Below are 72,089 nucleotides of genomic sequence, written 5' to 3' on the forward strand. Positions count from 1 at the left end.
GCTGGAATCAAGATTGCCAGGAGAAATATCAATAATCTCATATATGCAGATGACACCACCCTTATGGCAGAAAGTGAACAACTAAAGAGCCTCTTGATGAAAGTAAAGAAGCAGAGTGAAAAAGTTGGCTTAAAACTCAACATTCAAAAAACTAAGATCATGGCATCTAGTCCCATCACTTCATGGCAAATAGATGGGGAAACAATGGAAACAGTGACAGACTTTATTTTCTTGGGCTCCAGAATCACTGCAGATGATGACTGCAACCATGAAATTAAAAGACGCTTGCTTCTTAGAAGAAAAGTTATGACCAACCTAGACAGCATATTAAAAATGAAGAGACATTACTTTGCCAACAAAGGTCTGTCTGGTCAAAGCTTTGGTTTTTCCAGTAGTCATGTATGGATGTGAGAGTTGAACTATAAAGAAAGCTGAGCACCGAAGAATTGACACTTTTGAACTGTGGTGTTGGAGAAGACTCTTGAGAGTCCCCTGGACTGCAAGGAGATCCAACCAGTCCATTCTCAAGGAAATCAGCCCTGAATATTCATTGGAAGGACTGATGCTGAAGCTGAAACTCCAATACTTTGATCACCTGATGTGAAGAACTGACTCATTTGAAAAGACCCTGATGCTGGGAAAGTTTGAAGGCAGGAGGAGAAGAAGAAATCATGGATGAGATCATTTGATGGCATCACCGACTCAAAGGACATGAGTTTGAGTAGACTCTGGGAATTGGTGATTGGACACAACTCTATCAAAACTAATATAAGCAACTGAACTGAATCTAAAATATTTCTGTTGTTCAATCACTAAATTGTGTCCAACTCTTTGTGCCCCCATGGACTGCAGCATGCCAGGCTTCTCTGTCTTTCACTATCCTTCAAATTTTGCTCAAACTCATATCCATGGAGCCGATAATGCCACCCAACCATCTCATCCTCTGTCACCCCTTTCTCCTACTGCCCTCAATCTTTCCCAGTATCAGCATTTTAGGTGGCCAAAGTATTGGAGCGTCAGCTTCAGCATCAGTCCTTCCAGTGACTATTCAGGATTGATTTCCTTTAGAATTGACTGGTTTGATCTCCTTGCAGTCCAAGAAACTCTCAAGAGTCTTCTCCATTACCACAGTTTGACAGCATCACTTCTTTGGTGCTCAGCCTTCTTTATGGTCCAACTCTCACATCTGTACATGACTACAGGAAAAACCAAAGCTTTGAGTATATGGACCTTTGTCAGCAAGGTGATATATGTTTATTATGTAAGTTGTATCGCATTTTCTACTCTGACTCATTATATATATATATATATATATCTGATATCTATAATATACATATCAGATATATATTATATGTTATGTCTTATTTACTACTCTGACTCATTATATATATATATTATATAACTGTCTTATTTATTCATCTGATTTGTTTTATACATTTATATTATATAGCTCACTTCTTATTTAGTAGTCTGACTAGTCATATATATATAGTCTCTCTTATCAAGTCAGTGTAGTAAATAAGAAATGATTTGGAGAAATATACCATGTTCATGGATTGGAAGAACCAATATAGTGAAAATGAGTATACTACCCAAAGAAATCTATAGATTCAATGCAATCCCTATCAAGCTACCAACAGTATTTTTCACAGAGCTAGAACAAATAACTTCACAATTTGTATGAAAATACAAAAAACCTCGAATAGCCAAAGCAATCTTGAGAAAGAAGAATGGAACTGGAGGAATCAACCTGCCTGATTTCAGGCTCTACTACAAAGCCATAGTCATCAAGACAGCATGGTACTGGCACAAAGACAGAAGTATAGATCAATGGAACAAAATAGAAAACCCAGAGATAAATCCACACACCTATGGATCCCTTATCTTTGACAAAGGAGGCAAGAATATACAATGGAGAAAAGACAATTTCTTTAACAAGTGGTGCTGGGAATACTGGTCAACCACTTGTAAAAGAATGAAACTAGAACACTTTCTAACACCATACACAAAAATAAACTCAAAATGGATTAAAGATCTAATGTAAGACCAGAAACTATAAAACTCCTAGAGGAGAACATAGGCAAAACACTATCTGACATAAATCACAGCAGGATCCTCTGTGACCCACCTCCCAAAATATTGGAAATAAAAGCAAAAATAAACAAACAGGACCTAATTAAACTTAAAATCTTCTGCACAAAAAAGGAAACTATTAGCAAGGTGAAAGACAACCTTCAGAATGGGAGAAAATAATAGCAAATGAAGCAACTGACAAATAACTAATCTCAAAAATATACAAGCAACTCCTGCAGCTCAATTCCAGAAAAATAAATGACCCAATCAAAAAATGGGCCAAAGAAATAAATAGACATTTCTCCAAAGAAGACATACAGATGGCTAACAAACACATGAAAAGATGCTCAACATCACTCATTATCAGAGAAATGCAAATCAAAACCACTATGAGGTACCATTTCACACCAGTCAGAATGGCTGCAATCCAAAAGTCTACAAGCAATAAATTCTGGAGAGGGTGTGGAGAAAAGGGAACCCTCTTACACTGTTGGTGGGAATGCAAACTAATTCAGCCCCTATGGAGAACAGTGTGGAGATTCTTTAAAAATCTGGAAATAGAACTGCCTTATGACCCAGCAATTCCACTACTGGGCATACACACTGAGGAAACCAGAATTGAAAGAGACACATGTAACCCAATGTTCATCGCAGCACTGTTTATCATAGCCAGGACATGGAAGCAACCTAGATGTTCAACAGCAGATGAATGGATAAGAAAGCTGTGGTACATCTACACAATGGAGTATTACTCAGCCATTAAAAAGAATACATTTGAATCAGTTCTAATGAGGTGGATAAAACTGGAGCCTATTACACAGAGTGAAGTAAGCTAGAAAGAAAAACACCAATACAGTATGCTGCTGCTGCTGTTAAGTCACTTCAGTCGTGTCTGACTCTGTGTGACCCCGTAGATGGCAGCCCATCAGGCTCCCCCATCCCCTGGATTCTCCAGGCAGGAGTACTGGAGTGGGGTGCCATTTCCTTCTCCAATGCATGAAAGTGAAAAGTGAAAGTGAAGTTGCTCAGTTGTGTCCGACCCTCAGCGACCCCATGGACTGCAGCCTACCAGGCTCCTCCGTCCATGGGATTTTCCAGGCAGGAGTACTGGAGTGGGGTGCCATTGCCTTCTCTGCAGTACAGAATACTAACTCATATATATGGAATTTAGAAAGATGGTAATGGTAACCCTGTATGCGAGACAGCAGAAGAGACACAGATGTATAGAACAGTCTGTTGAACTCTGTGGGAGAGGGAGAGGGTGGGATGATTTGGGAAAATGGCATTGAAACATGTATAATATCATATATGAAATGAATTGCCAGTCCAGGTTCGATGCAGGATACAGGATGCTTGGGGCTGGTGCACTGGGATGATCCAGAGGGGTGATTCGGGGAGGGAGGTGGGAGGGGGGTTCAGGGTGGGGAACATGTGTACACCTGTGGTGGATTCATGTTGATGTATGGCAAAACCAATACAATATCGTAAAGTAGTTAGCCTCCAATTAAAACAAATGAATTTATATAAAAATAAAAGCAATAAAAAATGATTTAGAGACTGAACAACAACAAGGAAATAAGAAGATGGATCATTTTTACTTGTGTGGTAATTAATAAAGCAATTGGGGTTCTAAATCTACAGATTGAGAGAAGCAAAACACTGAAGTAAGCTGCCTAGAATATCTGCATAGTTGGGTCTTCAGAACTAATATCAAATCTTTATTGTGCAAAGTATATCAAACTTGTTATTAATAATCCCTGCTGTATTCTTACATATACCCTAAACAAAATTACTGTAGGTCTTTAAATTTTTTTTTCTACCACAGAAGATATCTCTCATTGAAAGTTGGGCAACATGTCTATCTATGGCTATGAGGAAAATGCTGACCATTTCCATTGCCCTTAACAGGTCAGTTTATACAAAGGCATTGATGTGCTATCAGAGATGATAGAGCTCTTCTTAACGATTTTACAGAGAGAATAAGGTAATGCTATTGGGACACCAACATCTTTTTACCATTTCAGAAACTTAGCATTAGAAGAACATCAATTACATGCCTGAACAAAAATGTATTCAAACCTTCTAGGCAGCCCTCTTTGCATTTAACTTAACTCATGTCCTTTCCTCATTACAGATGGCATGTGTATGTTGATAGGAATACTGTCTGTACCAAAGATGGCTAAATTAGTTTGCTGCTTTTGCCTCTGCTAATATTGATGATTCTCATCTGAATCCCTAGATATAATCATAAGGGAAACATTAACTTTAGTGGCTTATAAAATTCCAAGCCAGAAAATTGTGATCTAATTACTGCCTATCAAATAAGTTTTAGCAATTTAAATTATTATATGTAAATGTATCACTTCATTTCTTTCAAAACTATTGAATATGACTATAAAAGTTTAGTAAAAGAGATGCCACATCTAATTCTGATACATGTATGTATGTGCTCAGTCACATCCAACTCTTTGCAATCCCATGGACTGTAGCCCACCAGGCTCTTCTGTCCATAGGATTTCCCAGGTAAGAATACTGGAGCACGTTGCCATTTCCTACTCCAGGGGACCTTTCTGACCTAGGGATCAAATCTGCATGTTTTGTGTCTTCTGCACTGCAGGTGGATTCTTTACCACTGCACCACCTGGGAAGCCCCTGATATTTGTATATTATATATTTATATAATATACATAATTTTATTATCTATTATAAAATTATAATACATGAAAAGGCCAAATTATTTTACCCAATGAAAAATTTTCTTACTCATGTTTATAACATGATATTTTGAAAAATATAGAAAATTGCAACATATTAAAATAAATTAGATAATTACTATGAAGGTGTAGTAAGACAAGAACTTCTGGGTTGGCTTTTCTGTTCATCATCTTTTCTTTTCTTTCTACATGTTCTTTAGGATATTATATTCCATGACCATGATTTCAACTCAAACCCAGAATTTTCTCCTAGATTTCAGGCCCCTATATTCTATTTATTAACAGATATCTACACCTGTACATTCTGAAGATATCTCAGACCTCAGTTTCAGAAATGATATTATTATCTGTTCTGTCCTCTTGTATCTTCTTTCTCCCTATATCCCCTGCACCCATTCAGGCTGCCAATTCAGAAATTTGTAAGTCATCTCAGGCCCATTCCTCTTCCTCTCCATTTCCTTTACACCTAGGAGTTATCAAAGTCATATGATTTCAATCTTACGAATCTCTCATCCATATAATCTTTTCCATTCTTACTTCTATTACCCTGGTTCTGGTGCTGATCACCTCTCTGTACACCATCAGAACGATTCTTAATTGAAGTTTTCCACTCTAAAGTTTTAGATTGCTTTATTCTCATGGTTGCACTGGCTGCTGCTGCTGTTGCTGCTAAGTCACTTCAGTCGTGTCCGACTCTGTGTGACTCCATAGACGGCAGCCCACCAGGCTCCCCCGTCCCTGAGATTCTCCATGCAAGAACACTGGAGTGGGTTGCCATTTCCTTCTCCAATGCATGAAAGTGAAAAGTGAAAGTGAAGTCGCTCAGTCGTGTCTGACCCTCAGCGACCCCATGGACTGCAGCCTACCAGGCTCCTCCATCCATGGGATTTTCCAGGCAGGAGTACTGGAGTGGGGTGCCAATGCCTTCTCCATTGCACTGGCTAGAGAATACCTATGTGTATAGCAGATGGTCTGAAATTAAGGGTGTAAGTTGAATTTGAGGTAAAAGATTTTAGAGGTTCAATAAAAGGTTCAATATCTAATTAGCATAAATTAGATCAACTAACCAATGTTTCATAAGAGATGATGGTCTAGTAAGCATTAACATTTAAGAGACTGTCCAAACAAGAGAAGAAAATAAATACAGTGGAATATTAGAAAAGCAAACTTTTAATCTCATTAAAGCCAAAGATGGAGAAGCTCTATACAGTCAGCAAAAACAAGACCGGGAGCTGACTCTGGCTCAGATCATGAACTCCTTATTGATAAATTCAGACTGAAATTGAAGAAAATGGAGAAAACAACTAGACCATTCAGATATGGCCTAAATCAAATCCCCTATGATTATACAGTGGAAGTGAGAACAGATTTAAGGGACTAGATCTGATAGACAGAGTGCCTGATGAACTATGGATGGAGGTTCGTGACATTGTACAGGATACAGGGATCAAGACCATCCCCAAGAAAAAGAAATGCAAAAAAGCAAAATGGCTGTCTGAGGAGGCATTACAAATAGCTGTGAAAAGAAGGGAAGTGAAAAGCAAAGGAGAAAAGGAAAAATATACCCATTTGAATGCAGAGTTCCAAAGAATAGCAAGGAGAGATAAGAAAGCCTTCCTCAGTAATCAGTGCAAAGATATAGAGGAAAACAATAGAATAGGAAAGATTAGAGATCGCTTCAAGAAAATTAGAGATACAAGGGAACATTTCATGCAAAGATGGGCTCGATAAAGGACAGAAATGGTATGGACCTAACAGAAACAGAAGATATTAAGAAGAGGTGGCAAGAATACACAGAAAAACTGTACAAAAAGAGCTTCACAACCCAGATAATCACGATGGTGTGAATACTCACCTAGAGCCAGACATCCTGGAATGTGAAGTCAAGTGGGCCTTAGAAAGCATCACTACTAACAAAACTAGTGGAGGTGATGGAATTCCAAGTGAGCTATTTCAAATCCTGAAAGATGATGCTGTTAAAGTGCTGCACTCAATATGCCAGCAAATTTGGAAAACTCAGCAGTAACAACAGGACTGGAAAAGGTCAGTTTTCATTCCAATCCTAAAGAAAGGCAATGCCAAATCATGATCAAACTACCGCACAATTGCACTCATCTCACACGCTAGTAAAGTAATGCTCAAAATTCTCCAAGCCAGGCTTCAGCAATACATGAACCGTGAACTTCCTGATGTTCAAGCTGGTTTTAGAAAAGGCAGAGGAACCAGAGATCAAATTGCCAACATCCGCTGGATCATCAAAGAAGCAAGAGAGTTCCAGAAAAACATCTATTTCTGTTTTATTGACTATGCCAAAGCCTTTGACTGTGTGGATCACAATAAACTGTGGAAAATTCTGAAAGAGATGGGAATACCAGACACCTGACCTACTTCTTGAGAAACCTGTATGCAGGTTAGGAAGCAACAGTTAGACCTGGACATGGAACAACAGACTGGTTCCAAATAGGAAAAGGAGTACGTCAAGGCTGTATATTGTCACCCTGTTTATTAAACTTCTATGCAGAGCACATCATGAGAAATGCTGCACTGGAGGAAGCACAAGCTGGAATCAAGATTGCTGGGAGAAATATCAATAACGTCAGATATGCAGATGACACCACCCTTATGGCAGAAAATGAAGAACTAAAGAGCCTCTTGATAAAAGTGAAAAAGTAGAGTGAAAAAGTTGGCTTAAAGCTCAACATTCAGAAAACGAAGATCATGGCATCTGGTCCCATCACTTCATGGGAAATAGATGCGGAAACAGTGCAAACAGTGGCTGACTTATTTTTCTGGGCTCCAAAATCTCTGCAGTTGGTGAGTGTAGCAATGAAATAAAAGACTCCTTGGAATGAAAGTTATGACCAACCTAGACAGCATATTAAAAAGCAGAGACATTACTTTGTCAATAAAGGTCCATCTAGTCAAAGCTATGGTTTTTCCAGTGGTCATGTATGGGTGTGAGAGTTGGACTATAAAGAAAGCTGAGTGCTGAACAATTGATGCTTTTGAACTGTGGTGTTGGAGAAGACTCTTGAGAGTCCCTTGGACTGCAAGGAGATCCAACCAGTCCATCCTAAAGGAGATCAGTCCTGGGTGTTCATTGGAAGGACTGATGTTGAAGCTGAAACTCCAATACTTTGGCCACTTCATGTGAAGAGCTGACTCATTGGAAAAGACCCTGATGCTGGGAAAGATTGCGGGCAGGAGGAGAAGGGGACAACAGAGGATGAGATGGTTGGATGGCATCGCCAACTGGATGGACTTGGGTTTGGGTAGACTCTGGGAGTTGGTGATGGACAGAGAGGCCTGGCGTGCTGCGGTCATGGGGTCGCATACAGTCAGACATGACTGAGTAACTGAACTGAACTGAACTGAACTGAAAGTGTATGATTATAGCTTCTCCTGTTCTGGAGAATACAAAGACCGTTTTTTCAGTGAGTATGTGTTTATTAATCCAAGAGAGATCATCTCTCCTTCAGGTTAGCCACTTGTTGCAAAGCACAACAAAAATTTTTGGGATGAAATGAAGCATTTGCCTACTCCTTCCTAGAAGTCTCTTGTAATTGCCTGCTGTCTTGAGTAATATGTCCATCCTGATGATTCATTTTCACAATTCATATGAAATGGACCTTCAACTGGTAAAATGGAACGGGAAGAAAAACAATATGGTGCCAGGTAACATTGTTTACTTGACGAGCATTTGAAAAAGAAAACATCTGCACAGTGTAGTTTCTATCTCATGAGAAAACTGTGAAAATGGTACTCTAAAGCTATTATAGAACAAAACAGAAACATAAATCATTTGAAGTACTTAAGGTAGACATTTTTCTCTTTAAGATCATAAAGAGGGTTGTTTAATGTAACACCCTCCACATTACAGTCTGCAACAGATTAGAAAAGTGAATATTGTTATAATTAATCAATTGAAACAAACTTCTGAGTTCCCTTAGTATTTAAGAGCTGCATATGATACTGCCCTGTATCTGTCATCATCGCACTTAATCACACTTAATTTGGAAAGGTAAAGTGACCAGCAGCTCTTAATCAGCACTATTTCTGTCAGAGTGGCACCCTGTCCCCTCCCTTAGGCAATAATACATAGTCTAATAACAGAAACCAATACTGTATGGAACACATTGTTTTACAAGGAACTTGATATTCCAGAAAGCAATAAGCAATGTGCTGCTTGACTCTAATGTCTGTTCCACAGTAAGGTATCCAGCTAAAATGGAAAGCTTATACAAAACAATCACTTGTGATATTGCCAAGCCTTTATCCCTAGATAGGTAAAAGAAGAAACTCTTAATGAGGTTGAAATGACATAGGGATGTGGAAAAAGGTGTTTTTCATCAATTTTTTAAGTCAGTACCAATTGAATGTAAGATCTTTGCACTCTACATGGACCTAAACGCTTAGGGAAGTCAATTAAATTTTCACCTTAATATACATATGGAGTTATAAGTTAACAGGCTTCTTATTTCACCTGACTGACTTATTCAAGTTTAAACATTTCTATATCTATGTTGATTGTGTTGCGTGACTTAGGGGAACAAACAATTTTCAAAACAGGTCAACCAACTGCATCTTACAAAGCACTCAATTTTCAAATTATTTTAATGACAGTAACACTAATACTATTAATAGCTTTCATACTATTTTCAGCCACAATGGTTTCACAGCACTGCTAAGTTTTGTCAGTGCCTATCTACTTTATTCCTGCTTCAACTCTACGAATATGATTTAAATTATTTAAACTCCAAAGACATTCCTTTCAGTATTGAAAATTACCCTGAAAAGGTACATATAAGTACAGAGACAATTCTTCAAAATAAGTTTGAAAAGAGTTGAATGCTGACCCAATGTCAAATACCAAATTTTCATACCCAAACTGGTACTGAGTTGATGATCTCAGCTTCAGGTATGCATTGATATTTGCTCACATAGATACTGAGATTACTGTCAAGTTCTCCCTTCTTTGCTTGTGAAAGCTTGTCCTGGCTGATCTCTGTATTCCATTAGATGCCTGGACCTTTGCCTTTTGGCTAAAGCTGGAGGATTATCTTCTTGCTTCTAGGTCTCCATTGGTGGCTCCATGTTTCTCTAATTCAAGAAAGCTCCACACAGTAAGACATCCTCATAGCCATAATATTATTATTGACACCTCTTTATTCAAGTGAAAACGTGCAAGATTCTTATTGTGAATTTTGAACTTTTAATCCTAACTGTATTTAGGAGTACTTTTGTAAACAGACAAACTCACTCTAAAGTCTAAGTAAATCCTGGGTCCAATTAATTTTTTAGTCAAACTGACTGAGGATTTACTTCTTGAAGTAGAGAACTGGAAATCCTATTGGGTAGTTCACGTAGCTTATTTTCCTTGGATAGTTGAAGGATATACTGCTGTCAATGAATGAACCATGTGCCTATGTCTTAAGTATTCAGATTCCTTTTTTAAAATTTATTGTTAATTGAAGAATAACTGCTTTATAGAATTTTGTTGTTTTCTGTCAAACATCAACATGAATCAGCCATAGGTGTACATATGTCCCCTCCCTCTTGAACCTAATCCCCTTTAGCCTCTAGGAGAGTCAGAGACACTGCTTAAAATAGTGCTCTTGGAGCATACTGTTGATTAAGGGAGATAAAAGAGATGGTATTCTCAGTTAATATACCTCTTAGTGCCTGCTGGTAAGGATAAGTAAGCAGATTGATGGCTAGACATTAAGGCAGAGGGAACATTTACAAGCTATCTGAAGTATCCAAAATATGAAAGGATGAGGTCTATTTTTTGATGGGTTCAGCCTTTAGCCTATTGGTAAACAATGCTGTGGCTAGACTGGCCCTCATGGTTCTTATTCTGACTGTAAGATACCCTCTGATATAACCATTAGGAAACTTCAAGAAAAGAAAAAAAGGCTTATCACTTAGAAGTCCTGGAAACTGCACAGTTTTCCTGGGGCCAAACAGCAAGACTGAAGCAGAGACTGACAGAGGGTTTGGGCCTGGGGATCCATGTTTATTGGTTTTATTGGGGTCAAGTGTTGATGCCTAGAGTTTCATACACTCACCATTTATTGGTAAATTTATAACATATGAGTAGGAATTTAAAGCACAGGAAGAGAAAAACAAGTGGTCTAAATGATCATTATTGAACTCAGCCAAGATACTTAAAGAGGCCTTGGGATTCAGGGAGGGGTGGACTGGCTCTTTATCTAGACCCAAAGTTGGCAACATATTTATTCAACATGGCCATCTTTGAACTACATGCCTGGGTAATCAAAGCTTAAATCAGGAAATTTCATTAAAAAAAAAAAAAATTGAAAGAAAACCTAACCATCAGGGCTTACACTACAAGGTCAAAGAAAAAGTGAAAAAGAAGAGTTGAAAATTACAGGGTAAGGCTGAAAAAGCAGTAAATCAGATTTAGACACAGATGTTCCAGGGCACCAATTCAGAACCCCAGAAAGAGAGGGATGTGTACCTTGGATAACTTTTAGAGGTGAACCCCTCAGAATATATTCTGAATCTGACAGAAGTTTTAACTTAGTTAAAAAAAATAAATCAGGTTTATTAAATGTCTCCACCCTCTTTTTTTTTAAACTTCATATTCTATATTGGAGTAATAGAAGGTCTCCACTTTCTTTATGAAACTGTTAAAGGAGGCTGGCCTTGTTTTGATGGCATTCATTTTCATGGAGGTGGGATATGGGTTCTATTTCAACAGAAATTTTTGGTCACTGGCACCCTCCATGTCTAATGAAATCAAGAAAGTAAATCAAGGCAGCTGTGTTATAGGGAGATAGTCTATCCTACTCACTAGCACTTCCTGTTGTGGGACATCTCCTTGTCCAGAACTATGCAGGCAGCTAAGTCCGGAACTCTGACAGTCACTCTGTTAAATATCTATTAAGTGGCCACATGATTGACATTTATTACTCAGAACTTTTCTGTCACTGCTTAGCATATCTTGCACTTTGAGGAAGTAAATTTTGTCTCAATACTTGAACTATTTCCAACACAGAAACTTCAAAGGACAGCCATGGTGAATGCTCCAAGAAGATGCCTATAGAATAGAAAGCAGGTGACTCATTGCAAGAATGTAAATTATAGATGTGAATGGAGCATTGTGTGCTTAAATCTTCTCAGTGGCAAGTAATTGAGATGTGGAGGAGAGATGCACAGTGAGTGTCATTATGGGTTTGTCTGACATGTTTAAGTTTGGGAAAATAATTGAAACAGATACCAAAGCACTAGTATGGCCTTAGTCTTGGAGTACAGATGGATCATGTCAATTCTTTTTACTTCAGAGTAGAAAGTTTTTAAAAGACTAGATTGCAAGGTAAGCAGATTTTGCTTTCAGACAAACACTTACAGGTTCTTACAACTCTGCCCCACTTGACATAGTCCATCTAGAAAGGATTGTTCCTTTTGAGTAAGGTTTCTTGTGGACCATATTTGAGAAGTATGAGAGTCATAAAGTGCAATGAGTACTGCAAATAAAGAAAACCATATTCTAATCATATGGGAAGATGAATAGTAAAATGGAATGAGAGGTATACGAAAAGGAAATATTTGAATCATCTCTGTTGGGCTCACCCAAGCTGGCCTGCAAGCTCTGTACTTGCCCAGCCTCAGACTGAAGAAAGAGCCCAGAATCAATGACAGAGACATCAATGGTTTAACAGATAGGGGATCTTACACATCTGAAGTGAGATACTGGAGGGGCATCCCACCACATGCAGCAGATTGCAGGCAGGACACAGCAGCAATCTTCACTGTAGATGGTGGGGTTGGGGGTGGGAGGGTTATAGAGGGAATCGACATCAGGTTGGCTGGACTCATCAGTTACCAGGGAAACCAGTAAAAGTCATGTCAATGACCCTCACTGCTCCTTTGATAAACTATTACTGTAGAATTAGTTTTGGTCTAACGATTAGAATAATCACTAGCTGGGGGCAGAGGCAAATACATAGCATTTACATTAGGCCCTATGTTTAAGTATTCCTGGTGGCTCAGTGGTAAAGAACCTGCCTACCAATGCAGGAGATGCAAGTTTGACCCCTGGATGGGGAAGATCCCCTGGAGAAAGAAAGGTTAACCTACTCCAGTATTCTTGCTTGGAAAATCCCATCAACAGAGGAGTATGGTGGGCTACCTTTGGGTCACAAAAAAGTCGGGCACAACTTAGACACTAAAACAACAGCAACAACCTATGATAAAGAGGGAAGATGAGCATGGTGTAGGGGAAGCAGGGACTGGTTAAACAGGGACAGACAGAGAGCAAGAGAACCTCTGCCTTGGGTGGCCTTGTAACAGAGAGACATACTGTTCCTTTTGTTTCCAGCTAATCTCTTTATTTTTTTTTTTATTTTTATTTATTTATTTTTTTTAGGTGGTAAAATTCTGTTTTTTTTTTTAGGTGGTGAAATTCTTTTATTTTATTTTATTTTATTTTTAAACTTTACATAACTGTATTAGATTTGCTAATCTCTTTAGAATGAATGCTTCTCTGTGGGTCTGAAGTTACTGCTCTTGGAGTCAGTTACAGGCATGCAAATGTATAGATGAAAGTGAATAATGCAGGCTTCTTCTCTCTAATATACAAAATATGGGTGAGTTGGGATTTTAAATCCATGGCCTGGGAGATTCAGTAATGTAGCCCTAGTTTATTTGGCAAAATTATAGTTATTAAGGGATGTAAAATCTCCTAGTAGTTAGAGAAGCACCAGAAACTGATCTTGTCTCCTGTTATCTGGGTTTCCAAGGTAATGGAAGTAGAGGAAGAATCAGGAAGAGACAGAAAGAAAAAAACATTTACATTGTGCCTAATCATCTCCATTGGAGTTGGTGATAGACAGGGAAGCCTGGCATGCTGCGTCCATGATGTTGCAAAGAGTCGGACACGACTGAGTAACTGAACTGAACTGCTGAACTGAACTGAATCATCTTTGTAAGTGCTTTTTTTTTTTTTTTTAGGTTCATTACCCTACTCTGCCAGTGTCAGGAATTTCGTAGACAAGACTGGTATCTCTCGTAAATTATGCTCTTGCCTTAAAAAACTTAAGTAGCTAAAACTTTTTGGAAGATAAATTCTGATACCTATAACAAAATTGTTAAATAGTAAAACAGTGTAGAAGTACAAATTTGAGAGTTTGGTATCTCAGCTGCTACTGTGTTGGGTTAGAGAGAAGTGATATAAGAAATATTTAAAAAATAGTTGGGAATGATTATAAAGCAAATAACTTTTTAAAATACTTATAAATGGGAAACTCTCCTCTTGAGAATTCTGAAACCAGTATTTTTTCCTGTTTCTGTGGAGAACCAGAGAGGAGTATGAGTCCTTTCCATTTTGCAGCAAGTAAAAGAGAGTCTTATAATCTGAAGTTGCTGTTCTTATTCAAATCTTCATATTCTTACACAGAAACAAAAATAGTTAGACTTTTGAAAATATTTTGTCCTTAGAAAGTCAAACCTATAAGCCTTTGTAATAGAAACTAACCAATCTTAGAATATATCTTGGTATATATTTTCTAATGCAAGGAAGTTATGAATCTTATTTGAACTTCTGAGGATACAGTTGAAGATAAATGGGTACCACATCAAGGATAATGAGGGAAAAAGTAATATCCCATATGCAGCCAATGCAGGGAGCCTCATCGATGCAGTAGTGAAGAGAGATTTGTGGTTATCTCTGAATTCCCCACTGCATGTTTATTGTAACTTATTAGGGTTAGGGTGTGAGCATACATGCATTTGTATATCCAGATATTTGCTGGCATTTTCTATTTCTGTGTTCATGGTTGATTCTTTCATGAATTTAGTTTTTCTTAATTAACAAGTTCTGTTTATAAAGACCTAACTTAAAGTCCTTTAAGTAGATATAGACCTAAATAAAATTATTATTGAAAATCTCACTGTTCAGAATGGACAGACAAAATAAGCATGTTCACTTATAAAATGATAAAACTCATGCACATTCACATGTATGGTGTAATGATTAGTGAACTATTAATAATGAAGCCCAGGTGACTCAGACAATAAAGAATCTGCCTCTAAAGTGGGAGACCCAAGGTCAACCCTTGGGTCAGGAACATCCCCTAGAGAAGGGAATGGCTATCCACTCCAGTATTCTTGCCTGGAGAATCCCACGGACAGAGGAGCTATTAATAATACTCAGGCCAAAGAATTATCAAGTGCAAACTCATCATCCTACAGGGACCTTGAAGTATAATAAAAGCATGAATGCCAAAGAATTGATGATTTTGAATTGTGGTGCTGGAGAAGACTCTTGAGAGGCCCTTGGACTACAAGGAGATCAAGCCAGTCAATCCTAAAGGAAATCAACCCTGAATATTCATTGGAAGGGCTGATGCTAAAGCTGAAGCTCCAATACTTTGACCACCTGATGTGACAAGCTGATTCATTGGAAAAGATGCTGATGCTGGGAAAGATTGAGGGCAGGAGGAGAAGGGGGCGACAGAGGTTGAGATGGCTGGATGGTATTATCAACTCAATGGACATGAATTTGAGCAAATCCTGGGAGATAGTGAAGGTCAGGGAAGCCTGGAATGCTCCAATCCTTGGGTATGCAAAGAGCCGGGCATGACTGAGCACCTAAACAGCAACAAAACAATTGATTGAAGAATATCATCACTTATCAGGCAAGAACTAAAACAAGCTCTGTGTGTTGTAAAATGGGGGAGTATGTTTACTGGACATTAGCCTTCATGTATCAGCCTCTCTTTCATATTTCTGTATTACATGAGTAAGGTCCTGAGTATGAGACAGCAGAGTATAAATAAATATCAAAGTGTATACTATAAAACGGAGAAGGCAATGGCACCCCACTCCAGTACTCTTGCCTGGAAAATCCTATGGATGGAGGAGTCTGGTAGGCTGCAGTCCATGGGGTTGCTAAGAATCAGACACGACTGAGTGACTTCACTTTCACTTTTCACTTTCATGCATTGGAGAAGGAAATGGCAGCCCACTCCAGTGTTCTTGCCTGGAGAATCCCAGGGACGGGGGAGCCTGGTGGACTGACGTCTATGGAGTTGCACAGAGTCGCACATGACTGAAGTGATTTAGCAGTAGCATACTATAAAAATCACATATTTACATAGAAAAATATTTATTATAAAGTAACTCAAACCATGGCAATGAGCAAAAATGTGTCTTGTTAAACTTTTGGAACATTTTTTTAATAAAGCATTTAAATAAGTGTGCCCACTGAGACTCCAATCCTGCTTGGGTCTCTCTCTAAATCTTGCCTGAATATTTTTTCCCTGCTTGATAACCAATCTTGCTGAAACAAACTCCAGTGTTTTCTTCCATGGGATCAGTCCTGATATCAAGGCAGTGTTTAGAGGGAAGTGCAGGCTCAAGGCTTATTTTGAGTGGTAGTTAATGAAAGGTAAACTAGGTATATGAGCTTCCCTGGTGGTTCAGTGGTAAAGAATACACCTGCCAATGCAGGATATGTGGGTTCATTCCCGGGGTCAGGAAGATCCCCTGGAGAAAGAAATGGCAACCCACTCCAGTATTCTTGCCTGGGAAATCTCATGGACAGAGGAACCTGGCTGGCTGTGCTCTGTGGGGGTCGCAAAAGATTCAGACAGGACATAGCAACTAAACAAAGCTAGGTATAGTGGAGACTCATCCACGACTCACTTTGTATTGGGGGACGCTTGGCTGTAATAGAAAGACTGTAGCTATGAATAGATTCAAAAGAGATGCTAGAATCTCTACATACTGCAGTGTGTTTGAGGAAAAATTGAGACTGTGACCTTGAGCAGTGGCTTTGCCTAGAACAGGCGCTAAGTCCAGGTAGTACTGAAAATGAAGACTTTTGCTCCTTTTTCTCAGGTCTAAAAGCCTGAGCCAGCATCGTTCATGCTGTACACTTACTTCTCAGATACCTAAGCAAGAATGACAGGTCTAATTTTATTATCCTTACTCTAGCAAAATACCCACTGTCATCTTGTAAGGACAATATGATCAAGTCTCTTGGCTGAAGAATGCATTTCCTCAGCCATAATGTCCCTAAGGCTTCTAAATAAAATAGAAATTCAAACTTAACTTTTCGAAAAAAATCACTATGTTGCATTTCTAAAAATAAGTTTTGTTCAGAAAGAGCTCTCTGTAATGCTAGAGGGAGGCATTCTAGCTGACGTTTATAGAATGTGGCAATAGAGTCTCCTAATTGATGTACAGTCAACAGTCTGGCATTAACTCTAGTCACGGGCAAAATAAAGGTGAAGGAGGGATGATCTGCAACCCAGAGAGGAAAAACAGAGAACAGCAGTGATGAAGGTTTATGGGTCTTCTGGGCTAGACTCAGATGCCTTCAGGGACCAGAGAGGTTATGCAAGTTTATGAACAGAGGGCATAATATAACACAGAATGTTAGGGGCTTTGACTCATTGACCACACACATTAGGGGACAAGTACTGGTTAATAAACTACCAGTTTGTGATTCTATATTTACAGTCTGGAGCAGAGAAAAGTGCTCTCACTTATTGGGACTGTTTCCTTACTGAAGAAAAAGTTGGGAACTAGAGAGAGACAAAAATTCAGTTAAAAAATGTTAACATTTCTCCTTTGTTTTTTCACCCAGTGCAAGTCATTAAATCTTTCTGAGGCAAAGTCAAAAGAGTTTTATCAATTTTTTCCCTGTTTTCATCAAAGCAAAGGATCATAATGTTGATGATCAACAGAAACCTGAGAACTTGGTCCTACAATCTATTAAAGAGAAAAAAGAGTGAAATAATGCCATTTGCAGCAACATGGATGGACCGAGAGATTGTCATACTGAGTGAAGTCAGAAAAGAAATAATATATCATATCACTTGTTTGTGAAATCTAAAAAAAAAAAAAAAAATACAAATGAACTTATATAAAAAACAGAAATATAGGCTTAGAGAATGAATTTATGGTTACCAAGGGGGAGTGTGGGGAAAGGTAGGGATGGTTAGGAAGTTTGGTATTGACATATATACACTGCTATATTTAAAATGGATAACAAACACCTACTGTATAGTGCAGAGAACTCTGTTTAATGTTATATAACAACCTAAATGGGATAAGAATTTGAAAAAGAATAGATACATGCATGTATGTAACTGAATCACTTTGCTGTTCGTCTGAAACTAACACGATATTGTTAATCAACTGTGTATATTAGTCTCTCAGTCGCTTTTTGCGACCCCATGAGCTGCAGCCCTCCAGGCTCCTCTGTCCATGGGATTTTCCAGGCAAGAATACCAGAGTGAGTTGCCGTTTCCTTTTCCAGGGGATCTCCCGGACCCAGGGATTAAGTCCATGTCACTTGCATAGCTGTCACTCATTAATGAGTGATGGAGAGAAAATTAAGTGTTAGATAAAAATAGGATTTCTAAAATTAAAATAATTCCATATTAAAGTGACATCTACTTATAATTGAGATTATGATGACTCCTTACAATGAACTAAATTTTAAGCAGCCTTTGATTCAAGTGTGTGTATATATATATATATAGTATATATATATAATATATAATATTGCAGAATATATATATTACAAAGTCATCTTCTATGACTTTGAAATATACATATACATTTTCTACAAAATGTAGGCATACATATAAATACCTAAATAGAAGGCACAAATATTTTTACCCTGAAAATTTTCAGAGTAGCTGTGAAAATGTATATAAGTAGGTTTTGAATCTGTTGTCCCTTATAATCACTGCTATTGATACCACCTTTCAGGGAGATGCAGCAAAAATCACCCATTACAACAGAAGAAATCATATAATTCCTAGTACAAAGAACTCTTGTTAAAATATTGTCTTTGCAAAAAATTCTATTGCTAAAACTGAGGAGGGAGATTTTCATCAATCAAAAATAATAACAAATATTCAAACTTAATGTTTCATAAACTGTAAGACCCAAATTGAAAGAATATTTTGGAGATTAAAGGAATGAAATCAGGTTGATGATTTCAGTGTTTTCTGAAAAAGTGAAACATCGATTTCTGATTAAAACTGAATGAGGAAAATGTACGATTTTTGTTTTGTTGAAATACTGTCATCATGTGTCCAGGTGAATAATACTTTTGGAAGGAATTGGGCCAGTTTGCCCTAATCAAAACATTAGAAAATAGCTGAAAATCTGGAAACTTAAAGGTCAAACTTTATTCATTTGAAAGAAGATTTTTTCCTTTCCTTCGAATTATGAAAGTCCTTCTGCATGACGATTCTTTGAATTGATTTATATCCTTTGATATTTCAACCAACAATAAAAGCCATATACACATAAGGCTTACCTAACTGATATCTTCGGAGAAGGTGATGGCACCCCACTCCAGTACTCTTGCCTGGAAAATCCCATGGACGGAGGAACCTGGTAGGCTGCAGTCCATGGGGTCGCTAAGAGTCAGACAGGACTGAGCGACTTCACTTTCACTTTTCACTTTCATGCATTGGAGAAGGAAATGGCAACCCACTCCAGTGTTCTTGCCTGGAGAATCCCAGGGACGGGGGAGCCTGATGCGCTGCTGTCTATGGGGTCGCACAGAGTTGGACACGACTGAAGCGACTTAACAGCAGCAGCAGCAACTGATATAAGAATACTTGAGAGGGCCTCAGAAGAACACTGCTACATTCAACCTGAAAAGTTACTTGGTAATCAGGGCTCAATTTGTATCAGTTGTATTGTTTAATATCCTAAATAAGAAATGTCCACAACTATAGAGTTCTACTCACTCACTTATTAACTCAACAAATACCTATTGTGTACCTACTATGTGCCAGTACTAGGCAAGTCTCTGCGAACAACATTCCTGTTCTCTTGGAATAACCCAGTGCAATAAACAGGGCAGATAGGAATGTGTTCTATGAAGAAAAATATAATAAAATAATTAAGGGAGATGACAGGGACTGTGTTGGAGAATGTGCTTTTATATTAGATGGTCAGGGAAGACCCTCTGATAAGGTGACTTTTGAGTAAAGATCTGGAGGAAATAATGGAGTGAACCACCCATCTCTGAGCAGGCACTCTAGGCAGAAAGAAGAGTTAAGTTGCCGTGGTCAGAGATCTGAAGGCAGGAGTGTGCTTTCCATATTTGAAGAAAATAAGGAGACCATTGTAGATGGAATAGAGAAAAAAGAAAGATGATTGTCCTTATAATACTGGGTTAGGTCATATAGTCCTTTGAAGGTCAAGGTGAAGACTAAATATTAATATGAGTGATATGAGAGACACTGAGGCATTTTAAGCAGAGGAATAACATAATCCAGTTCACAATTTGAGATTAGTAATTTAGAAACCATGTGAAAAATACACATGGGCATGTGAACCAAGAAACTAGGTTACATTACCTAGTATAAGTAAGGTAATAATAATAATGTCAATGAGAGGTAATGATGACTTGGATAGGATGTAAGCAAGTAAAGATAGTGAGAAGATAGAGCTGTCTAGATTTGCTGATGGATCAGAAGTGTGGAAAAGTAACCAAAGATGATGGCAAGACTTTGGCTTAGGAAATCAGAATAACAGAGCTGCCATTTACTAAGAATAAGATGGATCTGAAAGTAACAGTTTCAGGAACTGGGGAGAATTAAGAGTTCAGTTTTGGAAATATTAAGTTTGAGATACCTTCTCCATGTGTAAATTTTGAGTAGCCACTTAAGTACACAATTTTGGAAAGTTAGAGACAAAATTAGGAGTTTATGTTTAAAGATATATGAAACTATGAGACTTGATAAGGTCATATGGAGAATGAGTGTAGAGAGAAATAAGAAGATGTCCTAGAACTAATCCCCAGGGCACTATAACATTTAGAGGTTGAGGACATGAGGATGATTCAGCAAAGGAGTCTAAGAAGGAGTAACTTCTTAAAGGAAAACCAAGACAATTTTATCCTGGTAGAAAATATTGTTTCAAAGAAGATTAGTAATCAGTTGTTAAATGCAGCTGATTGGTTAAGTAAAATGAAACTTGAAAACTGACCATAACATTTTTGTAGCATGCAGCTCATTGGTGACTTCTAATCAGAACACTTTCAGGGGAGAGATGGTGAAGAAAATCTGATAGACTGAAATAAAGACAGAATGAGTTTCACTTCCAGCAAAGATAGAAGATTTACATCCCATTTGAAACAATCAAAAGAAAAAATAAACAGACACAACATGGGACAGTGGATTTTGAGACCAGGCAATGAATGGCAGTGACCATAAAGACATTGGAACAAAGAGGTCATCCTATAGGTACTCCATTTGATTATTTTGAGAGAGTTTCCAGGTTGTAGAACCACAGGGAAAACAAGACATAGCCTTGTAGTAGGGTGACCAACTTGTTCCAATTTGCCTAAGACTTTCTCAATTTTAGCTCAGTTTGTAAAGAATTGGCCTGCAATGCAGGAGATCCCAGTTTGATTCCTAGGTCAGGAAGATCTGCTGGAGAAGGGATAGGCTACCCACTCAGTATTCTTGGGCTTCCCTTGTGGCTTAGCTGGTAAAGAATCTGCCTGCAATGCAGAAGACCCGGGCTCGATCCCTGGGTTGGGAAGATCCCCTGGAGAAGGGAAAGGCTACCAACTCTGGTATTCTGGCCTGGAGAATTCCATGGACTGTATAGTCGATGGGGTCACAAAGAGTCAAACACAACTGAGTGACTTTCATTTTCACTTTCTTTCTCAATTTTATTTTAATTTTTGTCTTATGCACTAATTTTTAAAATTTATGTATTTATTTAATAAGAGGATAATTGCTTTACAATGTTGTGTTGGTTTCTGCCTTACAAGAATTTGAATCAGCTATATATATATATATACACACACACACACACACATCTATCCCCTCCTTCTTGAGCCTCCCTCACTTTCCCCTGCCTCATTCTACCCCTCTAGATCATCACAGAGCACTGGGCAGGGCTCCCTGTGTTAAATATGAAAGTTTTGCATCACATGATCCCCTTCCACCCAAATACTGGGATAACTGGTCACTTTACCTGGACAACTCAAATTGGAACTGAGAACCAAGAAACTAAAGAAACTACAGTTCACAAAAATGACCAAAGAGGAAAGAGCAGCACAGGGAAAGAATTGCCGTAAATCTGCATAAGGTCATTCCTCAATTTTTCAGCCTAGAGTCTTGATTAAAATACACATATGAGGAAATTATCTGAGGCTCAGGAAAGAGCTAACAAGAAAAGGATTATAGGGAACAGTATGTGTCACTTATATAGAACTGTGAATAATGCCTATTTCCATCTTCCAGATTGGAAAATATCTTACTTCCTCACTTCACAGAGTATTAGATGAAGTAGTCATAAACATCTTGCTTCAGTACTGGGGACGAATTAGCTGTAGACAGGCTTCTTTTGTGATTCAGATGATAAAGCATCTGCAGGAGACCTGGGTTCTTTCCCTGGGTTGGAAAGATGCCCTGGAGAAGGAAATGGCTATCCACTCCAGTATTCTTGCCTGGAGAATTCTATGAACAGAAGAGTCTGATGGGCTACAGTCCATGGGGGTTACAAAAAGTCAGACACAACTGAGCAACTTTAGCTTTACTAAATAATGCTGTGGTTCCAACCTCATGTCTTTGAAAGAAAACCTAAACCAATCAAATTGTTCCTAACAAATTATCTACATTCCAAAACAAGGCTCAAGAAGACTTATAGGAACGCAAAAATATATGTAACACCCCCTGAAGCAAAATTCACAATAAATGATGCATTTTCATGCACATAAATATTACAACAAACAATGAGGAGAGATATAGCAAAAGATCCAGGAAAGATATAATTGCTAAAACTAGTAGATAAAGATATTAAAACAGTTTTTTAACTGCATTCTAGATAAAATACATAAAAAGTTACAAATCAAATTTCTATAGATGGATGGAAACTACAATGTATGTGATAAAAAGTACATGGAGTAAATTAAAGATTAAATATTATAGAAGAAAAGGTTAATGAACTTGAAGACATAGGAGGAGAAACTATCCAAAGGGAAACACAGAAATAAAACAAAAATTTACAATTTTAGAACAGATAATTCTATTAGTACCAGAGAGCTGAGCATTCAGAATATAAGAGACATAATAGGAGGATGTAATAAGAAAAAGGAGATCAAATCCATGTGCCTTAGAGAGGACATGTCCATAGGGTCAAGTCCTGAATGGAAGGGTAAAATAAAATTATTAAATAAACTTGAGTGCTTCACTGTAATAAGTGCCAAGAATCTCTCTTTACATTTTATTTTATATTTTGCATTTTATTTTTTATTTAGATGTCTAAGCTCTTACACTAGGGTTTTTACAAGCTGGTGAACACTGACAAATGATATCTCCCACATAACTCTAACCACACTTTCCCAGACACTATAAACATATGGTTGAACATTACTATGCATCATTATTTTATCAGTTATAAAGAAAGCAAATGACCAAGTATCTAAATATTAGGTTATATAGCACAAAAGATATATACATTATTTGATGTCTACTCAAGCAGAGAAGGCAATGGCACCCCACTCCAGTATTCTTGCATGGAAAATCCCATGGACAGAGGAGCCTGGTGGGCTGTAGTCCATGGGGTCGCTAAGAGTCGGACACGACTGAGCGACTTCACTTTCACTTTTCACTTTCATGCATTGGAGAAGGAAATGGCAACCCACTCCAGTGTTCTTGCCTGGAGAATCCCAGGGACAGGGGAGCCTGGTGGGCTGCCGTCTATGGGGTCGCACAGAGTCAGACACGACTGAAGCGACTTAGCAGCAGCAGCAGCAGCAGCAGCAATTACTGGAAAACTCTTTTTTTTTTTTTTTGCAAGAGAGATTGGGAGGAGAAGAGGAAAAAATTTACACTTCAAAGAAAAGTAATAGTTGGTAAAAAAAACTTCTAGTGTTTTAGGAAAATTATGACTATCAGAAATTTAATAATTGGAGATTATTTTAAGTATGATAAAGCATCTCTACCTTTTAAAAATATTCATCAGATTAAAGCACATATGCTACATGTTCTATAATAAAGCAAAGGTAACATTTTATGAAAAATATTTAATATCCTTTCCAATTCTTTTTCAAATCCCTACTGTTAAGTTGTGCTATAAAATATGAAGGTTAACTGTAAAGCTTTTTTGTCTGGAGTCATTAAAGATGTGCTTCTGTACCATGTAGATTTTCAAAATGGAGATTTTCCATAAGAATATAAAAGGAGATACATATGAAGTTATGAAATAAGTTTTAAAATAACTTCATATGCACAGAGGGGCCAATAGGAGGGAGACTCAAGAGACAGGATATTTGTATACATATAGCTGATATATGTTGTCATACAGCAGAAGCTAACATGACATTGTAAAACAATTATACTCCAAATTAGACAAATAAACTTTAAATTTTTTAAAAAAATAATCAACATAAGATTTGGTAAAAATTCAATAAAAACCAATGGTTGTTCACAAGTGATGTGAACTGGTACAAGTATGGGAGATGCAAACATAAACAGGTGAATATACATATAGGCCCTGCTATCAGTGTTTGAAATGACTGAAGAAATGAACCACATAAATATTAGAATCTTCATAGTTCCTGGGATTTTAGTTCTGTGTGGTAGTAAAAAAAAATACAAGTATTGTGTATGACCAAGTATTGGTCACAATACTTGATCACAAAAAAACCCGATAAGTATCATGTTTGGGTATTTTGGCAGCTGATATCCCTAACTTTTTATACTTTGGTAAGATTCTGGATGAGAACCAATTTAAAGACAACACAGTTCTGCATGATTTCACACTGGCACAAGTAATAGGTACATTTTAAATGCTGCACAATGAGAATCTTTTGTTAAGTATCAAAATAGGCTGACTGTAACTGAAACACAGAGATAGTAATTATGCCAAGCTTGTGATTTGGTGAAACTAATTTTCAGACTACTATGGAAGCTTCTCTAAGACTCATTCACTAAACCACTGTGTTGGCTAATAAGAAGGGCAAATTAGGTCCTATCTCAAATTCCACTTTTAAGGCAACATTAGGCATTCTGGTTTTATTGATTACAACAGTTGCTTCTATGGCCATTGGAGTTTTGAAGCACATTCATATTTTAGAACAATACTTCATGTACAAAAGTTCCTTGTTATTAAAATCCCCACCCCCTCTTTTGTTTTATGAACTGCACTGAATCCTCATATTTCATTCTACTTTCAGTTAATATCAGGATGACAAGCACTGGACTCTGCTAAGACCTGCACATCAGTAGCAACACAAAAACCATGTTTCCATGTTTTCACAAAGCTTAATTTTTTTAAAGATTTAACCAGTCATCAGCAATCTGGCTAGATGGTGGGACACCATCATCAAAAGGCCACTTGTGAACATGAATGCCTTCTTTCTCCACAAGGGCAGTGTTATTCTATTGCAATAAATCCTTACTTCTTAAATTTCTCTACAAAAATTTTTAAGGTTGCATTGGTTAGATTGAATTTAATAGGAAATCCCATGTTCTTGTATGAGACTTCCACAGGATCTGGAAGGTTTATTTAAGCCATGTTAACTTAGTTCAGTTCAGTTCAGTCGCTCAGTCATGACTGACTCTTTGCAATGCCATGGACTGCAGCACATCAGGCTTCCCGGTCCATCACCAACTCCCAGAGCTTGCTCAAACTCATATCCATCAAGTCAGTGATGCCATCCAACCAACTCATCCTCTGTCTTTGCCTTCTTCTTCCACCTTCAATCTTGCCCAGTATCAGGGTCTTTTCCAATGAATCAGGTGGCCAAAGTATTGGAGTTTCAGCTTCAGCATCAGTCCTTCCAATGAATATTCAGGACTGATTTCCTTTAGGATGGACTGGTTGGACTCCTTGCAGTCCAAGGGACTCTCAAGAGTCTTCTCCAACATCACAGGTCAAAAGCATCTGTTCTTTGGTGCTCAGTTTTCTTTATAGTCCAACTCTCACATCCATATATGACTACTGGAAAAACCAAAGCTTTGACTAGACAGACCTTTGTTGGAAAAGTAATGATTCTGGTTTTTAGTATGCTCTCTAGGTTGGTCATAGCTTTTCTTCCAAGGAGCGAGTGTCTTTTAACTTCATGGCTACAGTCACCATTTACAGTGATTTTGGAACCCAAAAAATCAAGTCTGTCACTGTTTTCATTGTTTCCCCATCTATTTGCCATGAATTGATGGGACTGGATGCCATGATCTTAGTTTTCTGAATGTTGAGTTTTAAGCCAGCTTTTTAACTCTCCTCTTTCACTTGCATCAAGAGGCTCTTCATTTCCTCTTTCCTTTCTGCCATAAGGGTGGTGTCATCTGTGTATCTGAGGTTATTGATATTTCTTCTGGCAATCTTGATTCCAGGTTGTGCTTCATCCAGCCCTCATCCAATAGGGTTATGAAAAACAATTATAAATTGAGAAAAATAACACAAAGAAACTGGTCTATTTAAATATACTCCATTTGAAATTCTCAGTGCTTTGGGCGTGAAGCTGGAAGTAATAGGAAATGAAATGAACTTCCTGACAAGAAGCAGCAATCCTTCACTCCAGTAATACTGAGGCAATGGATAGGAAGCACACTGCATTTTTATCCCATCTTGATTAGAACTCATTGCAAAGATTCTGCAGATTTCAATTCAATACTTTTTCCAGGTTAGCTGCTTTTATGGGTGCTTCTTGATAAACAGTGATGAATTTCTGTATGTCACCTGTCTCCAAAGAGGCTGTGCTGTGCCTGGCAGTAATCTCCACTGCCTGTCAGAAACTCCACAAATGTAACCAAAGAAAGGAATACTCACTGAAGACTGTGGTCTATTCATACAGCTGCACTGTGGGTGGCAGGGCATCGGCTCTTGCATGGAGAATTGAAGGGTGTACATGGGGCTGGGCATAGATGTCTCTTAGCAGTTTTCTAGACTCTGTTTCAAAGGGGTAGACCAGAACTTCCTGACTGAAAACTCTCTGCTAACTTCCCTTATATCAGAATAAAATCCAGAATTTTTCTCATGCCATATATTGTCTTGCCATTGCTTACCTTTCCATCTTAACTTATCACTCACCTTTACCACATTTTCCCTATGCTCTAGTAATTCAGGTCCCTTGGCATAACCATAAGATACATTCTTTCCTGCATCTGTTCCATTTTTAAAAGGGCTGGTAAGAGTTAAAATATGGAGTCTCACAAAAGTCCAAACTCTTTCTAATATAGCTGCTGCTGCTGCTGCTGCTAAGTCGCTTCAGTCGTGTCTGACTCTGTGCAACCCCATAGATGGCAGCTCACCAGGCTCCACCATCCCTGGGATTGTCCAGGCAAGAACACTGGAGGGGGTTGCCATTGCCTTCTCCGTCTAATATATCTAGCTTCTTGCTATTTGAAATCCAACTGTGGTATATAGATAGTTTTAGAGGTCATCCTAAAAGTGATATATCCACTTTTTTGTAGCATCAGTGCAGAAATATAGGGCAGAATATGCCTTTAATTTTGGAGCCATCTGCCTCATTACCAACTTCCAAGAGAGAAGGTCAGTTCGCATGCTACTCTGTGGCCTTTCTACTCAGGGATTATTGAATTCCTGCTGATGATTCTGCTCCAAAGGCTGCTTTCAGCAATGCAGAGGAATCTAGTCAGTGGAATCTTTATTTTTAGAAATGCTAAATTCCCTCTAATCTAAAAATAGCCCCTGACAGTTCTTAACATCTAAGAGCCCCTTGGGTAAAATGTGCCCAAATATATATCATTGAATTTATAGGACCTTCCTAGGAAAATTTCATGTGGGTATAAAATTCTAGGGATTGAAGATAAATGAGATAACATATAATATTTTGAGCTCTGTGAACATAAATTGCTATATACATCTAAGGCACAGCAGGATAATAGTAGGAAAAAAGAATAAGAGGAACTTAAAATAACTCATCAAACAGTAAAGCAAGTTTCCTCACTAACTTTCAGTTATACTGATAAGGAAAAACTGAATTTTGATGTTAAAAGACTCATGATCTGGTGGATGGTTTCCCAAGGTTTTCCCTTTGTTTTTCCCATGGATTTGCTATTCATTCTTCTAGTTCATTTAAAAAATGAAGAAGGAAAAACATTTATATTCTCTATATGTTAGGGTCATAGAGTTTCCTAGCCCAACAAGAAAGTCAAGGGCCTATAGGTATTCATTCTTCAGCTACTTGTTTTCTTCCTCCTCCTCCTGTTCTCCTTCAACTGACATCTAGAGTCACAAGTGAAACACTGGGACCCCTCCTTCATGTTCATCCTACTCCAGACATTATTTCTGCTCAATGGCATACAGCTAAGATAGGGAGGATTTCAGTCCTCTTTTTCCCCATGGCTTTACATTAATCTCATAAACATCACACTTACCCTAGTACTGAGAACTGCACCCATTAACCACATTACACTCCTCACTGCTGTGGTAACACTTTTCTGTAACATTCTGCACACTGACTCTTGAGTCCTTGATGAAGTAGCACCAACAGGAATGTTCTCTTGCCTCTTCTCATTAGTCCCTCAGAAAGACAGACCAACATCATTTGCTATCATACCATTTCTAAAGGGAGCAGATAACATTTTAAGAAATACAATTACTGTACAATATTAACCTGAAAGCTTTATATTCCACTTCTCCAGGGAGAATGTAACCACACCACAACCTCTCCAGAGTTGCATCTCCTTCCATCCCTGCATGCCTCTGAGATACTCATCTCATATCTATTGCCTCTTTTGCTTCAAGGAAAACCATGGATAGATATGGGCTGCTTGAAACTGTTGAGGTATGGGGATCCTAGTTTTCACAATTTATAGATATAAATGTTGGAAACTTTGTTATTAGCCATGATTATTCAATATCTTTGTAACCTTGGATTTCTCTTTTGCAAAAACGTAGATTATGCAAACAAACAAACACAACTTTTATATGACTCTCAGTTCAGAGGATATCAATTCTAGTATACTTGAAATTCAGGAAACTTCTACTGGGATACTACTTGTAAATATTTTAATGTCTTCTCCATTAACAACCTCTAAATTACTATCTCTGACATCCAGAACCTGAATCGGTCATTAACATATCCAAATGAGGAAGTCAAAAATAAACATATTTACTATTTGCATGGAGAACTACATGCATTAAAATACACATAGTTCTGCAAAGGATTTACAGCATCACACTGAAACATTTTCAGTGAGTAATGTATGATGAATAATAATCTTTGCAACCCCATGGACTGTAGCCCACCAGGCTTCTCCATCCATGGAATTTTCCAGGCATGAGTACTGGAGTGGGTTGCCATTTCCTTCTCCAGGGGATCTTCCTGACCCAGGGATTGAACCTGGGTCTCCTGCATTGCAAGCAGACACTTTACCATCTGAGCCACCAGGGAATCTCCCAGATAATAATTAGCATTTCTAATTTAAGATATGCATAATGCAACTGATAATCTCTTAATTAAATGGCCTATTATTATCACTATACCCAGGGAATTTTTCACAGAACTAGAACAAATAATTTAAAAATTTCTATGAAAATAGAAAGACCTCAAATAGCCAAAATAATCTTGATAAAAAGGACAGAGCTGAAGGCATCATGCTTTTTGACTTCAGACTACAACACAAAGCTACAATAATAAAAACAGCATGGTATGGACACAAAAACAGACAAATCAGTGGAAGAGAGTAGAGAGCCCAGAAATAAACAATATATACCTATGGTCAATATGTGACAAAAGAGTTAAGAATACATCATGGAGTAAAGAAAGTATCTTGAGATACTGAGAAAACTGGAGGCTACATGTAAAATAATAAAATTAAAACATTATCTAACACTATAAATGAAAATAAACTCAAAATAAATTAAAGACCTAAATGTAAAATTAGAATCCATAAAGTTCATAAAATAAAAATAGGCAGAACACTTTTGACGTAATTTGCAGCAATACTTATTTAGGTCTATCTCCTAAAGAAATGGAAATAAAGCAAAGATCAACAAATATAACATACTTAAACACAGAACTTTGGCACATCAAAGGAAACCATCAACAAAATGAAAATATAACCTGAATGGGAGAAATATTTACAAATGATATCACATTAAAAGGTCAATATCCAAAATATTGGGCCTTCCTGGTGGCTCAAATGGTAAGGAATCTGCCTGTAATGTGGGAGACCTGGATTTGATCCCTGGGTCAGGAAGATCCCTTGGAGAAGAGAATGGCTCTCCACTCTAGTATTCTAGCTTGGAGAATTACATGGGCAGAAGAGCCTGGTGGGCTATAATCCATAGGATCTCAAAGAGTTGGACACAACTGAGCACTAACAGTTTCACTTTCATCCCAAATATGTAAACAGCTGACACAACTTCATATCAAATAAGCCTGATTTTTAAAATGGGCAGAAGACCTTAATAGACATCATTCTGAAAAAGACATACAGATGGTTAATAAGCACATGGAAATGTGCTCAACATTTTTAATCATCAGAGAAATGAAAATTAATACCACAATGAGGTATCACGTCACACCTGTCAGAACAGCTATCATCAACAAGAACATAAATAAACATCGGCAAGGATTTAGAAAGGAAGAAACACTAGTATACTGTGGGTGAGAATGTAAAGTGGTACAGCCACTATAGAAAAGAGTACGGAGTGTCTCAAAAAACTAAAAATAGGACTACAATGTGCATGCATGCTAAATCACTTCAGACCTGCCCAAACTCTTTGCGATCCTATGAACTGTAGCCCACCAGGCTCCTCTGTCCATGGTATTCTCCAGGCAAGAATACTAGAGTCGGTTGCCTTGTCCTCCTCCAGGGGATCTTCTGACTCAGGGATCGAACCTATGTCTCTGGCAGCTCTTGCATCACAGGCAGATTCTTTACCACTGAGCCACCAGGAAGCTCCAGAACTACCATATGACCCAGCAATTCCACTCCTGGGTATATATCTGAAAAAAACTCCAAATCACTAATTTGAAAAGATACATGCACCCTCAGTGTTCATAGCAGTATTATTACAATTGCCAAGATACAGAAGCAACCTAAGTGTCTATCAATGGATGATTAAATAAAAAGGATGTGATACACACACACACACACACACTAGAATACTATTCAGCCATAAAAAAGAACAAAATTTTGCCATTTGCAACAACATGGATGGACTTGGAGGGTATTAAGCTAAGAGAGGGCTTATCTGGTGACTCAGACTGTAAAGCATCTGCCTGCAATGCAGGAGACCCAGGTTCAATACCAGGGTTGGGAAGATCCCCTGGACAAAGGAATGGCAACCCACTCCAGTATTCTTTCCTGGAGAATTCCATGGATAGAGAAGTCTAGTGTGTTACAGTCCATAGGGTTGCAAAGTTGGACATGACTGAGAGACTAATACACACACGTACACATACTAAGAAAAATAAGTGAGTAAAAGAAAGACACATAATTATATTACTTGCATGTGAAATCTAAAAAATAAAACAAACTAGTGAATATAAAACAGAAATATACAGATACAAGAACAAACGAGTGGTTACCACTGCAGAAAGGGAATAGGGGGAGGGTTAAGTTAGGAATACAGCATTAAGTGCTATAAACTTTTGTGTATAAAATAAATAAGCTACAGCGATATACTGTACAACACAGGGATACAGTCAACATTTTATAATAACTATAAGTGGAATATTGGAGTAGAAAATAGTAATCCACCCCAGGATTCTTGCCTGGAAAATTCCATAGACAGAGGAGCCTGATGGGCCACAGTCCATGGGGTCACAAAGAGTTGGGTACAACTGAGTGACTGAGCACAGCACATATGTAGAATACAATCTTTAAAAATTGTGAATCACTATGTTGTACACCTGAAACATATGATATCATACATTAACTATATGTCATTTTTAAAAAGGCTGTTATTGCTTCTGCATTTAAAGGGACAACAAATGAAAGGACATTATTTGATTTATCTGACCATGATTTGATTATATGACCATTCTGGTTGTTTATTCAATCAATTGAATCGCTCAGTCATGTCCGAATATTTGTGACGCCATGGACTGCAGCACACCAAGCTTCCTTGTCCATCATCAACGCCCAGAGCTTGCTCAAACCCACGTCCATAGAATCGGTGATTCTACAGCCATCCAACCATCTCATCCTCTGTCGTCCCCTTCTCCTCCCACCTTCAATCTTTCCTAGCATCAGGGTCTTTTCTAATGAATCAGTTCTTCACATCAGGTGGCAAAAGTATTGAAGTTTCAGCTTCAGCATCAATCCTTCCAATGAATATTCAGGACTGATTTCTTTTAGGATTGACAGCTTTGATCTCCTTGCAGTCCAAGGGACTCTCAAGAGTCTTCTTCAACACCACAGTTCAAAAGCATCAATTCTTCAGCGCTCAGCTTTCTTTATAGTCCAACTCTCACATCCATACATGACTACTGGAAAAACCAAAACTTTGACTAGACAGACCTTTGTTGACAAAGTAATTATTCTTTGTAAATGTTTTTTAATATGCTGTCTAAGTTTGTCATAGTTTTTCTTCCAAGGAGCAATCATCTTTAAATTTCATGGCTGCAGTCACCATCTGCAGTGATTTTGGAGCCCCCAAAATAAAGTCCGTCCCTGTTTCCATTGTTTCCCCATCTATTTGCCATGAAGTGATGGGACTGGATGCAATGATTTTAGTTTTTTGAATGTTGAGTTTTAAGCCAACTTTTTCACTCTCCTTTCACTTTCATCAAGAGGCTCTTTAGTTCTTTGCTTTCTGCCATATTGCCATGTAACAAATCATCCCAAGACTTAGTGTTTTAAAACATCACCAATCATGTTATTATCATCTATCATCATCTCTGTGGTTAGAACTTTGGAAGAGATTGGACTGAATAGACTTGATTCAGGGGTCTCTCATGACATAGCCATCAAACTATAATTGGATCTATAACAGTGGAGAGTAGGAACATCTAAGGGCTGGCAAGCTTGGGATCTCTCTCTCTCTTTCTCTCATCATACAGTTCCAGATCTCCATTTTGTCTGCTTTTTAAATTAATTTGGCTTTCTTCCAGCTCTGGTGAGCTCAGGACAGTTGAACTGCTTACATGGCAGCTCAGGGCTCCAGTATGAAAGAACTGATGAACAATCAGAAGCTTTTTATTATCCAGCCTTGTTAATCACATAATATTACTTCTGCCCTAATCATACTGCTTCCAATGTTTAAAACTTTAAATATTTAAAGCAAAGGGTATAGACTCCACTTCTCAGTAGGAGGAGTGCCAAACAAAATGGTGTTATGTTTTTAAATCTCCAGATTCTTCACTTTGGCCTCAAATTATTTGCATTATTCCCACACTCAAAATACAATCACTCTCTCCTGATAATCTCTGCAAGTTTGATCTCATTACAGCGTCAGTCTCAGGCCCAGCACTTCATTACAGATGTCATGAGTATCCCTGGGTTAGTTTCCTTAGATGTATTTCTTCAGGTGTGGCTCCTCTTAATTTTAAGATGTGTGAATTAAAATGAAAAGTTATTTTCCTCCTATACACATGAAATACGTAATGCTAGTTTAGGCATAGGATAAATGCCACAGACACTGCTATTCTGAAGGAGAGGGAAGGTGGAAATGGGAAGCACATGGGTTAGTGACACACAGCAATTTAAAGGTAGTCAGTCGCACATTTCCAGTTCCTTGATTAGAAGCCAGTACTGCAACCTGGTGCTGATCTTCCAGAGTTCTTGGTTCCATCTTGTTGGATCATTGTTCTGCCATGTGAGTTATCCTTTCCCATAAAAAGGAGGTTGTGTATGGAACTGAGTCATTTTCTCAGACTGTCTCTTGCCTGCAGAGATTCAAAGATCCAAACACTGTTTTGTATTTTTGGTTTCCTTTGTCCTATTCTATCCACACTGACACACTTACTTTGAAAATGTTATGGGCTTTCTGTGTAGCAATTTATAACTGATTATTTCAGATAGAGATGAAACTCACCAATCTTTTCACAATAAGCCCTTTTCTACCTTGATTTCCCTATGAAGCATCTATGAGAAAATACTCCTAAGATTCTTGGGGACCTATTGTCTACCAGTGAGGTGGGGGGTGGGGTGGTCTTTCAGGGATGCCCTTAAAATCTTTAGAAGTCTTGTTTCTCTGTTTGAAAATATTTACCTGGTGGTTCAGTGGTAAAGAATCTGCCTGCCAATGCATGAGACCAGGGTTCCATCCCTTGGTCAGGAAGATCCCCTGGAATAGAAAATGGCAACCCACTCCAATATTCTTGCCTGGGAAATCCTATGGACAGAGGAGACCGGTGGGCTACAGCCCAAGAAGTTGCAGAGTCAAACAGGACTGAGCATGCACAAGGAAGGAAAGGATTTATGTGACACAGTTAAATTTTTCTGAGGTCTTAGGGCTTCCCTGGAGGTGCCGATGGTAAACAATCTGCCTGCAATGCAGGAGACCCGAGTTCAGTCCCTTGGTTGGGAAGATCCCCTGGAGAAGGAAATGGCAATCTACTCCAGTATTCTTGCGTGGAGAATTCCATGGACAGAGTAGCCTGGTGGGCTACAGTCCATGTGGTTGCAAAGAGCTGGACACCACTGAGCAACTAACACTTTCTTTTCTTTAACAAGGAATCTTATAGGCTCACTTTGGATTTAGTCTTTGCCCTGAAGTTATTTCTTAATTTAAACATTGTATTATTTTATTTTTGCTATCTGCAGAAACTGGGACTGAAAAATGATTTTACCTTAATACCCAGAAAGCCCTGAATCCTTTATATTTCTTCCAAGTTATGCTTGAAAATGAGTAATTCCTTTTCGTGCATCATCTGTTTTTAAATATAACTTACCATGCATGGCTGAAAGAGCTCACACTTCCAATATCCTGCCCCCAAATCTTAGCGAGATCTATCAATTCATGAGGTACATTTTCTCTTTTTAATAATTCCATGATTAAGAGCTTTGTTAAACATTATGCCACTGCATGGAATGAATCTCCTTTCCTCCAGCTTTGAATAACGTTTTTCTCAATTTCCTTTAGGCCTTCACTAACAGTCTCCATGAGGTGCACCTAGCTTTTCTTTACAGTCTCCTCAAGTCCACTCAACTCATGCTCACCACTGGACTCCAAAGCAAGTGCCAGCTGTTTTAGGTTCGTATTAAAAATACAGCCCAATTCCAGATACCAAACTATATTCTGATTATCTGTTGTCCCACAGAAAATGAGCTCAAAGCTTAATGGCTTAATACAGTGATCATTATGTTATGTCTCACAATTTCTGCTGGTCAGAAATTCCCAGAGAGCATGACAGCAAGTTCTATCTTGGTGTCTTTCATGAGGCTGCACTTGAATAGTGGCTGGAGCTGGAAGAGAAGGAGGCTGGAGTACCTAGTGCCTGCAGGGCCACTCTCAGTCAGTCTCGGAGCTTGTCCCTGTGATTTTGCACATGCTCTATGGATTTCTCACAGCATGACAACCTCAGGGCTCTTGTACAAGTGCTACAGTGAGCAAAACAATAGTCTCAGTTCTTTTTGTGATCTAGATTAAAAAGTCACTTACCATCATTTCTCTAGTACTAGTCACAAGTTCTCCCAAATTCAAGGAGAGGGGAAATATACACCCCCACCTCTCAACGAATTGAGTGCTGTATTTTAAAACTGCTACAGTTGATTTGGCTTATTTTAATCATGCTTGTTAAATAAGGTCTTAAGTTTCTTAACCACAAACTCTAAGTTTCCCACAAATTTTTTCAGGAATCCAGTTCTCACCTTGGGATGAAAGGGCCACAGAATTAATTTGAATAGCTATATCATGGAATTTTAAACACCAAATAACATGACCTAGGGTATCTTAGGAGAAGGCAATGGTACCCCACTCCAGTACTGTTGCCTGGAAAATCCCATGGATGGAGGAGCCTGGTAGGCTGCAGTCCATGGGGTCGCACAGAGTCGGACATGACTGAAGCGACTTGGCAGCAGGGTATCTTATGGAGAAGGCAATGTCACCCCACTCCAGTACTCTTGCCTGGAAAATCCCATGGACGGAGGAGCCTGGAAGACTGCAGTCCATGGGGTCACTAAGAGTCGGACATGACTGAGTGACTTCACTTTCACTTTTCACTTTCATGCATTGGAGAAGGAAATAGCAACCCACTCCAGAGTTCTTGCCTGGAGAATCCCAGGAACAGGGAGCCTGGTGGGCTGCCGTCTCTGGGGTCTCACAGAGTTGGACATGACTGAAGCAACTTAGCAGGGTATCTTAACCATCTTGTCTTTGTCCTTTCTGCCCTCCTAAAACAAGGACTCAAATGCTAATAATCTAGCTTCCCTATATGTGAAGACTTCTTTCTGCTTTTCTCAGTTATTCCCCTTCTCTGCCCATTGCCTGATATTTTAAATCAATTACACTAAATGGTATGCCCTTAAGTGAAAAACATGACCTTTTGCTCTGAAGAGTTTTTACATTATACAGTTAACTTCTTTGCCCCTATAAAGGGCTGAAATAAAGGATAATTCATTATATCTATCACTCAGCACAAAATGCATTCAGTATAACAGGTGAAAGAGGGCATTTTGGCTGCTTAATATTAATGGGCTATAAATGCGATCCTGATGACTATTTGGTTTCAATAATTTTGATTTTATCTCTTCCTAAGGGAATACAAAACATCAAGATACAAATAAAAATGTTTTTAACAACACTAAGTCATTAAGATAAACTTTTGGGTTTTTTCATCTAGTCATTTTTATTTGAAAACCTGATTGGAGTTTCAGTCTTCAGTGACAATAAAGTAATTGAAGTACCATTCAGTCCTTAAGAACAGTCTTTAAATGTTATATCATTATGTAAAATTCTTGAATTATGTGTACATTGCTAGTTAATTTCACTACTCATCATCCATCACAACCATCATGGTATCACAACAAGAGCATGAATTTAAAGTAAAGATTCTTTGTTGTTGCTGTTTAGTCGCTATTATTGTTGCTCGGTTGCCCTGTCATGTCTGACTTTGCAATCCCATGGGCTGCGGCACGTCAGGCTTCCCTGTCCTTCACCATCTCCTGGAGCTTGCTCAAACTCATGTCCATTGAGTCAGTGATGCCATCCAACCATCCCGTCCTCTGTTGTTCCATTCTCCTCTTGCCTTCAATCTTTCCCAGCATCAGGGTCTTTTCTAATGAGTCAGTTCTTTGTGTCAGGTAGCCAAAGATTTGAAGCTTCAGCTTCAACATCAGTCCTTCCAATGAATATTCGAGAATGATTCCTTTAGGATGGACTGGTTTGATCTCCTTGCAGTCCAAGGGACCCTCAAGAGTCTTCTCCAACACCACAATTCAAAAATATCAATTCTTCGGTGCTCAGCCTTCTTTAGGGTCCAACTCTCACATCCAATATGACTACTAGAAAAAACATAGCTTTGATTAGATGGACCTTTGTCAGCAAAGTAATGTCTCTGCCTTTTAATATGCTGTCTAAGTTTGTCATAACTTTTCTTCCAAGGAGCAAGAGTCTTAATTTCATGGCTGCTTTCACCATCTGCAGTTATTTTGGAGCCCAAGAAAATAAAATCTGTCACTGTTTCCATTGTTTCCCCATCTATTTGCATGAAGTGATGGGACCAGATGCCATGGTCTTCATTTTTTGAATGTTGAGTTTAAAGCCAGTTTTTTCACTCTCCTCTTTCACCTTCATTGTTGTGTTCAATTCTTTGTGACTCCATGAACTGCAGCATGCCAGGCTTCCTTGTCCTTTAATAACTTCCAGATCAGATCAGATCAGTCGCTCAGTCATGCCTGACTCTTTGCGACCCCATGAATCGCAGCACGCCAGACCTCCCTGTCCATCACCAACTCCCGGAGTTCACCCAGACTCACGTCCATCGAGTCAGTGATGCCATCCAGCCATCTCACCCTCTGTCGTCCCCTTCTCCTCTTGCCCCCAATCCCTTGCAGCATCAGAGTCTTTTCCAATGAGTCAACTCTTTGCATGAGGTGGCCAAAGTACTGGAGTTTCAGCTTTAGCATCATTCCTTGCAAAGAAATCCTAGGGCTGATCTCCTTCAGAATGGACTGGTTGGATCTCCTTACAAAGGACTCTCAAGAGTCTTCTCCAACACCACAGTTCAAAAGCATCAATTCTTCGGCGCTCAGCCTTCTTCACAGTCCAACTCTCACATCCATACATGACCACAAAAAAACCCATAGCCTTGACTAGACAAACCTTTCTTGGCAAAATAATGTCTCTGCTTTTGAATATGCTATCTAGGTTGGTCATAACTTTCCTTCCAAGGAGTAAGTGTCTTTTAATTTCATGGCTGCAGTCACATCTGCAGTGATTTTGGAGCCCAAAAAAGAAAGTCTGACACTGTTTCCACTGTTTCCCCATCTATTTCCCATGAAGTGATGGGACCGGATGCCATGATCTTTGTTTTCTGAATGTTGAGCTTTAAGCCAACGTTTTCACTCTCCACTTTCACCTTCATCAAGAGGCTTTTTAGTTCCTCTTCACTTTCTGCCATAACGGTGGTGTCATCTGCCTATCTGAGGTTACTGATATTTCTCCCAGCAATCTTGATTCCAGCCTTTGTTTCTTCTAGTCCAGCGTTTCTCATGATGTACTCTACATAGAAGTTAAATAAACAGGGTGACAATATACAGCCTTGACGTACTCCTTTTCCTATTTGGAACCAGTCTGTTGTTCCATGTCCAGTTCTAACTGTTGCTTCCTGATCTGCATACAGGCTTCTCAAGAGGCAGGTCAGGTGGTCTGGTATTCCCATCTCTTTCAGAATTTTCCACAGTTGATTGTGATCCACACAGTCAAAGGCTTTGGCATAGTCAATAAAGCAGAAATAGATGTTTTTCTGGAACTCTCTTGCTTTTTCCATGATCCAGCGGATGTTGGCAATTTGATCTTTGGTTCCTCTGCCTTTTCTAAAACCAGCCTGAACATCAGGAAGTTCATGGTTCACATATTGCTGAAGCCTGGCTTGGAGAATTTTGAGCATTACTTTACTAGCATGTGAGATGAGTGCAATTGTGTGGTAGTTTGAGCATTCTTTGGCATTGCCTTTCTTTGGGATTGGAATGAAAACTGGCCTTTTCCAGTCCTGTGGCCACTGCTGAGTTTTCCAAATTTGCTGGCGTATTGAGTGCAGCACTTTCACAGCTTCATCTTTCAGGATTTGGAATAGCTCAACTGAAATTCTATCACCTCCACTAGCGTTGTTCGTAGTGATGCTTTCTAAGATCCACTTGACTTCACATTCCAGGATGTCTGGCTCTAGGTCAATGATTACATCATTGTGATTATCTGGGTCATGAAGATCTTTTTTTGCACGGTTCTTCTGTGTATTCTTGCCATCTCTTCTTAATATCTTCTGCTTCTGTTAGGTCCATACCATTTCTGTCCTTTATCGAGCCTATCTTTGCACAAAATGTTCCTTTGGTATCTCTGATTTTCTTGAAGAAATCTCTAGTCTTTCCCATTCTATTGTTTTCCTCTATTTTTTTGCATTGATCGCTGAGGAAGGCTTTCTTATCTCTTCTTGCTATTCTCTGGAACTCTGCATTCAGATGTTTATATCTTTCCTTTTCTCCTTTTAGCTTCTCTTCTTTTCACAGCTATTTGTAAGGCCTCCCAAGACAGCCATTTTGCTTTTTTGCATTTCTTTTCCATGGGGATGGTCTTGATCCCTGTCTCCTGTACAATGTCACAAAACTCATTCCATAGCTCATCAGGCACTCTATCTATCAGATCTAGGCCTGTAAATCTATTTCTCACTTCCACTGTATAATCATAAGGGATTTGATTTAGGTCATACCTGAATGGTCTAGTGGTTTCCCTACTTTCTTCAATTTAAGTCTGAATTTGGCAATAAGGAGTTCATGGCCTGAGCCACAGTCAGCTCCTGGTCTTGTTTTTGCTGACTGTATAGAGCTTCTCCATCTTTGGCTGCAAAAAATATAATCAGTCTGATTTCGGTGTTGACCATCTGGTGATGTCCATGTATAGAGTCTTCTCTTGTGTTGTTGGAAAGGGTGTTTGTTATGACCAGTGCATTTTCTTGGCAAAACTCTATTAGTCTTTGCCCTGCTTCATTCTGTATTCCAAGGCCAAATTTGCCTGTTACTCCAGGTGTTTCTTGACTTCCTACTTTTGCATTCCAGTCCCCTATAATGAAAAGGACATCTTTTTTGGGTGTTAGTTCTACAAGGTCTTGTAGGTCTTCATAGAATCGTTCAACTTCAGCTTCTTCAGTGTTACTGGTTGGGGCATAGACTTGGATTACCGTGATATTGAATGATTTGCCTTGGAAATGAACAGAGATCATCCTGTCATTTTTGAGATTGCATCCAAGTACTGCATTTTGGACTCCTTTGTTGACCATGATGGCCACTCCATTTCTTCTGAGGGATTCCTGCCTGCAATAGTAGATATAATGGTCATGTCAGTTAAATTCACCCATTTCAGTCTATTTCAGTTCGCTGATTCCTAGAATGTTGACATTCATTCTTGCCATCTCTTGTTTGACCACTTCCAATTTGCCTTGATTCATGGACCTGACATTCCAGGTTCCTATGCATTATCACTGTTGACAGCATCAGACCTTGCTTCTATCACCAGTCACATCCACAGCTGGGTATTCTTTTTGCTTTGGCTCCATCCCTTCATTCTTTCTGGAGTTATTTCTCCACTTATCTCCAGTAGCATATTGGGTGCCTACTGACCTGGGGAGTTTCTCTTTCAGTATCTTATCATTTTGCCTTTTCATACTGTTCATGGGGTTCTCAAGGCAAGAATACTGAAGTGGTTTGCCATTCCCTTCTCCAGTGAACCACATTCTGTCAGATCTGTCCACAATGACCCGCCCATCTTGGGTTGCCCTACGGGCATGGCTTAGTTTCATTGAGTTAGACAAGGCTGTGGTCCTAGTGTGATTAGATTGACTAGTTTTCTGTGAGTATGGTTTCAGTGTGTTCCCAGAGTTTGCTCAAATTCATGTCTATTAAGTCAGTGATGCTATTTAACCATCTTCATCCCCCTTCTCCTTTTGCTCTGGGTTTTTCCAGTGAGTTTGTTCTTCACATCAGGTAGTTAGAGTATTGAAACTTCAGCATCAGACTTTCCAATGAATATTCAGGTTTGATTTCCTCTAGGATTGACTGGTTAGATCTCATTTATCTATCTTTATCTTGTCTTGAATTTTAGTCCTTTAATGAGAGCACACTTTCATTTCCACTTTTTAACTTCTAACACAATTGTCCAGAATCAGATCTACCTACATGTTTAAGGAGTAACTAAATTCTTCTATGATTCTGACTCCCTCACACTAAGAAAAATCCAGGTAGTTAGAATCAGAGGAACTGGCATTTTGGAGGACCTTTATCTTTTCATTCAAAAGTCATCTGACTCTAAACTACCTTTAGCTCACATTCATGAAATTCTCCAGATCATCAAATGTACATAGTCTGGCCTCTCATCTCAATATTTTATATTATTAGAGAAAAGCCACTGATGAATCTTAGTAGGTGTAATTCATTACATAAAGGAGAAACCTAAGAAAATAAAATATTGCTATTATCAACTTCTCTTAGTCTTATGGCTTATTTTGTTAACTGGGGTACCACTTGGCACAGTTGTCTCTAGTCTTACCCTATGACCAGGTTAACTACAGTGAGTCTATGAAAGGTTTCCACCTAGAAAATGAGGCAGGAATTCATCAGAAGTTTGGTGCTTTCCCTTCTTCTGCAATGTAAGAAGGGATCAATATGTGCAGACCATGTTCTCACTTATAGATTGGTTCATCCATCCATTTATTTATTCAACAAACATTATGTATTATAAATCATATGCCATGCAAAGAGGACCTTCAATATGTGCTCATTCTGACTTTAAGCAATTATAAAGATTTCTCATTTCTTCCATTCAGGACAGACAAGAGATTAGACAAATTGGATTTTGATTATTTCCCAGAAAGTCTTGGAAGGAAAATTCAGGAAGACTGGCTGTCTTTTATTGTCAGAAATCAAAACTTGAGTGCAATTAGTTTGCAAAGTCAAATTTGATATAAAAAGAAAAAATATTTTAATTGAATAATATTTTACATTTCCAGACACCTCTATAGCATTTCATTATCTTCCATAATTATTTCAATATTATTTGCATGTGTCAAGTAAATTGCTCAGGGCACTTGTTTGGAAGTCTTAAAATTAACTTGAGCCTTTAAAACTTTCATTAAATTAAAAATATTTTATTCCTAGGAAAATTAAAACTCACTGACAATATACTAATTAGTATGTAAAAATATATACATGTTTCTGTCCCTCCCACATATAGCTTTCATCTGTATGTTATATAACTATTCAAATTTTTTTATATGAGAATTATTTGCTGATTCTCATGAAAACAATTAGAATAAATATAAATCAAGGACATACCCTTAGTTTAGAAATTAAAGCATATTTAAATTTACCTAATTAGAGAATATATCAGTCGGGGTTACATCATAAAAACAGAACTGCTACAAGTATATAGAATGATTAATTTATTTTAGGGATTGGACATCATAAAATTGTGTGAGTGGTTGAAGCAGCCTATTGTTTCTGTGTTTAATGGTGAGCTTCAAGTCACAATAGTTAGCCAGCAGGGCAGTGGAAAAAATGGATGTTGAATGAGAACAAGGACAAACTGGAACTTGCAAAAATAGAAGACACAGAATGGCAACTGGCACTTATGAAAATAAACTGAAACTCATGTCTGCCTCTTACCATATTCAGTCTCAATGCTGTGGGTATATAGAAACTTGTATCCTAGAGGGGACTGCATAGTACAGATGGGGTCATTATTACACAGAGTCTAGAGGTTGGCGTTAAGAAGAGAAAGGGTCAGAATCAAATACAGTAGAAACTGAAAGAAGGATCAAAGCCTTAGCACTTTCTCTTGTGCACATTTACATTTTCAGACCTATCTGAGTTACCTACCACAACCACATATAGGCCATTTTCCTCAGCTGCTAATATGCTGAAAAGGAGTTGTTAGAATTATAAAGTAATGATTAGTATAGAACTGTGATCTCTTCAGCATCTTTTCAATCATGTCTAGTACTACCTGTTGAAGGTTGAAGTGAAGTCATTCAGTCTTGCCTGACTCTTTTTGACCCTATGGACTGTAGCCCACCAGGTTCATCCATCCATGGGATTTTCCAGGCAAGAATATGGAGTGTGTTGCCATTTCCTTCTTCAGGGGATCTTCCTGACCCAGGGATTGAACTCAGGTCTTCTGCATTGCAGGCAGACTCTTTACCATCTGAGCCACCAGTAAGAGAACAAATCAGCAAGACCAACTATTACATAATATTCCCTGGGCAGCAACAGTAGCTCTCATGTGTGCTGTGGAGGAGCAGAGGGGCAGCTGATGTGAGTGAGTGGCAGCAACAGAGCTTGTACCTGAGGTAATATTTACTTTTATAATAATGACTGTGACCTTTTTAAAAAGAGTTGACCTATTTTTTTTTCTCTCTTCACTCAACTTCCCACCCACCACCAGCCCCAAGAAACACGACAGGTTAAAAAAAGAAACCTGCCACAATATTAAAACAGGAACTCTATAAAATCTCATGGAGGGAGAAAACATGGAAAATAGAAGAGAATCCTAAACATTTTATGCTAAGGAAAGGAAACATTGAATTTACTCTAGAATCACCCAAACATTCAGGGAAGATTTCATCTCATTCATTCACATTTAAAATTTGGATATACTTGAACTGGCAGGTGGACTGACCAAGATCCATTTGATAGGAGATGAAAAACCTAGAGAGAACTGATCCCAAGAGAGAATGATGGGCTGACCAGATTCAATTCCTTAACTGATGAAGAAGTCAATCATCAGTTCAGTCTGATGTATATTATTTGAACTTTTCCTATTTCCTTCATAACCCCTTGTCTAGTTTCTAGAGAGAAAGCATACTTAGAAATTTAAAAAGCTATTCTACTGAATCAGTAATGTTTTAGAACTCCTTTATCTCAATGAAACACATAAGAGTTTGAGAGGATTACCCTCCTCCAGTGTCACAGACTCCCAGAAAATTTGGCATCTTCAGTTTTTCAGTGATAGTACAGGCAGAGGGGTTTCCCCAGTGGATCAGATGGTAAAGAATCTACCTGCAATGCAGGAGAAGCAGAGACATGGCCTTAATCCCTGGGTCAGGAAGATCCCCTGGAGTAGGAAATGGCAACCCACTCCAGTATTCTTGATTGGAAAATCCCATGGAAAGAGGAGCCTGGTTGGCTGCAGTCCATAGGGTCACAAATGAGTCAAATATAACTGAAGCAACTGAGTACACATGCACACACAGGCAAAGAGAGATACCCACAGTAGCCATGGAAAGGTATGTTGAGGGCAGACATCCGTGCATAGACAGGAAACTCTCCCTGGAGGTGCCCAGAATACTAGGTTTGGATTGTGAGGAAGGGGAAATCTTTCCAAAGGGCCTGAGTACCTTGCATCAGAAAGTGTGAGTAATTCTCAATTAAATGAGTTATGACTACCTGTGTGCCTCTTTACTTGCCCAAATGTTAATGAGGCTTGGGGGATTTTGGTTATAAAAATAATTGGGAATCACATTAATTTTATAGGAGTCCCATAACAAATTACTACAAATTGGGTGGCTCAAAACAACAGATATTTATTCTCTCGCAGGGCTGGAGGATTAAAATCTAAAAATGAAGGCATCAGTAGGACTAGTTTCTTCTGAGACTCAGAGGCAGAATCTGTTCCAAGCCTTTCTCTTGGGCTTTCTCTTTGAGCAGTTGTTGACGTTCTGTGATTTGTGGAGGAAACTCTCCAATCTTTGCCTCAGTCTTCACATGGCATCCTCCTTTCATGTAAATCTCTGTGACCCAGACTGTTCTTGTTACAAGGACATGAACCATTGGATTTAGGGCCCACCCTAATCCAGAATCACTTCATTTTGTCTAATTACTTCTGCAAAAATCCCTTTTCCCAAATAAGGTTGGAGTCAGTCATCTGTGTAATATGGAGAATGACTTGTATCTTTTGTCAGAAGGTTTATGTATTATAAGTCCTAACTTAAGCATTAACCCTGAGTCCTCAGAGGGAATAAATGTCTTCAGCAAGTCATGGTTGAAACAGAAACCAACAAAACATCTTCATACTTGATCTACAAAGTAGATTTATTATAGAAATTCTACTTTTAATAATTTCAAGTGAATTCTTCTTGGTGCCCATTCAGAAATCCAGAATGTCTTTTATGTAGAATCCCATTGTTATACTTCATTTAGAATGACTTCTAATAAGTCAGTTCATTACCAAATGGAAAATAGAGTTGAAAATCATGTTAAGACCATGAAATCAAGATACGTCTTTATGTTTTTGTCCCAAGGAGAAAATTTGGGCTATTTTCTAGGCCTATTCAGGAGGACAGTGGTGGAAGAAAAGCTCTGAGGAAGATTCTTCCTCTTTTTTTCCCCAGAAACCCTGTGGATCTGGCTCAATTTAATTAAAAGTATTTCATATCAGGCAGGCTTACCCTTTAGGTGAAAGTTCAGAGTTCTGTTCTACAAAGTTAGGTAAAGCTACAAGAGTAAATTTAAGTGTTATGTCTCATCATTAGAATTCTACTCAGCGTTTTGAAATGATTGTAAATATAGCTTTTTCATGTTGTTGTTTAGTTGCTAAGTCATGTCCGACTCTCTGTGACCCCGTGGACTGCAGCACGCCAGGTTTCCCTGTCCTTCACCATCTCCTGGACTTTGCTCAAACTCATATCCATCGAGCTAGCGATGCCATCTATCCATCTCATCCTTTGTTGCCCCCTTCTCCTCCTGCCCTCTATCTTTTCCCCAAATCAGGGTCTTTTCCAATGAATTGGCTCTTCACATCAGGCGTCCAGAGTATTGGAACTTCGCTTCAGTGTTAGTCCTTCTAATGAATATTCAGGGTTGATTCCCTATAGTTTCTTAATATTATTTTATTTATACCATATTTAGCTTGTATCACTGCCATAGTTACTATGTATTTAAGCACATTAGAAACTTGAAAAAAATTTCAGCTGCTTGCAGTCATTTAAAGAATCACCATAGTTGTCTATTATATCTTTAGTTTAGTTTAAATACATATTGATAGGAATATGGATTTGTTACATAGGAAAGAAGACTCATGGTGGTAATTTCCTCCAGCACCTACCTTCATACCTGAAACCTAGAATATACTAGTTAACTCATTTTCTGGCACCCAAAACAAAATAAATAAGAAGTGGAACAAATCCTGTTAAAAAATGTTCTGTTACCAACAAGAAAAATTCTGCCTTATTCATGCTGAAAACCAAAGTCAGCAGAGGGAGAAAGTAAAGCTTCTGGCAGATGAAAGGAATGGCTATCATAAGAAGTTTACTTTCATGTATTAAAAAATAAAATATTTTCAAGTGCACTGAATTTACAATATTTCTGAAGGTCCTTGAGATGACAGCATTTTAAACTCATAGCGTAGTGGACTGCCTCTGCATGTTCACGTTCAGATAAACGTTGTATATTGCAAAATAGATTCTCCCTGAAGCAAAATAATAATAAAAATAATTACTCTACCTACCATCTAATTTTTATTACTTATGATCTGTGGTTCAGCATGTTAAGTACAATATAACAATTATAAGAGGTTATAGCAGCTTCCATTACAATTATTAGCAGCATTATAATGTTAGCAGTGTTATAATGGTTCAAGTTAAGCTCATCCTTATAAAAACTGCATGTTTCATAAGAACAAAGAATTAACTAGGAGTGTCACTTTTAATGGGAATTTGATGGAAAGTTAAATTTCAATATCATTTAATGCAGTGTTATGACCGTTAGTGAGATCTAGTTCTATGTAAGATCAAAAATTGAAAAGCATAACAAAGAGTACTTCCAGGGACAGCCCACATGGTTTTAAACTTACTAGTAGCAAATAGAGAGGGTAAATTTTACTAGTAGCACATTTAGAGAGTAAAATTGTGATCTATGTACCACATTTTGATATCTACTTCAAATATTTACTCACAATTCAGTTTTTGGTTTGGACTTGGGGGAGATGTATATTACAAGTATAACTAGAAGTAATGTTAAGAGATAGTTCAGTTCTTAGAATATTATACCACTGGCCTTTATAATGTGCTTTTAATCTTAAATGACACTTTGACAATGGATCTTTGCACTGATACGTCAAAGTATAAAAATAATCTGCTGAACTGTATCTAGGGAAAGAGATGAAATTCTGATTATCACAATGACACTTAAGAGGACAGTAAACATTTATAAATGCTTAAGAATTTCAGAGCTAAAATGTCCTCCTGAGACCATCTACCTAATCCCAAAGCATGAGATAGCATCGTAGCTAAATAACTACCCTATTTGAGAAACCAGAGAGTCTAAAAAATTCTTTATCGTTGCAACAAAATATCCAACAGCTTTAGATCTAGGAAATGTTTTCATCTAATCAACAACCTATGAGTTCAGTTCAGTTGCTCAGTCGTGTCCAACTCTTTGCGACCCCATGAATCACAGCATACCAGGCCTCCCTGTCCATCACCAACTCCCGGAGTTCACTCAAACTCATGTCCATCGAGTCGCTGATGGCATCCAGCCATCTCATCCTCTGATGTCCCCTTCTCCTCCTGCCCCCAATCCCTCCCAGCATCAGAGTCTTTTCCAATGAGTCAACTCTTCGCATCAGGTGGCCACAGTACTGGAGTTTCAGCTTTAGCATCATTCCTTCCAAAGAAATCCCAGGGCTGATCTTCAGAATGGACTGGTTGGATCTCCTTGCAGTCCAAGGGACTCTCAAGAGTCTTCTCCAACACCACAGTTCAAAAGCATCAATTCTTCGGTGCTCAGCTTTCTTCACAGTCCAAGTCTCACATCCATACATGACCACTATAAAAACCATAGCCTTGACTAGACGGACCTTTGTTGGCAAAGTAATGTCTCTGCTTTTCTATATGCTATCTAGGATGGTCATAACTTTCCTTCCAAGGAGTAAGCGTCTTTTAATTTCATGGCTGCAATCACCATCTTCAGTGATTTTGGAGCTCAAAAAAATAGTCTGCCACTGTTTCCCCATCATGACCAAGATAATCACAATGGTGTGATCACTCACCTAGAGCCAGACATCCTGGAATGTGAAGTCAAGTGGGCCTTAGAAAGCATCACTACGAACAAAGCTAGTGGAGGTGATGGAATTCCAGTTGAGCTATTTCAATGCTGAAAGATGATGCTGTGAAAGTGCTGCACTCAATATGCCAGCAAATTTGGAAAATTCAGCCATGGCCACAGGACTGGAAAAGGTCAGTTTTCATTCTGATCCCAAAGAAGGGCATGCCAAACAGTGCTCAAACTATGGCACAATTGCACTCATCTCACACGCTAGCAAAGTAATGCTCAAAATTCTCCAAGCCAGGCTTCAGCAATAAGTGAACCGTGAACTTCCAGATGTTCAAGCTGGTTTTAGAAAAGGCCGAGGAACCAGAGATCAAATTGCCAACATCTGCTGGATCATGGAAAAAGCAAGAGAGTTCCAGAAAAACATCTATTTCTGCTTTATTGACTATGCCAAAGCCTTTGACTGTGTGGATCACAATAAACTGTGGAAAATTCTGAAAGAGATAGGAATACCAGACCACCTGACCTGCCTCTTGAGAAACCTATATGCAGGTCAGGAAGCAACAGTTAGAACTGGACACGGAACAACAGACTGGTTCCAAATAGGAAAAGGAGTACCATCAAGGCTGTATATTGTCACCCTGCCTATTTAACTTATGTGCAGAGTACATCATGAGAAATGCTGGGCTGGAAGTAGCACAAGCTGGAATCAAGATTGCTGGGAGAAATATCAATAACCTCAGATATGCAGATGACACCACCCTCATGGCAGAAAATGAAGAGGAAATAAAAAGCCTTTTGATGAAAGTGAAAGAGGAGAGTGAAGAAGCTGGCTTAAAGCTCAACATTCAGAAAACTAAGATCATGGCACCTGATCCCATCACTTCATGGGAAATAGATGGGGAAACAGTGGAAACAGTGTCAGACTTTATTTTTTGGGGCTCCAAAATGACTGCAGAGGGTGACTGCAGCCATGAAATTAAGACGCTTACTCCTTGGAAGGAAAGTTATGACCAACCTAGATAGCATATTCAAAACCAGAGACATTACTTTGCCAACAAAGGTCTGTCTAGTCAAGGCTATGGTTTTTCCAGTGGTCACATATGGATGTGAGAGTTGGACTGTGAAGAAAGCTGAGCACCGAAGAATTGATGCTTTTGAACTGTGGTGTTGGAGAAGACTCTTGAGAGTCCCTTGGACTGCAAGGAGATCCAACTAGTCCATGCTGAAGGAGATCAGCCCTGGGATTTCCTTGGAAGGAATGATGCCTAAGCTGAAACTCCAATACTTTGGCCACCTGATGCGAAGAGTTGACTCATTGGAAAAGACTCTGATGCTAGGAGGGATTGGGGGCAGGAGGAGAAGGGGAAGACACAGGATGAGATGGATGGATGGCATCACTGACTCGATGGACGTGAGTCTGAGTGAACTCCAGGAGTTGGTGATGGACAGGGAGGCCTTGCGTGCTGCGATTCATGGGGTTGCAAGGAGTCAGACACGACTGAGCGACTGAACTGAACTAATGATTGGACCCATATCTCTTGTATCTCCTGCACTGGCAGGCAGGTTTTTACTACTACTACCACCTGGAAAACCCTCAGTTTCTTACTTTAAAAGTGATATTTGAGGTAGGCTTTTGTAAATATTGTTTAATATGTGGAGGAAGTGTCTTATATTCCCAGTTTGATGAGTTTTTATGATGAAAGAATAGATGATGAATTTTGTCAAGCTCTTTTTCTGCATCAATTGACATTATCATGTGATTTTTCTTTATTATGTTAATATGATAGATTACATTGACTGAAATATTGAACAAACTTTCCATTCCTGGAATAAACATCATTCAGTTATGTTGTGCTATTTTTTCTATATGTAATTCTATTAGCTTTGCTAGTATAATATTGAAGATATTTTTCATCTGTATTTAAGAGAAATGCTTCTCTATAGGCACTTATATGCCTTGGCAGAAGTTATCAATAATTTTTATTATAATACTATCATTAATGTTTTCAAAGAACATTCTGATTTTCTTTTTTATCTCTTTCCAATTTTATTGAATAGATTTGGTCTTTATTATTTCCTTTCTTCTATTTAATCTGGGTTATTTTGTATATATTAGTTTTTAAGGTGAAAAAATAAGATTATTCAATGAAGACCTTTATTCTTTTTTAATAGCATTTACGAGTATAAATTTACCCTATGCACTGCTTTAGTTATATCCCTCAAATTTTTATTTGGACTTTCACACACATTCAGTTCCAAATATTTTTCAATTTACCTATGACTTTTTTAAAAATTCAGGTATCATTTAGATATGTTGTTTAATTTTTAAGTACTTGGAGATTTTCTTGTTATCTTTCTGTTATTAAGTTCTTGTTGAATTCCATTACAGTCAGAGAACATTTTGCATGATTTCAATTATATTAAATTTGCTTAGTATTTGGCTTATGATAATAGTAGCTTTGTTTTAAGATATAGTTCTCTTTTGTTTTCTCTCTTTCAGGGAATAATCCACAGGATTTGAAAATAACCTATATTCATCTTTTGGTTTGGGATGTTTTCAAAATGCCACATGTGTTGCTTGCTGGTGTTATTTAAATCTTTATCTATATCCTACTGACTTTCTACTTATTACTGAGAAAGGAGTTTCTAATCTCCCAGCTATAATTTTTGGTTTATTTAAATCTGCTTTTAGTTCTATTGGTTTTTGTTTCTTCTAGCTTGAAATTCTATTGGTATTTGCTATATGCAAACATTTATGATTGTTGTGTCTTTTTACTGACTGAACTTTTGATTGTATGTAGTTGACCCTTGAACAACAGGGATTTGAACTATGTGGGTCAACTTGTATGCATTATTTTCAATAAATTGCTGTTCTTTAATTGCTAAGTCATGTCAGACCCTTTTATGGCCCCACTGACTGTAGCCTGCCAGGTTCCTCTGTCTATGAGATTTCCCAGGCAAGAATACTGGAGTGAGTTGCCATTTCCTTCTCCCAGGGATCTTTCTGACCCAAGGACTGAACCTGTATCTCCTGCATTGGCAGGTGGATTCTTTCCCTTGAGCCAACAGGGAAGCCTTTTCAATAAATACATATTCCACAATCCACATTTGGATAAATCTGGATGTGAAACTGTAGCTATGGAAGACCAACTGTAAAGTTCTATGTGGATTTTTGACTATACAGGAGTTGGTATCCCTAATCCCCATGTTGTTCAAGGTTAACTGTAATTTCCTTCTTTACTTCTGCTAATTTTACTTGATTTGATATAAACATTTTTTAACAAAATATCTCTATTCCAAATTCCTATAGATTAGTGCATGGGATATCCTTTTGCCTCCTATTCCTTGAAAATATTTTATTGTGTTAAAATATACATAAAATTTAATATTTTAACCAATTTAAAATGTACAATTCAGTGGTATTAAGTACATTCACAATGTTGTGCAACCATCATTACCATCTAACAGTAAAACATTTTTATAATCCCAAATAGGATCTCTGCACCCCTTAAATAATAACTCTCCATTCTCTCACCCTACGGGCCTGTTTTACTTTCTGTCTCTAAGAATTTTCATATTCTAGTGGTACCCAATGCTGCTTCTGCTAAGTCGATTCAGTCGTGTCTGATTCTGTGTGACCCCAGAGACGGCAGCCCACCAGGCTCCCCCGACCCTGGGATTCTCCAGGCAAGAACACTGGAGTGGGTTGCCATTTCCTTCTCCAATGCATGAAAGTGAAAAGTGAAAGTGAAGTCGCTCAGTCATGTCCGACGCTCAGCGACCCCATGGACTACAGCCTTCCAGGCTCCTCCATCCATGGGATTTTCCAGGCAAGGGTACTGGAGTGAGGTGCCATTGCCTTCTCCATATGTGGAATTATACAGTGCTTGTTTTTTGTGTGTCTGGCTTCATTTCACTTAGTTCTCAAGAATCATCCAAGTTGGAGCATGTATCAGAATTTCATCCCTTTTAGCCATTCCATTCCATTATATGTATATACTACATTTTATTTATCCATTTATCTGTTGTGGATATTTAGGTTGATTTCAGTGTTTTGTCTATTGTGAATAATGTAGCTATGAACATAGGCGTTCAGGTATCTGTTTCAGTAAAGCTTTTAGGTATATAACAAGGAGTGAAATTGCTGTATTATATAGTGATTCTTCTATGTATTGCTTTACAAGGATCCACCAAACTGTTTTGTACAGTGGCTGAACCATTTTATAACCCATCAAGAATGCACAAGATTTCAAATTTCCCCAACATCCACACCAATATTTATTTCATCTTTTTTTAATAATGGCCACCCTAATGAGTATGAAGTGGTATCTCATTGTGATTCTAATTTTAATTTACCTAGTGGCTAATGATGTTGAGATATTTCCATATGCTCACTGGTTATTTGCATACGCCCCTTGGAGAAATGTCTACCCAAGTGTCCTTATGCATTTTTAAAAGTTAAATTGTTTATTTTTTTAGTGGTTGCTGAGTTATAGAAGTTCTATATATATTCTGGCTATGAATCCCTTATCATATATATGCTTTCCAAATATTTTCTCTCACTCTGAGGATTGCCTTTTCACTCTCTTGATAATGTCATTTAACGGACAAAAGTTTTAAATTTTAATGAAGTTTAATTTATCTACTTATCTTTTGGTCAGTGTCATATTCAAATCATAGACAAATCAACTGTCATGAATATTTTCCTCTAATTTTTCTTTAAAAAGTTGTTACAGTTTCAGTTTTATTGAAATTTTATTCAAAATCATTGAAATTTTAATCTATTTTGAGTTAAATTTTGTGTATCGTAGAAGGTAAGGGTACAATTTCAATTTTTTTACTTTTGGATATCTAGTTTGCCAGCATCCTTTGTTGGAAAGACAACCCTTCTTGTATTAATGGTCTTGATGCCCTTGTCAAAAATCAACTCACCATATAGGCAATATTTTATTTTTTGACTCTATTTGGTTTCACTTATCTATATATCTGTTTCTCCTGCTAGAATCATGGTGTTATGGTAGCTTTGTAGCAAATTCTGAAATTTGGAAGTCTTAATTCTCCCACTTTATCTTTTTCAAGATAGTTTTAGCTATTTGGGTTCCCTTGAAATTACGTATGTACTTAAAGATAGGTTTCTCTATTTATACCTCCCCTGGTGGCTCAGACATCGAAGTGTCTGCCTACAATGTGGGAGAGCCAGGTTCAATCCCTGGGTCGGGAACACCCCCTGGAGAAGAAAACGGCAACCCACCCCAGTACTCTTGACTGAAAAATCCCATGGACAGAGGAGCCTGGTAGGCTACAGTCCATGGGGTTGCAAAGAGTGGGACACGACTGAGTGACTTCACTTTCTCTTTCTCTATTTATGCAAAAAAAAAAAAATCACTGTTGATATTTTGATAGGAATTACATTGAATCTTCAAATAATTTGGGGTAATACTGTCATCTTAACAATCTAAATTCTTCCAATCCATAAATGTAGGACTTTAAAAAATGTATTTTTATGTCTTCATTAGTATATTGCAGGAATGTTTCATAGTTTGCAGTGTACAAATCTTTTCTACCCTGGTTAAATTTATTCTTAAGTTTCTTATTCTTTTTGATGCTCCTTTTATGAAGTTGTCTTCTAATTTCCTTTTTGGATTGCTCACTATTAATGTATAGAAATGCAACTGAATTTGCATGCTGATTTTATATTTCCAACTTTCCTGAATTTGCTTACTACCTTTAACATTTTTAGTGCTTCTACATATAAAATCATGTCATCTGTGAACAGAAATTATTTTACATCTTCTTTTCTCATTTGGATGCCTTTTGTTTGTTATTTCTCCAATTGTTCTGGATAGAACTTCCAATAGAATTTTGAATTCAACAGAAACTATATTTTACATTAATTATAATAGTTAAAATGTATATGTCAAGCTTTAAGTTAAGCGTACATGTTTCCATTTAATTATCATTACAATGCTAAAAGATAGGTATTATCATCCCCATTTTAGAGATAAGGAGAATGAGGCAGAAGCTAAATAAATATCATGAGATCACACTTCTAGACAGTGACAGACCAACCTGGAATTTGAATCAAGTGAGTGACCTCAAAAATGATATACTTTTCTGTACATTTCATCTTTATGTCCATTACACAAAGCGATGCCATTAGTGCACTTTCCAAATAATGTATTTCTCATTTGATAGGTAATGTGCATTTAGTTATGCTTTTTCCCTATTGATTTCTTTCAAAGGAAGGAAACTTAACAAAAATTTACATTCTGTGGATATTTGGAAGTTTAAATATTTGTTTGGGTAAAAAGGCTGAGTGTAAAATCTTTAATTAGAGCAGATAAATTCTACATTCTTCCAAAATTGTGATAAAATTTGTCAAATCAACACATGGGTGACTTTTGAATCTGTGTCATAAATGGAAATTCAGTAACAGAAATCCAAAAGATCCTTCAAGCTAAATTTATTTCTTATCTGAATCACTAATTAAAACCAGACAGAGTGCTTATATTTGTGTGATGATGCATGAATAATAAAGATAAGTAATTTTGTATTTGTCTTTTAAGAACAAATACACCAATATAGGCAAAAGCATAGATTAGCATCTTTCTTGGCATATTCCAAAAATGATCTTATTTATGTGAAAGAACTGTAATTTCACAAAATGTACAGAGCATGAGTCTGGCAAGAGGATCAATCCTATACTCTGTGTATGTCTGTGACTTAAAATTCCTTATTGTTTTCATAGTTTTGTAATCACTCTTTTACTGAACAGTCTTTTCTGAAATACTCTCTTTTTAAAAATTCTTTTTCAATACTCTCAAGAAATTATCAGCAGGAATAAAAAGCTTGCTTCTGGAAGAACTATAGTTTAAGAGTTGGCTGATAAGAAAGCCAAAAGCAGAGATCTTAATATTGCTTATGTCAGGGCTTCTTAAAAGTTCAAAAAGATAAACAATTCTAGTTATAAGATTCACTATAAATTTCTCATTATCATATATATATGTATATATTTCTGATTATATATACACACATATATATAATATTTATAGTATAGATTAAGAATATAGTATGCTTCCTTATATACTCTATGTAGAGACAGACTTTATAATTAAGTTTCCTGTTAAGCACTGAGTGACAAAAATTTGTTTAAGACATGGAGCCTTCCACCTGTATTTTAAGAGCAGAGGAAACATACTAGAGCTAACTTTGTAACATAAAGGCTGTCTGAATAATTCAGAATTCTTTACAAAGAAAAAAATTAAACACTTTTGTCCTATGTTGCAATACAGCTACACAGTAATAAAGCAACTAGTATAATAAAGTCATCAATAAGGAGAATGAAGAAGTGGCACAAAGCCAGCAGTGCTAAAGAATGTTCAAACTACTGGATAATTGCACTCACTTCCCATGCTAGTCAGGTTATGCTCAAAATCCTTCACTAGGCATCAACAGTACTTGAATTAAGAACTTCCTGATGCACAAGCTGGGTTTAGAAAAGGCAGGGGAACCAGAGATAAAATTGCCAACATTCCTTGTATCATAAAGAAAGGGAATTCCAAAAAAATATCTACTTCTCTTCCATTGACTACACAAAAGCCTTTGACTGTGTGGATCACAACAAACTGGAAAATTCTTGAAGAGAAGGGAATGCCAGTCTTACCTGCCTCCTGAGAAACCTGTATGGAGGTCAAGAAGCAACAGAACGTAACATGGAACAACTGACTGGTTCAAAATTGGGAAAGGAGTATAACAAGACTGTATATTGTTACCCTGTTTATTTAACTTATGTGCAGAGTACTTATCATGCAAGATACTGGGCTGGATGAGTTACAAGCTGGAATCAAGTTTTCTGGGAGAAATATCAACAACCTGATTTGCAGATGTTACCACTCTAATGGCAGAAAGTGAAGAGGAACTAATGAGTCTCTTGATGAAAACAAAAGAAGGAGACTGAAAAAGTAGCTTAAAACTCAACATTAAAGAAATAAGACCATGGCATCCAGTCCCATCATTTCATGACAAATAGAAGGTGAAAAAGTGGAAACAGTGACAGATTTTCTTTCCCTGGGCTCCAAAATCACTGTGGATGGTGACTGCAGCCATTAAATTAAAAGACACTTGCTTCTTGGAAGGAAGGCTATGACAAACCCAGACAGCATATTAAAAAGCAAAGACGTCACTTTGCCAAGAAAGGTCCATATAGTCAAAGCTATGGTCTTTCCAGTAGTCAGGTATGGTTGTGAGAGTTGGACCATAAAGAAAGCTGAGTATTGAAGAACTGATGCTTTTAAATGGTGCTGGAGAATACTCTTGAGAGTCCCTTGGATAGCAGGCGATCCTACCTTACAGTACTAGAGGAAATCGGCCCTGAATATTCATTGAAAGGATGATGCTGAATCTCCAATACTTTGGCCACCTGATGCAAAAAGCCAACTCATTAGAAAAGATCCTAATGCTGGGAAAGATTGAAGGCAAAAGGAGAGTAGGGCAGCAGAGGATAAGATAGTTGGATAGCATCACCAATTCAAAGGACACAAACCTGGGTGAACTCCAGGACATGGTGAGGGACAGAAAAGTCTGGTGTGCTGCAGTCCATGGGGTTGCAAAGAGTTGGACACAACTTAGCGACTCAACAACAACAAAGCCAGATAGTTAACACAGAGAATTAGGAAAGGCATCATGAAAAAAAGAGACATAACTTGTAAGATATATTAAAAATAAAGTTCACCAAATAAGAATAAATTTATGTATTAATGAATGAGTAAGAAATATTAACATTGCACCTAACTTTGAAGATATGGGGGTTTAAATAATACTGGGGTCATAGAAATTTTGCTCTTTTGAGCAAAAGTAAATTATGTAAAACTTTTAGAAAGAACATATCCATCTAATCTATCTCACCAGACACTTATTTGGAAGTTTGCAAGTTTAGACCATGAGATGGAGAGCAGGTGGGATCTTAAAATAAAAGCTTCCAGAACAACTCCAAAACCACCTGTAATAAATAAACAGTGATAATATAACTTATACTAATATAAATAATAATGAATACAATGTGACTGAAAGCATTCAAGCAGAATTTAAGGGACTATGTCTGGGGTGTTGTAGAGGTGATTGCTTTTTTTTTTTTCCCCAAAAAGCCAAAAGATCCCATTTATTCAGGGAACCAAGAAAAACCTGGTATATCTTTGAAGTGCCTTTTGAGAGGGAAAAATTAGAATAAGTAGATAACGTCTAAGCTTCATCTCTAATCTAAAACATTATTTTTCTACCTGTTATTTTTTTGTTTATATTCCTTTTCTTGATCCTATTCCTTTTACTTATAAAAATTCATTTTATTTCCCTTTGTTGTAAAGATTAATTTCAAATTCTATAACTTTCCCTGTATTGACTACTATATGTTATTTACTGCAGCAAAAAGTATGACCTTTGAAACAAAAGAGTGAAACAACATGAAACAGCATGCATTCTTTCAGGAAATAACATCTCATTAAATATTCAGCTTGTGTCAGAAATGACATGCTATTATAATATTTATTTTTCTTATAGAATTAAAGTATGTTCAATGTAGAAAATTTAGAAGGTTCATATGAAATGTAAATTATCCTGTGGACCAAGAGAGGGAAACGTTTTTTTCTCTTTTCTCTTCCTCCTCTTTCACTTTATGAAACAGAAGATTAACAGCATAGGCCATCGATTGGAATGCTGCTAGGGTATATTTTCCAATGGTTAGAGTCATTATGTTTTAAAAAGTTAAACCCTGGATGAAGCTTTTTTCCTTCTCAAACCTCCAAATAGGAGGTTATTGCAACTGAATCCAGGCCTTTCATTAGACCCAGCCTGCTCCCCTCTCTTTTCTCTGCCACCAGAAACTAAGGTTCAAAGATGAAGGTTGGGCTTGGTAGTATAGGGAAATGGGTGTTGAGTGGGCATTAGATATTAAGAGATTACTTAGATATCTATCCTGGGACACCAGCCTGTTGGGATTTCAGATTTACAGACAGATAACAAATTCATTCTTTGGAGGGTTCGTGTAGAAGAATGACTAAAACATAGGATGGAATATTTGATTACCTGGTCTAATGTTACCTATCAGAACTATAATCTCATTGTGATTCCTAACAATTCCTTCTACCCAGAGATGATTATCAGAACACTTTAGGGCAAAGCCTTTCTGTTTTCCTTCCCTGTTTTGAATCTAGGAATGTTTTTTTAAATCTTCCAAAGTACAATAAAGTGTAATATTTATAAACAATTACTTTCCATGATATTAAACACATTTATAACAAAACTTTAAAAGATTTATTGTGTCTGTACCTAATTACTATACACACAATTGGCAAGAGTGTTTGTACCTACCCAATGGCCATTCTTTCTCCTTTTCTTGATAATTTAACTCTGATTTTTTTGAGGTTCAATGTATTTAGACCATAGGAAATGATACAAGAGGGTTCCAAATATTAAATAAATCATGGAAAAATCTCTTTTTACCAGGTACTGACTTTCCCAGCCTCCTTGCATCTAGTATTTGCTATATGACCCACTTCTGGCAAATAAGAGGTAGCAGCAAGTCTACTGAGATTGGGAGATTTCTGAAACTATCACCCCTCCTCATAATAGATCAGGAGCTTTATTTATAATTTACTTCTTTTTCTCCTGATTGTTGCTTGGATCTGTGGCCAAGAGAAATAAGATTTAAGAAATGCTGCCTGATGAGGATGGCAAGGAAGAAGGATAGAAAGAGCATAGTTTCTCAATCAGATTGCAGAAAAACTAGGACTAGACTATCTCCACATAATTAATATGATTTTCTGTGCCTTACAGCTAAATACAACTTATACTTCCCCTTTTACAAGCAGAGCTTTGATGAACATTTACATAGCTAACTCTTTATTCACATTCATGATTATGTCTGCATGATAAATTTCTAAAGATAGAATTATTAATTCATAGGAGAGACAAAACACTAAAGCTTTTGATATATGTTGCTAAAATTCCTCAAGAAAGATAGTACAAACTGTGGATTCAAGAAGCACTATAGAAACTCTTTTTTCCTTCCCTGGTGGCTCACATGGTAACGATTCTGCCTGCAGTGCAGGAGACTTGAGTTCTATCCCTGCGTCAGGGAGATCCCCTGGAGAAGGGAATGGCAACCCACTCCAGTGTTCTTGCCTGGAGAATGCCATGGACAGAGGAGCCTGGTGGGCTACAGTCCATAGGGTCACAAAGATTTGGACAAGACTAAGGGACTCACACTTTCGCAGAAACTTTTTTTGATGTAAAACTACCAAAAGTGTTAATTTTCCTTAAGAAGATCCTATATACCTGAAACTTTCTGGAAAGTCCATTAAAATTCCAAGAGAAAACAGAGGGTCCATAAAGTCTAGAAAATATAATCAAATATATAGAATGTCATAAAGGACATTTTCTATCTGTAAGCTCAGTTCAGTCACTCAGTCGTGTCTGACTCTTTGCAACTCCATGGACTGAAGCATGCCAGGCTTCCCTGTCCATCACCAACCCCCAGAGTTTACTCAAACTCATGTCCATTGAGTCAGTGATGCCATCCAACCATCTGATCCTCTGTCATCCCTTCTCCTCTTGCCTTCAGTCTTTTCCAGAATCAGGGTCTCTTCCAGTGAGTCAGTTCTTATCAGGTTGCCAAAGTAAGTGCATGAATAAATTTTAAAAAATTATCTAAGTTTCCAGACTTATGTACAACTGGTAAAATTACCACCTGACAAAGCTGTTTCAGTTTCAGAGTTTAAGTACCTTGATTAGCATGTGCAAGAAATTACTCCATTGCATAGCAGAGTTGGATGGCTAACGTGCTGTTCCCCGAAGACTGTATTAGGAGAGCATAAAGTAAAACTGTCCCTGAAATTCTATTCTCAGATACTTAGGGCTGAGTTTCTAAAATAAAAAGTCCCCACTGGCTCATCTTCTCAGCCTCCCATCTTTGGTAAAGATCATTCCAAAGAATCATAAAGCCAAACATCAGCAAAAGCATACAAATTCAGTGCAATTGTGGAGAAGCATACGGCAGGCTGATTGCTCCAATATAGCTCTAATTAATGACATAGCAGAACCCTATTATCAGGTTAGTTAGCTGAGAGGTGAAAGAAAGGTTGAAGGTACAGAATGTCCTTTTGAGAAGTTTTTATTTGTCAATATCTGTATTATAGCTCCATTCAACAGATCTTTTCTGTGTATACCACTGACAATTTCTAATATCTAAATTCATATGCTAAGATATGTTTAAAGCAAATTTCTGGGCCATAAAATGTTATTTCTGTTGATAAACAATTTATTTCCAGCTTCTTCTGGGTTCAGTTTACAGTAGGAATGCACAACATTTTAAAATTTCTATTCACTCTAACAATTGCTAACTGCTCTCTAATAAAATGGGTCTATTTACTTCTAGATACATATTCAATTTGAATATCACATACATGGAATGTGAGATCATCAACATGGTCTTTCACCTTGAAATATTTATAAATTAATTGAGAGTATTAGTACATAAGGAGAGTTAACTGTGACATGTATACAGTGAAAATACCAGGTAAAGAATTGAAGTTACGCTCCCACAAGCCACCTTCATTATGAGCTTCTGGCCACCAAAACTCTGAGCAATACATTTCTGTTCTCAGCCACCTTGTTCTGGATACTTCATAAAAGCAACCCTGGGAAAAATTAATATGGCTGTGTTCTCCATAGATTTATCTCTCACCATCTAAAAGTCACCTCATTTGTTTACTTACTTACATTCTATCTCTTCCACAGAATATGCTTCATGAGAGCAGAGGCCACAGAAGCTGAAGATCCATAGATGGATAAAATATAACATTCACCTTTGAGGGATTTAGGAAAGTTTATGAATTAAAATGTAAAGCATCTATATATTCATTAACTGAACACATATTTGGAGAAGGCAATGGCAACCTACTCCAGTATTCTTGCCCAGAAAATCCCATGGACTGAGGAGCCTGGTGGGCTGCAGTCCATGGGGTCGCTAAGAGTCGGACATGACTAAGCGACTTCACTTTCACTTTTCACTTTCATGCATTGGAGAAGGAAATGGCAACCCACTCCAGTGTTCTTGCCTGGAGAATCCCAGGGATGGTGGAGCCTGGTGGGCTGCCATCTATGGGGTTGTACAGAGTTGGACACGACTGGAGCGACTTAGCAGCAGCAGCAGAACATATATTTAAGTACTGTGTGTTCCAGGTAATGCTACAAGTGCTGAGTTCATTGTTTAGATTAGCTGAATGAAGCATATGATGGGACAAACAAGAATAAGGAGGGGGCGGGGGCAAGTATTTAATCTCATAGGACCTGGTAAGTTACCGCAGGCTATGGGTTTTAGTCTAAGTACCACAAAAAGTTATTAGAAGGTTCAATTAAGAGTTTGTCATGTTCTTGATGCTACGCATAGAAAGTGCTGAAGATGCCAACTACTAGAGCTCATCAGTGAATTTGGTAAAGTTTCAGGATACAAAACTAATATACAGAAACCTGTTGTGTTTCTATAAACTAACAAACTTTCTCAGAAAAAGGAAGTAAAGAAAATATTCCATGTACCATCGCATCAAAAAGAATAAAATACCTAGGAATAAACTGACCTAAGGAGGCAAAAGACCTGTATTTGGTAAACTATCACACGCTGATGAAAGAAATTGAAGATGACTCTAACAGATGAAAAGATATACTGTGTCCTTGGAATGGAAGAATTAATATTGTTAAAGTGTTCATATTACCAAAAGCAATCTACAGATTCAATGCAATCCAAATGTCATTTTCCACAGAACTAAAACAGATAATTTTAAAATTTGTATGGAAACATAAAGGACCCCAAATAGCCAAAACATCTTGAGAAGAACAGAGTTGAAGGAATCATGCTCCCTGACTTCAGACTGTATTACATATCTACAGCCATCAAAACAGTATTGGTACTGGCACAAAAACAGAAATATAGATCAATGGAACAGAATAGAGGGTCCATAAATAAACCCATGAATTTAAGGTCAATCTACAGCAAAGTGGGCAAGACTATGAAATGGAGGAAATATTAAATCTCTTTAATAACTGATATTGGGGAAACTGGACAACTACATGTAAAAGAATGAAATTAGAACATTCTCTAACAACATACATAAACATAAACTCAAAATGAATTAAAGACCTAAATGTAAGATCAGATACCATAAAACTCCTAGAGGAAAAATATAGGCAGACCACTCTGAAACATAAATCATAGAGACGTTTTTGGAACTATCTCCTAAAGCAAAGAAAATAAAAGCAAAAATAAGCAAATGGGATGTAATTAAGCTTAAAAAATGTTTGCACATCAAAGGAAACCATGAAGAAACAAAAAGATAATGTACTGAAAGGGAGAAAATATTTGCAAATGCTCTGACTAAAAAGGGGTTAAAATCCAACACATATAAACAGCTCATACAACTCAGCATCCCAGGAATTGAGGAAGCCACTCAGTAAGATGGCAGTTGGGGCTACGATGGAGACTCCATATATACTGGATGCATGTTACTCATGAGCTTTTCCAACTTCACATGACAGTGCTTTGATTAATCATAGTCATTATCATTTCTGGCTACCCCTGTGTTCTAGGCTTGATGTTTATGCTTTACATATGTCACTACGCAATGTTCATAAAATGCCACACAGTAAGTAAAATTATTCCTCTCATATAGATTGGGCTTCCCTGGTGGTTCAGACGGTAAAGCGTCTGTCTGCAATGCAGGAGACCCGGGTTTGATCCCTAGGTTGGGAAGATCCCCTGGAGAAGGAAATGGCAGCCCACTCCAGTATTCTTGCCTGGAAAATCCCATGGACGGTGGAGCCTGGTTGGCTGCTATCCATGGGGTAGCAAAGAGTCGGAAACGACTGAGCAGCTTCACTTTCTTTCACTTTCATATAGATTAAGCGTCTGATTATGAGATGGCAGTAAATGTCCAAGACCTTAGAGCTATGAAATAAAGTGATCAGAGTTTTAACCCAGTCAAAATTGTTCTTAACTCCTATTCTGTACTGTTTCACTCTGACTTGTAAAGATTTCAGTGAGTAATAAATAAATAAGGACTGTGAGAAGAATTAAAAATAGGGTGGATCAGATAAATATTTTTGTCTCTTTAGTGTGGAGATATATATATGTATATAATAGGAAAAAAAAAACCTTTTAGTAGTAAAACAGGTAAAATTCTCTAGTCATAGGTAACTAATTTCAGATCAATACTTTGGCTTACTAAAGAAGAAGCTTCTTTGAGCCAAAATGAGAATCTTCTTTGAAAATGAAAAAAAAAAAAAAAATGTCATTTTTATTGCCTGCTCTGTGTTCCCATTCATTGGTTGCTTAGAGAATAAATCAAAGTGACAGTGAGCTAAAATGAAAATCAAGTGTTGCTAGCTTTTTCATTTAGAGAATTCTTCAAAAACCTGAAAGCGAAAGAAAAAATGAAAGTCATTCTTATTGCTAATGAAATGTTTCCTTGATATCCAGCAGTATGTGGCTGGAAGAAAAATGACTTGGACTTAACCAGAGACGGTGCATTTACAACCTGGTAATTAAGCAGATATGAGCTGTCGCAGTGATTGCTACAATGGACTGGCTCTGAAATGCACACTCTAGATTAAATGATACCTGAACAGTGAAGGCACCACCCTGTAGTCTTGGCTAATCTACATGAAATGATGGCATTAGGAAGTCACTCCTGCTGGCTCCCACTAAAGCCTGTTCCTGTATACCTGCTGGAAAAGCAGGTGTTTTTTTCCCATAGAGCTGATTTTAAAAATAAGGTTAAAAGATGACAGCTGTGAGAAAATGAAGCCATTGGAGAGTAGCTGCCCTGCAGAAAAAGGAAAACCGTTCTTGGAAGCCGTCCTGCAGCACTTTATCAGTCAGGTGTGAAATAGGCCACCTCCACTAGAACTTGAGCTGAAAGTTTCCTTTTAAGCCTCTCTTAGGCAATATAATTTTCACTTTCTAATCAAATAGAAATGAACTCCTATGACAATATATTCACTGGACATTTGCCCCACAAATATTTGTTGAGGAATTATTAAAATAATATTAATGGCAATGCTAAAATGCTCCCAAAAAGCTAAAGAATTTTATAAATGAAGGACATTTTGAAGTACCATAATCAAAAATTTTAATTCAGTATTTAGCATTTCTGAACACATGCTAACAGATTGTTGTTGCTGTTAATTAAGGTCATTTGGCTGTACTGCTCAGGGATATAAAAATCTTTTCATGAGAAAGATGTCAAACTAAAATATTTTTTATTAAATTCCTAGTGTACAAAGTACTGTTGTGTGGAGGAATTTAATGATGAATAACATATTCTTCTTGCTTTAAGGGAGCTGAGAGTCTGGGGAAGCAAGCAGACATATAGACAGTAAAATTCAAGTTACAACTGTGTTTATATGGTGAAAGTGTCCTACAAACATAAAAAGGAGGACAATAAAACTTAAGTGGAACAATTAGGGAACCATTTAAGGAGATTAGATTTGAACCTGCTTTTGTATATAAACTGTAAATTAGGGTGGGATATGCTGGCAAAAAGACCAAAAGAAGCAATGAAAACCAACAGAAGCAATTACAGAATTTGGGGAATGACAACGAGTATTATGGTTTGAGACTAGAAGTGGGAGTGGTGGGAGAAAGATTTTAACGGGAGATAAAAATGGAGTGACCACAGATATGCTAAGGAATGTCAGCTTTATTTTTATAGCAAGTCAGGAAACATCAGCAGTGCTTGAGCAAATCAAGGTCAAGCTCACAATAGTGCTTTAGGAGGATAAAGCCTGGGGCTATACTGGGGACAGAGAAATAGGGTTGGTTTCAAGTCTTTCACAATAGTCCCAGTAAAACATGATGGGGCCTCAAAAGAATATATTGGCAGTAGGGATGAGGGAAGAGATGTCAGTAACACTTAAGAAATAGTATTAGTTGTTAGTAGATTGAGTTTTAGGTTAGAAGCGAAGATGTCCTGATAACTGTTGGAAATTCTGAACTCAGGTCAAGAGAAATCAAATTTGGTAATATAGATCTGGGAGTCCTCTGCATCAGATTAAGTGTTACGTTTATAGGAGTGGATGTAGGTGTCCAGAGAAGGAAAATACAGCAATTACTAAGGAGGATACTTTGTGAAACACCAGTGTTTAGTAGCTTAAGAAGTGGAAACATCAAAGAAGGAAGTACAGTGAACCAAAAAGGCAGGAAGAGGCAGGAGTGGTCCAGGCTATAAGGAAGCCAAGTTGAATGGATTGCAAAAGGCAGGAGTTGATCCTTCTGATTTGTAGGAATTAGTGCATTGGCGGGGCAGACTCAAGGCAATGTGATGACCAAAGTAAAACTTCCTAAGGTGGGGGAGTAAAAAACAAAGAATGGAAAGATACTGAACAAAGACAGCTTTTTGTGACATTCAGTTTAGGTCAGCTGCTCAGTTATGTCCAACTCTTTGTGACCCCATGGACTGCAGCATGCCAGGCTTCCCTGTCCATCACCAACTTCTGGTGCTAGCTCAAAATCACATCCATCAAGAGGGTGATGCCATCCAACCATCTCATCCTCTGTCCTCCCCTTCTCCTCCTCTTTCAATCTTTCCCAGTGATAGCTTGTGGTGAACGATGTCGAATTCATGATCTCTGAAGAAGATTTAGCTTCAGGACCAGGGACTAGGCTTGATCACTCAAGAGGTTTTGTGTAGCAGAGATTTGTTAAAGAAAAGGGGGCAGAGAATGCCCCCACTTTCTAGTCTTACCAAGGCCTTACATACTTTTACCAGATCCACACCCACAACATACATCTTAAATTAACAAGATTAGAATTAACAATAGAAAGGTCTTACCAGACCCACTCGCACAACATACTTCTTAAGATAACTAGATTAGTCAGAAAACCTTCTTGTTAAGGAGAAACATGTCCTCCAGCAAGATACTTTGTTATATTGACTAAAACAAAGCAATGTAGAAAATAATTATTAAAAAAAAAAAAGCAATGTAGAAAATGTCCTTGTCTCCTTGAGGGCCCCAGACTACTTTCTCCTTCTCGAGGGCTCTGGACCCCTTTCTCCTCCTCAGGAACCCTGGACTTCTTATCAACCTACCTAGGAATTTACTCTCTCACCAGCATCAAGGGTCTTTTCTAACGAGTCAGTTCTTCGTATCAGGTGGCCAAATTATTGGAGCTTCAGCTTCAGCATCAGTCCTTCCAATGAATATTCAGGACTGATTTCCTTTAGGATGGACTAGGTTGGATCTCCTTGCAGTCCAAGGGACTCTCAAGAGTCTTCTCCAACACCACAGTTCAAAGGCATCAGTTCTTCAGAGATCAGCCTTCTTTATAGTCCAACTCTCACATCCATACAGGACTACGGAAAAAATCATAGCTTTGACTTGATGGACCTTTGTCAGCAAAGTAATGTCTGTGCTTTATAAAATGCTATCTAGGTTTGTCATAGTTTTTCCTCCAAGGAGCAAACTTCTTTTAATCTCATGGCTTCAGTCACCATCTGCAGTGCTTTTGGAGCCCAAGAAAATAAAGTCTGTCACAGTTTCCATCTATTTAGCATGAAATGATGGGACTGGATGCCATGATCTTAGTTTTTTGAATGTTAAGTTTTTGGCCACTTTTTTCACTCTCCTCTTTCACTTTCATCAAGAGACTCTTTAGTTCCTCTTTGCTTTCTGCCTTGAGGGTGTTGTCATCTGCATATCTGAGGTTATTGATATTTCTCCTGGTGATTTTGATTCCAACTGTGCTTCATCCAATCCAGCATTTCATATGATGTACTCTACATATAAGTTAAATAAGCCACGTGACAATATACAGCTTTGACGTGATCCTTTCCCAATATGGAACAACTCCATTGTTCCATGTCAAGTTCTAACTGTTGCTTCTTGACTTTCATACAGATTTCTCAGGAGGCAGGTAAGGTGGTCTGATAGTCCCATCTCTTTAAGAATGTTACTCAGTTTGTTGTGATCCACATAGTCAAAGGCTTTAGCATAGTCAGTGAAGCAGAAGTTGATGTTTTCTTGGAATTCTCTTGTTTTTCCTATGATCCAACAGATGTTGGCAATTTGATCTATGGTTCCTCTGGATTTTTTAAATAAGCTTGAACATCTGGAAGTTCTCACTTCAGATACTGTTGAAGCCTAGCTTGGAGAATTTGGAGCATTATTTTAAGCATGTGAAATGAGTACAATTGTGCGGTAGTTTGAACATTCTTTGGCATTGCCTTTCTTTCAGATTGGAATAAAAACTGACCTTTTCCAGTCCTGTGGCCACTGCTGAGTTTTCCAAATTTGCTGGTATATTGAGTGCAGCACTTTCACAGCATCATCTTTTAGGATTTGAAGTAACTCAGCTGGAATTTTATCACCTCCACTAGCTTTGTTCATAGTGATGCTTCCTAAGGCCAACTTGACTTCACATTCCAGGATGTCTGGCTCTAGATGAATGATCACACCATCTTGGTTTTCTGGGTCATTAAGATCTCTATTGTATAGTTCTTCTGTGTATTCTTGACATCTCTTCTTAATATCTTCTGCTTCTGTTAGGTCCATACTGTTTCTGTCCTTTATTGTACCCATCTTTGCAATAAATGCAAATAAATAAAATGTTCCCTTGGTGTCTTTAATTTTCTTGAAGAGATCTCTAGTCTTTCCCATTCTATTGCTTCCTGTATTTCTTTGCATTGATCACTGAGGAAGACTTTCTTATCTCTCATTGCTTTTCTTTGGCACTCTACATTCAGATGGATATATTTTGTCTTTTTTCCTTTGCCTTTCACTTCTCTTTCCTCAGGTATTTGTAAGGCCTCTTCAGACAACCATTTTGCCTTTTTGTGTTTCTTTTTCTGGGGATGGTTTTGATCACCACCTCCTGTATAATGTTATGATGTGGTATGTTATGAACCTCCATAACATAACATGTGTGTTATGTTATGAACCTCCATCCATAGTTCTTCAGGCACTCTGTCTTCAGGCACTCAGATCTAATCCCTTGAATCTATTTGTCACTTCCACTGCATAATCATAAGGAATTTGATTTATATCATACCTGAATTATCTAGCAATAATTAAGAGCAAGGAGACATAAGAAAGCCTTCCTCAGTGATCAATGCAAAGAAATAGAGGAAAACAACAGAATGGGAAAGACTAGAGATCTCTTCAAGAAAATTAGATATACAAAGGGAACAAACATTTCATGCAAAGATGGGCTCGATAAAGGACAGAAATGGTATGGACCTAACAGAAGCAGAAGATATTAAGAAGAGATGGCAAGAATACACAGAACTGTACAAAAAAGATCTTCATGACTAAGATAATCACGATGGTGTGATCACTCACCTAGAACCAGACATCCTGGAATGTGAAGTCAAGTGGGCCATAGAAAGCATCACTATGAACAAAGCTAGTGGAGGTGTTAGAATTCCAGTTGAGCTATTTCAAATCCTGAAAGATGATGCTGTGAAAGTGCTGCACTCGATATACCAGCAAATTTGGAAAACTCAGCAGTGGCCGCAGGACTGCGAAAGGTCAGTTTTCATTCCAATTCCAAAGAAAGGCAATGCCAAAAAATGCTCAAACTACCACGCAATTGCATTCATCTCACACAATAATAAAGTAATGCTCAAAATTCTCCAAGCCAGGCTTCAGCAATACATGAACTGTGAACTTCCAGATGTTCAAGCTGGTTTTAAAAAAGGCAGAGGAACCATATATCAAATTGCAAAAATCTGCTGGATCATCAAAAAAGCAAGAGAGTTCCAGAAAAACATCTATTTCTGCTTTATTGACTATGCCAAAGCTTTGACTGTGTGGATCACAATCAACTGTGGAAAATTCTGAAAGAGATGGGAATACCAGACCACCTGACCTGCCTCTTGAGAAACCTATATGCAGGTCAGGAAGCAAGGGTTAGAACTGGACATGGAACAACAGACTGGTTCCAAATAGGAAAAGGAGTACATCAAGGCTGTATATTGTCACCCTGTTATTTAACTTATATGCAGAGTACATCATGAGAAACACCGGGATGGAAGAAGCACAAGCTGGAATCAAGATTGCCAGGAGAAATATCAATCGCCTCAGATATGCAGATGACACCACCCTTATGGCAGAAAGTGAAGAGGAACTAAAAAGCCTCTTGATGAAAGTGAAAGAGGAGAGTGAAAAAGCTGGCTTAAAGCTCAACATTCAGAAAACGAAGATCATGATATCTGGTCCCATCACTTCATGGGAAATAAATGGAGAAACAGTGGAAACAGTGTCAGACTTTCTTTTTTGGGGCTCCAAAATCACTACAGATGGTGATTGCAGCCATGAAATTAAAAGACACTTACACCTTGGAAGGAAAGTTATGACCAACCTAGACAGCATATTCAAAAGCAGAGACATTACTTTGCCAACAAAGGTCCGTCTAGTCAAGGCTATGGTTTTTCCAGTAGTCATGTATGGATGTGAGATTTGGACTGTGAAGAAAGCTGAGCGCCAAAGAATTGATGCTTTTGAACTGTGGTGTTGGAGAAGACTGTTGAGAGTCCCTTGGACTGCAAGGAGATCCAACCAGTCCACTCTAAAGGAAGTCAGCCCTGGGATTTCTTTGGAAGGAATGATGCTAAAGCTGAAACTCCAGTACTTCAGCCACCTCATGTGAAGAGTTGACTCATTGGTAAAGACTCTGATGTTGGGAGGGATTGGGGGCAGGAGGAGAAGAGGATGACAGAGGATGAGATGGATGGATGGCATCTCCGACTCAATGGACCTGAGTTTGAGTGAACTCTGGGAATTGGTGATGGACAGGGAGGCCTGGCGTGCTGCAATTCATGGGGTGGCAGAGTCGGACACGACTGAGCGACTGAACTGAACTGAATTATCTAGTGGTTTCCCTACTTTCTTCAATTAAGTTTGAATTTTGCAATAAAGAGTTTAAGATGAGTGAGTATAGTGAATGGGAAACAGAGTCAAAGGAAGCTTTTAAGAGTGAGGACACAAAAGAATGTCCATGAACATCAACGAAATCTGGAAAAGAAAACATGAAGAATGAAGTTGTGAGAGAGAGGATCTAAAAAGAGCAAGGGGAAAACATAAAAGGGCTGACTATACAGCTGGCCATAGCAAGATAGAATGTTTAAAAATGCAGAAGATATTGAGGTGGGTGGGAAGAAAGCCTACAGATTCAGTAAGAATTTTAGCAGTTTGAAGTGATGGCCAAGAACAAGCCTAACCTAGTTCAAAGAAGGAAGAAAGGATTAGAAATGAGCCTGAATGAAATTTAAGCAAGGAAATCTGGTGGTTTAAGTCAACCAAGATAAAGGTAGAAGCAGATTCGGAAAAGACAAAACCTGGATAGCTAATGGTGTTTCCATCTGTGATGATTAATTTTATGTATCAGCTTGACTGGGCTATGGTGTATGCAGATTAAACATTATTTCTTGGTATGTCTGTGAGGACATTTGTCCTCCCCTGTGTGAGTGGGCATCGTTCAATCTATTGAAGGCCTGAATAGAACAAAACACCAGAGGAAGAAAGGATTTGTTCCTTTTATTCCTGTCCACTTGATCTGGGACATCAGTCTTCACCTGCATTTGGACTAGGATTTACATCATTGGCTCCTCTGGTTTTCTGGCCTTGGACTCAGACTGGAATTATACATCCAGCTTTTCTGGGTCTCTAGCTTGCAGACAGAAAATCAAAAGATTTCTCAGTCTCATCTATCTGTTCATCCATCCATCCATCTATCTTTCTTTCGATCTTCTATCTAGCCTCCATTGTTCTCTTTCTCTGGAGAATGCTGACTAATACACCATCTCTACCCAAATACCTGTAGTGTGTTGTGTGTGTACACATCCATATACACATATAACTGTTTTCCCTCCCATAAATATTTAATATTAATTTCTGATCTTGTTTATTGTGAAATTAGATTATGTTTGAAGAAATGTCTTTGCCACTAAAATCAAACTATTATAATAAGAATTATTTTAAATGATGAGGACAAAAGTTAAGGCATAGAAATGGAAAAGAGAAGTCTCTCTAAAAGGTCACATGTATGTAGTGTTTTTGCAATGGTCAAAGCACTTTTACATGCTATGTGATCTTTTTTAGGTGACAGAGTATAATTCTGGAATCACCTAGGGAGGAATATTTTCCCAAGTCTTTCAATGAAGAAATCAACTTTGACCACTCAGATCCTCATCTTCTAAGTCTTGATACAGAACAGTATCTGTTGCAGTTTTCACATCATGTTGGTTTTCTGTTCAGATAAAGATGTTAAATGGTTTTATTTTTCACAAGAGTAGAAATATGGAAGGGATATAATCTTTTCAATATTCAAGTTTGTATGGTTAAGTTTTATGTCTAATACTTATGTATTAATTTCCTATTTATAAGTTTTCAGAAAATCTCAATGTCCATTATGTATTCCTTTGAATTCCAAGATAATCTTCTATTGCAAGAGTATGAGCATTATCAATAATTAGCTTCCTCAAAGCTAGACCCTGAAAAGAGCTTTACTCTGGCTAAAAAAAGAAAAAAAAATCAAATTTTAGAGGAATTACTGGAGAGAAAAGAAACCACATTTTGATAGTATTAATTATTTAATTGAAGCTTGCAGTCTGGATATTCAAGAAGCTTTTGACATATCCCACATTATAGTCAGACACTACAGAAATAGCAACACAAAAATGTTTTTGTTGCCTGAGGCATGTTTTAATTTGGGACTCAATGAGTCAGTCGTACACAGGCAATTGAAATACAAACTTCTTTTTCAGGTTGGTTTGTGAGGATTTAGGGGTTAACATCTCTGAAGAGCTTAAGTAATATGTGCCAAAGTAGGTTTGTTGTTTTATCTGGTTTAGAATTGTTTATAGATAGAGACAAACTTTTATTAAATTCTGTCAGCTTTTCTTTCCCACTTAATAGGAAAGAAAATATGTCATAGCCTGGGCAGCAAAAAAAAAAAAAAAAAAGCATTCTTCCAGGGAGTATGTTAAAGTCATTAACCCAGGGTTTCATCCTGGCTTCTTTTAGCAGGACCAGTATCAAGGGACAGTTTCTGTTGAGTCTCATCTGAAATTTATATTTTACCAAATTATTTAAGATCTGAAAAATGATGGGGCTGAGTGTC

General features: G+C 37.8%; 1 long non-coding RNA gene across 2 annotated transcripts; it reads left to right on the forward strand.

Annotated features, from left to right (window-relative positions):
* Positions 1-10,979: 10,979 nt before the first annotated feature.
* LOC129621639 (uncharacterized) lies at positions 10,980-50,777 on the forward strand. Of its 2 annotated transcripts, XR_008699575.1 has the most exons (6): positions 10,980-11,059; positions 11,809-11,968; positions 13,553-13,737; positions 34,812-34,922; positions 43,064-43,224; positions 50,427-50,777. It is a non-coding gene; the product is annotated as an uncharacterized LOC129621639 (long non-coding RNA). The 2 variants fall into 2 exon arrangements; XR_008699576.1 differs by lacking the exons at positions 10,980-11,059; positions 11,809-11,968; positions 13,553-13,737 and adding an exon at positions 33,442-33,542.
* The last annotated feature ends 21,312 nt before the right edge of the window (positions 50,778-72,089 follow it).

Source organism: Bubalus kerabau, chromosome 10, assembly GCF_029407905.1.
Source record: "Bubalus kerabau isolate K-KA32 ecotype Philippines breed swamp buffalo chromosome 10, PCC_UOA_SB_1v2, whole genome shotgun sequence".
In the NCBI taxonomy this organism is placed as follows: Eukaryota; Metazoa; Chordata; class Mammalia; order Artiodactyla; family Bovidae; genus Bubalus; species Bubalus kerabau.